Source organism: Scyliorhinus torazame, chromosome 1 (assembly GCF_047496885.1).
Source record: "Scyliorhinus torazame isolate Kashiwa2021f chromosome 1, sScyTor2.1, whole genome shotgun sequence".
Classification (NCBI taxonomy): domain Eukaryota; kingdom Metazoa; phylum Chordata; class Chondrichthyes; order Carcharhiniformes; family Scyliorhinidae; genus Scyliorhinus; species Scyliorhinus torazame.
Window position 1 is genome coordinate 140,470,448 of NC_092707.1, and position 70,621 is coordinate 140,541,068.

At 46.8% G+C, this 70,621-nt stretch overlaps 1 protein-coding gene and 1 long non-coding RNA gene across 4 annotated transcripts; both read right to left on the reverse strand.

The window, feature by feature from the left end:
- Window positions 1-7,631: 7,631 nt before the first annotated feature.
- On the reverse strand, window positions 7,632-14,949 carry LOC140413616 (uncharacterized). The gene is made up of 4 exons (XR_011942784.1): window positions 14,733-14,949; window positions 11,387-11,442; window positions 9,970-10,034; window positions 7,632-8,186 (listed from the first exon to the last, which is right to left on the reverse strand). It is a non-coding gene; the product is annotated as an uncharacterized lncRNA (long non-coding RNA).
- A 7,852-nt stretch (window positions 14,950-22,801) lies between these two features.
- On the reverse strand, window positions 22,802-41,064 carry LOC140413580 (heterogeneous nuclear ribonucleoprotein R). Of its 3 annotated transcripts, none has more exons than XM_072500913.1 (11): window positions 40,873-41,064; window positions 35,621-35,792; window positions 34,111-34,229; window positions 33,698-33,805; window positions 32,356-32,469; window positions 29,175-29,351; window positions 28,816-28,951; window positions 25,769-25,974; window positions 25,020-25,169; window positions 24,191-24,312; window positions 22,802-24,107 (listed from the first exon to the last, which is right to left on the reverse strand). In XM_072500913.1, the coding sequence occupies exons 2-11, from the start codon at window positions 35,778-35,780 to the stop codon at window positions 23,495-23,497; spliced, it is 1,905 nt and encodes a 634-aa protein (XP_072357014.1). In that variant the 5' UTR covers window positions 35,781-35,792; window positions 40,873-41,064; the 3' UTR covers window positions 22,802-23,494. The 3 variants fall into 3 exon arrangements, with proteins under 3 accessions (XP_072357014.1, XP_072357016.1, XP_072357017.1); XM_072500915.1 differs by lacking the exon at window positions 40,873-41,064 and adding an exon at window positions 40,602-40,621; XM_072500916.1 differs by lacking the exon at window positions 35,621-35,792 and having other exon boundaries at window positions 40,873-41,063.
- Between the last annotated feature and the right edge of the window lie 29,557 nt (window positions 41,065-70,621).

A 70,621-nucleotide genomic window follows, 5' to 3' on the forward strand; every position in this document is an offset into this window, starting at 1 on the left:
TAATCACCTGTTGCACCTGCACACCAACTTTTTGCGACTCGTGCACCAGCACACCCAGGTCCCTCTGCACAGCAGCATGTTTTAACATCTTACCGTTTAAATAATAATCCATTCTGCTGTTATTCCTCCCAAAATGGATAGCCTCACACTTGGCAACATTGAATTCCATCTGCCAGACCCTAGCCCATTCACCTAACCTATCCAAACCCTTCTGCAGACTTCCGGTATCCTCTGCACTTTTTGCTTTACCACTCATCTTAGTGTCATCTGCAAACTTTGACACATCGCACTTGGTCCCCAACTCCAAATCGTCTATGTAAATTGTGAACAACTGCGGGCCCAACACTGATCCTTGAGGGACCCCACTAGTTACAGGTTGCCAACCAGAGAAACACCCATTTATCCCCACTCTCTGCTTTCTGTTAGTTAACCAATCCTCTACCCATGCTACCACTTTACCCTCAATGCCATGCATCTTTAGTTTATGCAGCAACCTTTTGTGTGGCACCTTGTCAAAAGCTTTCTGGAAATCCAGATATACCACATCCATTGGCTCTCCGTTATCTACTGCACTGGTAACGTCCTCAAAATATTCTACGAAATTAGTCAGACACGACCTACCCTTTGTGAACCCATGCTGCGTCTGCCCAATGGGACAATTTCCCTCCAGGTGCCCCGCTATTTCCTCCTTAATGATAGATTCCAGCATTTTCCCTACAACTGAAGTTAAGCTTACCGGCCTATAATTACCCGCTTTCTGCCGACCTCCTTTTTTAAATAGTGGTGTCACGTTTGCTACTTTCCAATCCTCTGGGACCACCCCAGAGTCTAGTGAATTTTGATAAATTATCACTAGTGCGTTTACAATTTCCCTAGCCATCTCTTTTAACACTCTGGGATGCATCCCATCAGGGCCAGGAGACTTGTCTACCTTTAGCCCCATTAGCTTGCCCAATACTGCCTCCTAAGTGATTACAATCATCTCAAGGTCCTCACCTATCATATCTTTATTTCCATCAGTCACTGGCATGTTATTTGTGTCCTCCACTGTGAAGACTGACCCAAAAAACCTGTTCAGCTCCTCAGCCATTTCCCCGTCTCCTATTATTAAATCTCCCTTCTCATCTTCCAAAGGACCAATATTTACCTTAGCCACTCTTTTTTGTCTTATATATTTGTAGAAGCTTTTACTATCTGCTTTTATGTTCTGAGCCAGTTTACTTTCATAGTCTACCTTACTCTTCTTTATGGCTTTTTTAGTAGCTTTCTGTTGTCCCCTAAAGACTTCCCAGTCCTCTAGTCTCCCACTAATCTTTGCCACTTTGTATGTTTTTTCCTTCAATTTGATACTCTCCCTCACCTCCTTAGATATCCACGGTCGATTTTTCCCCTTTCTACCGTCTTTCTTTTTTGTCGGTATGAACCTTTTCTGAACACTGTGAAAGATCGCTCGGAAGGTTCTCCACTGTTACTCAACTGCTTCACCATGTAGTCTTTGCTCCCAGTCTACCTTAGCTAGTTCTTCTCTCATCCCATTGTAATCGCTTTTGTTTAAGCACAAAACACTAGTGTTTGATTTTACCTCGTCATCCTCCAACTGTATTTTAAATTCCACCATATTGTGGTCGCTCCTTCCAAGAGGATCCCGAACTATGAGATGATTAATCAATCCTGCCTCATTACACAGGACCAGATCTAGGACCACTTGTTCCCTTGTAGGTTCCATTACATACTGTTCCAGGAAATTATCCCGGGCACATTCTATAAACTCCTCCTCAAGGCTGCCTTTACCAACCTGGTAAAACCAATCGATATGCAGATTAAAATGTCCCATGATAACCGCTGTACCATTTCTACAGCATCCATTATTTCTTTGCTTATTGCCTGCCCTTCCATCCTGTTACTATTTGGTGGCCTATAGACTACTCCTATCAGTGACCTTTTCGCCTTACTATTCCTGATTTCCACCCAAATTGATTCAACCTTGTCCTCCATAGCACCAATATCATCCCTTACTATTGCCCGGATGCCATCCTTAAACAACAAAGCTACACCACCGCCTTGACCGTCCATTCTATCCTTTCGTATAGTCTGATACCCTTGGATATTTAACTCCCAGTCGTGACCATCTTTTAACCATGTTTCAGTAATGGCCACTAAATCATAGTCATTCACGATGATTTGCGCCATCAACTCATTTACCTTATTTCGTATACTACGAGCATTCAGGTAAAGTACACTTATGCTGTTGTTTGTCTTTGTTATGAATCCCAACACCTTGATCAGTAACTTTTCCAATTTATTTTTCCTCTTACCCTTTCGCCTAATTTTCCTTGTCTTTGAACCCATATCTCTACATAATAACCTGTCACGTAACCTGCTGCCTTGATCTCCATTAACCATTATACTGTCCATAGCTTTACACTTCCCTTCCCCCCAACTTGCTAGTTTAAAGTCCTTGTGACCAACCTATTTACCCTATTCGCTAGAACACTGGTCCCAGAATGGTTCAGGTGAAGACCGTCCCAATGGTACAGGTCCCTCCTGCCCCAGTACTGATGCCAATGCCCCATGAAATGGAATCCCTCTTTCCCGCACCACTCCTTTAGTCACGTGTTAACTTCCCTAATTTTCTCAACCCTATGCCAATTGGCACGTGGCTCGGGTAGTAATCCAGAGATTATAACCCTGGAGGACCTGTTCTTTAATTTAGTCCCCAGTGTTTGATAATCCCCAAACAGGTCCTCTTTCCTAGTCTTACCTATGTTGTTAGTCCCAACGTGGACCACAACAACTGGATTCTCCCCCTCCCTCTCCAAAATCCTTTCAAACCGATTAGAGATGTCCCTCACCCTGGCACCGGGCAGGCAACATACCATGCGGGACTCTCAATCTGGCTTACAAAGGATGCCATCAATCCCCCTATAGAATCCCCTACAACTACCACTTGTCTTTTTGCTCCCCCCTTTGAATGGCTTCCTGTACCACGGTGCAGTGGTCAGTCAACGCATCCTCCCTACAGCCCTCTTCCTCATCCACACAGGGAGCAAGTACTTCATACCTGTTGGACAAGGTCAAGGGCTGAGGCTCCTCAACTCCTAAACTCAGGATCCCCCTACCTGCCTCCCTTGCAGTCACACCACTCTGTCCCTGACCACTGTCCGAATTAACAGAACTTATTCTACCGGGTGTGACTGCCTCCTGAAACAAAGTGTCCAGGTAATTTTCCCCCTCCCTGATGTGCCGCAGTGCAAACAGAAGTCTGTTCACTCCTATAATTATGAAGGAGCCTCCTCTCCTCGCCCATTGATTATTTTGCTACCATTTATTAACTCCAATGACAAGGTTCAATTTGTTATTCATTATTATTGGAACTTCAAAAACTGGACGAAAGCAGAAGCAGGCAACGAGAGACAGTAATCACAGGAGCATGTAGCAGAAAGGTTCTTCAATGGTAATGCAAATACATAGGTAAGAGCAGCCTCTGCTGGAAAAAAAAGCCGACTGCATCTGCAATTCAGTCTCATCCAAATGCTAACGTCTGCCATCTGTCCAGGTGAGATGGGGTATACTGTTATGGGTTTGTTCAACATTAAAACACAGTTGCAATGTCCTTTCTACGATTTCTTTGCTAGTTTTTAGCTGCAGATATTAAAATCATTAAAACATAAACCATTAGTTTCATTAATTAAGACTAATAGGCAATAGCTAACTAGCTGTTTTCACTTGAAGGCTACATTCCTATCATGCACTCTTCCTTCACTCTCTTCTTTTACCCCATCTTACCCACACTTTCTTCCTCTCTCCATGTGCTCAACTTTCCCCACAAAGTACAAAACCCTGTATCTGCGTGGGTTTCCTACAGGTGTTCCGGTTTCCTCCCAAAAGTTCCTAAAATCGTGCTTGTTAGGTGAATTGGGCATTCTGGATTTTCCCTCAGTGTACCCGAACAGGTACCGGAGTGATGTCTAGATTTTCACAGTAACTTCATTGCAGTGTTAATGTAAGCATACTTGTGACACTAATCAAGGTTGTTATTAAATACCAGGCCTCAGTCAGCACTCCTCTCCCACATCCAGCTATTTATTTAAATCTGGGGCGTCATTCTCCGCCGGCTGGAGTCTCCGTTTTGCCGGCGCCCGGGGGTTTCCCGACGGCGTGGGGCTGCCCCACAATGGGAAACCCCATTGACCGGCCGGTGTTACGGAGACTCCCGCCGGCCGGTCGGGGCAGAAATGTGGCGGGGCAGGTAGGAGAATTTCGCCCCTGAACTCTGAAGGGCTGGATTCTCTGATCGCCGAAATCACATTCGGCGATCGGCCGGAGAATGCACTTTTACGCTGGAATCGGCAGCAGCGCACCCTCAGAAAAGGTGTACTCAAGTTCACCGCACGCCGCCGGACAGCCTCAGGGCTTCACCCGGGGCCCTCCCCTGATGGGCTGAGTCCCCGACGGCATGGGGTGCGTGTCCTCACAGCTTTCGGGGACCTCGCACGGCAGCTGCAAACTGTCCAGCACTGGCAGTCGGGAGGCCTGGTGGGGGTTGGTCCGCGGGTGGCGAAGGGGACAGTTTTTGGCAGGCCGGGTCCGCGCACCGCCGGTGCCATGTTGTACAGCGCGGCCGCCGCCGTGCACATGCACTGCCACAGACCAGGCCACTCTGCGGCCATATCCACAGGTATAGCCGGGCTTTACGCAGCTTGGCTGCTGGCCCCCCCACCGGGCGAGGATCGGTGCGGGAGCAGCACCAAACTTATGGTCGTAAGACCAAACGGATCCTGCAGACATCGGAGAATCCAGCCCTAAATCTCACTCAAGTCCCCTTTGCCAATTCACTAAAGTTGTCAATTTTTCTTACAAGTTGTCAATTTACACCCATTAAAGCAGACCCACTTTGTCTGGCAGGACATGACTCAAGCAATGAGTCTGGAATGCGGAGTGCTCATTTATTCACAAAATAGCTTATGATTCTAATAAGTACAGCTGTACCTTAAAACCAGACATTCGCAATATATCCACCATGGATAGACTGGGAACGTGGGTGAGAATGGGTATAGTTAGGGGAAAAGAGGAATAGGAGCTCATGGTGAAGATTCATGTGATCAGTCCATCACATGATCAAACTTCCAGCAAAGCCGGACTAGGGTTGGCAACGCCACACATCTCACCCCATCAGTACAACCAACAGCCCTCATTTCAATCCCCAGCACTTCAAACATTGGCAGCTACAGCACATGAAAGGGTCTGCAGGATATTAATTCTACTCATCCCTAATTTGATTGTGACCTCCCACATACTCCATTCCAGTGCATGCAGGCAAAGTAGCAGAATCCAGGGTCAGGTGTTGCCTTTTTTACCGACAGTAAATTTGGCAGTCAGTGAGGTTGCCCTTTCTCTAGATAACTATAGTCTATTCTTCAGAGGCGCCATGTATCAAATGATACCACCAAAAGGTTCAACCGGCTATCGATCAAAGAGCCACTACACCTATCGACTACGACAACCTGTACTTAACTTCAGGCACCCGGCTTAGGTCTGAGGAACAGTGGCCGTTGTTCGATTCTGGATCTATCGGTCTGTAGAAGTAACTGCTGCTCAGCTAGGCTCATCAGTCTGGTAGCGGGAGTTGAACTTGAACTTGCTTCTAGTGGTGCTGCATTTGGAAGTAGACGTTGCCGGAGCGCCAGGTCCAAGAGAGGCCGAACACATGGTGGTCTTTTTATTCTTGCGGGTTTTCGCACTCTTTTGGGCGGTCCTTCAGTTTGGACCCCACTAATTGGGTGATTCCAGATTACGGTGTTCGATTCGAACCAATAAAGGGGCGGGTGCCTTGATGGCTGGGCGTATCCTAAGCGGTCATTGACCCGGTTGTCTACGCTTCCAGAGTACAGGGAGCGGCACCAAAATGTCTGGGACTGTATCGGTCGCTCAAGTATCAGTCCTTTGTCTGGCGGAGATGGGCCATCAAATGCTAATCGGTTGGGGGTTTCGATATCGTCTGGATTCTTCTCGCAAATATACATTCAGGCTCTGAGCCTGCCTGAATCTCACATTGTCCAGTTTTCCCACTATGCTTTGCGACCTTCCCAGTTCCTGGTTGGAACAACAAGTGGCCACCCCAGATGGCTACACGGGGCCATTCCTCCATCAATGGAAAAAGACCATTGAATGGCTATGAAAAGGGAAAACCAAACAGAAAATGAGTTGGAATAAATTTTCACTGGCAGGGCTCTGGAATGAGGTATGATCCCAGGTGAGGAAAAAAAACACTGCAGACGATTTAGCTAATCCCAAAGGATTCAAGTCATCCAGTTTACTGCATATACAATCGACCATTTCAAAAATGAAAGTATTTGCAAATCAAGGACACTTTATGGGAGTCCCTAGTATATAGTTTTAATATAACCATAGGAAAAGGATACTTATCATCTTCTGCATGTGGTTTCCCCCACTGCCTCGCGCCATTTTGTCCTTTGCCACCAAATCCAAATCTCTAGTGGCATCCCCAACTTTCGCTCATCATCTGGACCCCTTTCCCTCCTCACTTCTCCCTACTATAGCACATCTATCGTCCTCCACCAGTCTGGATCCGAGGATCCAGCTGCTGCTGGCACTTGGTGCCAATTCCACTGTTTGGAGTGTCCTAAGCTTCCTCTTCAAACCTAATCTCCATGGGCTTGGCTGAAGTTGCTGTCCCAACTCAGCATCCTTCTCCTGCATCTCCCCCCCCCCCCCCCCTCCTTGCGTCCTTCCTCTGGAATCCCCACTTCCAATTCCTCCTGCCCTCTCTCCCATTGAACACTTCAATCATTCTCATCTGCAAGACTGGCTATTGAGTTTGTATCTATGCTCTAAATGATATGAGGGGATTGGAGCTGGGGGGAGGGGGGCGGGGGGTTGGGGCATTAAGTTTCCCACAGGAGCTAGTAAACAAACCCTAAAATGGCTCACATGACACTGTTGAACTCTTCAGTCTGGATTTGACAAAGAAACAAACCTGTGGCTTACAGCATCATTGAGTTGGAAGTTGTCAAATATAAGCTCTATTTGTGCAATAATTGTTTTTCTGTAATTTAAAATTTTAACAATGTAACGCGTCACTTTTTTATTGTTTTGCTAGCAGTAAATCTACCTTTCAGGAAACATTCTCACTGATGGTGAAATTACACCTACCACTGCAATGATTGATTACTGCCACCAGCAGGGAAGTACTGCCATTGCAAAAAGGTGGGTGAATTTTAATGTCTTTCCAAATACTAACAATCTGCTGTGTATTCCGTTATTTCATGCTGAATCAGCTATTACCATCAAGACCACTCATTTACCCATCCGGTAATATCTTAAGCATTAGTGCTAGAATAAGAAACATTACTGGCAAAAGCATTGATGTAAAAGCTGAAGGTCTATAGGAAAATGGCACTGGAGTGGGACTAGCTAACTCTTGCAGAGGGGCCAGCATGGACTGTGCTGTCACCTGTGATTCTATGATCCATTGCTCCTTGTCCAGGTGTCAATAGCAATGTGTGACCAGTAGCAGCAGAACTCAAAGTCAGAACCAATAGCAAATAAAACACCCATCCATTTTATTAACCAAAATGTTGCTAGGTTATAATAAAATGAAAACACAAAACTGTGGCAGAATATTGATATTTTATTAAAAACAATACAACTGGTGCTTTATGCACAAGCACTAAACAATCAGGCACTGGCAAATAGAAGGGATTTTCACATTAACTTCATTGCGGTGTTAATGTAAGCCTACTTGTGACAATAAAGCTTATTCTATCCCAATTCATTTTGATATCTGCTATGAATTTTCTACAAGTTATTTTCTGTATCAAGCAAGATCACTCTTGTATGTCAGAAAATGACTGCTCTTTTGATGACGCTATAGCTTAAAACAGAGAAGAAATTCTTAATTTAATCAGATTGTCAGTTTAGATGTAAACTACAATAAACATCTGAACAATAAAATCTACCTAACACTGAATATATAAAAGGGAGTTTGTGCTGTGCCTTCAGAGTCTTCCTCCAAGCAAGTATAAAAGTCCCTGTTTTACAGAAAACATTTATAATAGTCCACTTCTTTTAAGACAACAGAACTGATGAATGCAGACTGCCATCCTGTGGTGAAAATGGTTTACTTCATGTTTCCACTCAGCAAGTTGGGTGCAGTTCAGCAGAGCCTAGTTTAGATACAACAGATTAGCCATGAGGATTATTTTACATATAACATTTAAGCACTGTAAAATCAACAGGATATGAGGAATATTGGCATTAAAGTTGGTTGTACACATAATGGATCTTCAAAATTCATTAAGACTGGGAAAAACATTGAAACATTAAATTATTCTTCAATAAATGGTCACCAGCAGTCAATCTTCATTCCTCTATCCAACATGCTCAGCATTTTGCAACCATATGGAATTCTATTCTTGTTTGGATCTCATTTCTGTCTCAACAAAAAGGTTATTGCATGTTTCCAGTCAGATGGCACCACTGACCTTTGGGACTACTAAGAAAAGCTGGATTTAAATTTTCAACCAGAAACATGCCATATATTTTAGAAACAAACGGCTTGAATCATTAGCTGCACACCATTATAATGTTTCAGCTGACGTGAAAACCATTCAAATCCTGATGGTAATTGTTACAGCTTTACAATACTTTAAGCAACCTATTTTATTTGAAAGTGGCATTTGAGAATCATAGTGAAGAGGATTGGTCATTGAATTATTTAGAGACATCAAAATGGCTAAAGGAGCCAAATAAGGCCAAACTACCAGATCATATTTAAAATTAGATAAGCTTTGTGGAAAGATAGCCCCTCGAACCTGCCCCGCCATTCAATGATATCATGATCTGTGGCCTAACTCCATATACCTGCCTTTAGCCCATATTCCTTAATAGCTTTGCTTTAAAAATAAATCTCAGATTTAAATTTAACAACTTTCTAGCTTCAACTGCTGTTTGTGGGAGAGAGTTTTGAACCTCTACCACGCTTGGCTTGAAGATTAGAAATATTTTTATGTAGTGATGCATGATCTGGAATGCACTGCTTAAATGAGCTGTGGAAGTAGATTCATTGGCAACTTTCAGGAGGGAACTGATTATATATTTGAAAAGAAAGAATTCACAGGCTTCAGTGGAGTGCGATTAATTGAACAGCTCCTTCAAAGAGCCTGTACAAGCATAATGGGCCAAACAGTCTCTTGGGCTAAAAGAGTCTATAATAATAATAATTGTCACAAGTAGGCTTGCATTATCACTGCAATGAAGTTACTGTGAAAAGCCCCTAGTCGCCACACTCCGGAGCCTGTTCGGGTACACAGAGGGAGAAGAATTCAGAATGTCCAATTCACTTAACAGCACATCTTTCAGGACTTGTTGGAGGAAACTGGAGCAGCCAGAGGAAACCCACGCAGACACATGGAGAATGTGCAGACTTCGCAGTGACCCAAGCGGGAATCGAACCGGGACCCTGGCATTGTGAAGCAACAGTGCTAACCACTGTGCTACCATGCCACCCATATTGGGTACACCACTACACAGATCATCAAAATGGTCCCAAGTCCAATTACTAGTATGTGCAGAGTTAGTTGATCTCAGCTGATAAACAGCTGGGAGAATGAAGCTGGTCTCAATATCCTTGGGAGTAAGCTGTGCTGCTCAAGAGGGCAGTGGAAACAGATTTGATAACAGCCTTGAAAAGGGAATTGGGCAAATAAGTTGAAGAAATAAAAACATGCAGGGATATAGGAAAGAACAGAATATTTAAAATGTATTTAAAAGGGTTAGTGCTTTCTGTGCTCTACTACTGTATGATTGTGCCAGGCTTTTCAATCTAATCCTAAAATGGTAAATCTAACCAAAGAAGGGAGAGAAAACAGCATTAGACCTCTGCAGCTAAATGTACCATTGAGGTGGATGAGAATTTCTAACCAGGCATTAAGTACAGTCGGTACTTACAAGGGATTTATGACAGTGGTAAACAATGCACGTGTATGTGTTAATCGCCGCGTTCACAGTTGGTGCTGTAAAAGAGAAACAGTACAATTTTTGTCAATATAAATGCAACAGGATTCCGTTTGTCTGCAAAGCAAACAACCATTTACGTCTAATTTCAAATGAGTGAAGTTGTCAAAATATGATTTGTAGGTTCCCTGATATAGGTAGATGTAGTGCATGGTGTGTTACTGGTTCACGTGGAAAGGAATTTCTCAGGTCTGACTGCCAGTCTGGTTAGTTTACTGATGTTGATCAGAGGCATAATGGAGATGTCAGATTCAGCAGAGTGGGTTAAAGATATAAAATAAATTAACTGGAAAACTGTTGGGATACCACAAGTGGGCATGTGCCTTCACAGCGCCAGGGTCCCAGGTTCGATTCCCAGCTAAGTCACTGTCTGTGCAGAGTCTACATGTTTTCCCTGTTTCTACGTGGGTTTCCTCCAGGTGCTCCAGTTTCCTCCTACAACTTCCGAAAGACGTGCTTGTTAGGTAATTTGGACATTCTGAATTCTCCTCGTGTACCCGAACAGGTGCCGGAATGTGGTGACTAGGGTATTTTCACAGTAACTTCATTGCAATGTAAGCCTACTTGTGACAATAAATATGGGTCTGGTTTAAGCTCAGTGAGCAGGTTTGTAATGCAGAACAAGGCCAGCAGCGCGGGTTCAATTCCTGTACCAGCTGAGAATTCTGAATTCTCCCGTGTACCCGAACAGGCGCAGGAATGTGGCGACTAGGGCCTTTTCAAATTAACTTCATTGCAGTGTTAATGTAAGCCTACTTGTGACAATAAAGGTATTTATTTATTTAAAGTGTGTGAATAAGAACAAACTTGGCCTCGATATCCTGCCACATTCATGTCATCAGCCAAAATGATCTACACTCCCACACCAAGAATGAGGCAGCAGCAAGGGTCTCAGTATTGATTTTTACACCCCCCATCCCTCACGCAAAATAAATTACCTTCAGTTACTGTTTTATTTCATTCCATTTTTGTTTTCTCTGCTGGAGGATAAACTCAGCAGGCCTGCCTGGCAGCATCTGTGGAGGGAGAAACGCAGTTAACGTTTCGAGTCCAACGTGACCTTTCTTTGGGGCTGAAGAAGTCATATGGACTTGAAACGTTAACTTTATTTCTCTCCACATATGCTGCTAGATCTGCTGAATTCTTCCAGTTTTTTGTGTGTTATTTCAGATTTCCAGCATCCGCAGTATTTTGCTTTTATAAAAATGTAATGAAATTTGTCAGGTCATGAATAACGTTTTTTTTTAAATTGATCCCAATAGTAACATGTTCTCTAAATGTTCACAATTTATGTAATTAATCACCAGTGGTCATACATTCACAATAGGTAACCAGAGGGTGTAGAACTTACCCATTAAGCTCCAAAGAACTGTATCCACTCTATGGCAACAGTGGGTAATGCAGAATCTGCTTAAACATGCCAGATATAACCAGTTTATTAAAACAAAACCTGATCACAATTTTGCAGTATTAGAACTTTACAAGCATAACAAAATATGGGTATTGTGTATTCAGCTACAACACTGACTAAGAAGGTTTGCTATAAATAAAGCAGCCAGTTGTGGGTTTCTTCAAGTTCTCTGCACACATTTTTCAGAGTAGCACAAAAAAAGCAACAAAGAATCCCAAGATTTTCAGTTTTTGCTTTAAATCTTAATTGCACAAGGAAGTTTCTTATAAAAACCAAGCATTCAGCATTTGTTTACGTGAGCGTTTTGAGCTAGCCATTATGAGATGAATCATTTTCCTATGGTGGGGTATTTTTCTGTATGTGGATCTAGACAGAGAATTCAAATGCTGATCAATTTTTAAAATTAAAACCTGACAGAATATTTGGTGAAATCTTTGATCCGAAGGCATTTTCATGACCACTGTATCTATCACGATCAAACAGAAACACACCTGTATGGTAAAAAGGTTAAGATTGAAGTATAGGTCAATGACAGTTACTTGGCCCATTTCATCCCACTTTTGGTATATTTTGTTTGTTAAAACTCCTTTTGCTGAAGTCTTCAAAACTGCACCAAAGTACTATCCCTCCAATTCAATATTTTTATTTAAGCTTCCTTGTTCAACATCAATTTAAGGTGACATATACTCCATAGTTAAGTTTTCACTTTTCTCTTTAAGGATATCATTCTGCACTGAACATCTTGGCCATACTGCCACAAGCACAATGGTGCAACGGCAGTGAGGCTCCAAACTATGGCCTGATCTTACTGGCAATGCAGGTATGAGAAAGCAAATGAAAATCAGACTTAGCATGCTGTTAATTCTCACTGGTTCCTGACCAAGAAAATTGAACTGTTAGAAGCACTTGCGAGCACACACCATTTTTCATTTAATATCAATGCAATAATCTGCTGCTTGATGATCACCTCATGAAGTTCCAGGGTCTGAATGTGTGTTTCATGGTAGAAAGTAGAAGAAATTGAATTTCTTTACTTTGACAGGTACATTACTTTACAAAGGGAATGCCAGCAAAATATACAGATCAACTCTGTATATGACATGCATGGTCTGCTGTGTATCTTATATGAGATTTTATTGCTTGCGAAGCACCAATGGCAAAAACAAAGGGGCATTCATTGTAGCCTGATTTAGCTTCCAAGTGCAGCAAATACCACAATCTTACACAGGTAATCCTCACCTGAGTGGCCTTCTATCTTCCACATTTGTGCATGTTAAACAAAACAAAAGTACTAATTATAACCCATAAATATATACCTCTGCAGCCACTGCCATTTACCTAGAAAGACCACACCCACTATCAGCTACTATTAATTGTCCTACTTTCAATTGTCCAGGTTCGTTTTTGACAAACCAAAAAATTCAGCTCAGAAGGACTTTCACCTTCATTGTTTTACACCTCATTTTTGACATGGATCCATTAAATTGTAAAACTTCATTACACCTCATTTTCGACATGGATCCATTAAATTCTAAAACTTCAAAAGGAAAAGGCAGAAAACCTCTCTCACATACTTAGCACAATCTCTATGCAAGTGCAAGTTTATGTATTGAGTTTAACAAAATACACAACATGCCTTATGTTGCGATAAACTGGAATGGGAATGCTCACTTTAATGGCAACTTGGTTTTAAGAATTTAAATTGCAAGTCATCGCATGGTGCACAATAGTAGATACGTGTTGACTTTAAAATGTAAGTTTGTTAAGAGAATTCTATTTTAAAACTAGATAAATATTCTGCAGTGGCAAGTCACACAATCTAGTTTTCAGAGTTGGCGCCAATTTTGAAACTCTCTGCATGGTGATTCAGATTTGTACTTTTGTTTTGAAGTCAAAATTATCCGGATCTTTTTCCATATGTCAATGTGCTCTCCTAAACCAAGTTTAGAAAAAATCCTGTCTTGAATGTTTCCACTTCCCCAACAGCCTGCCTGACACATCCTTAATCTTTCAAGTAATTTTATTGTTGCAGGTTATACACAAAATGAAACCATTATTAAATGGTTACTCAGCAGCAATGCATTATAATTGCATTAACACAATGTTACTCTCCAACTTCTAGGAAAATTGAAACTCAATATTTTGACACTTATGGAATTTTTCCTCCTTCAAACATTTGTTTTATATAGTTTGTTAAATAAATATCTTAGGCATTCAAAAGCAGCTCGTTAACATTGCAAACGTTTATACGTTCGGAATATTAATCAGACATATCTTCATTTGAATTTAGTATTTTTTCCAGTATATTCATGGCAAATGAGCTGAAACAAAGGCCTACAAAAACCAAGTTAAGATTATCAGCAACAGTTAGATTTTCCTATCTTTACCACCAATGCACCTTTTATGCAGAAAACAGAGTTCAGAATTACTCGAGAATCATTTTGAAACACTGGAATTTATCTTTTTTTAAAAAGGTTAAAACAAAACATGAGAATCTTCAGTTGAACATACTCGTTTTGGACACAAAAGAATATTTTAACTTGGGCTATTTATCTGCAAATTTCCAGCAATTAGGTCAAAATTTCCTAATATGCTTTGGGAACAAACTGCACCATCTTTTAATGCTTTTCACTGAACTCTGTACAGAATATTAACCAAATGTTAACATATCTTAGACATAATGGAAAGGAGAGTGATTCCAAAGCTCCAAGTTCCATGTCAAAACTCCAGGTGCGTTCCTCTGACACTTCGCATTATGTGTACACAGATTATTTGGACAAGATGACATTCAGCCTCCAAATTATATTTTAGTCTTTTAATCAATTACATGGTCCCATAAGTACGTGTGAATGCCATGATCTGTTTTTTGAATTAACATTGGGATTTCACCATTCCTCATCTTGGACCACACAAATACTTATCTTGAGGAAGAGATGCACAAAATCCATCCATAATCGAAGTATTTCACATGCAGAAATACAAGTCATACATACAGTTCCAAAACTTGTTCCAAATCACTATTTAAAAAGGGTCCAAATCAAATTTCAGTATTTAGAATAATTTTCCATGTTATTCAGTAAGTAAGTAAACTTCCTTTAAATAGTGTAGAGTTCCAGAAAACTGGAGAAAACGACAGTCACGTTACTTTAAAAATAGTTGTGACTTTTTTTTAATGTTTGAAATGCTGACTATATTAATCAGACACTAATTCCCAGATCTATTTCCAGATGAGATGCCAAAACATACTAAGTGGGTTGGGAAAAACTTGGCACAGAAATTGTCTTACCATATCACTCCAACAGCAGCTTCCTGTACAGCCCCCACCTAGGATGTTGGTGTCATGACAACAGGTCAGGGCCAGCCTCAACCACGCTTCCCTGATAGTCAGGTGACAAAAGGATATTTGTTAAAACTTAAGAGACTAGGACGGAAATACAATTTGTGGCTATTTACCAGAATATTTAGTAACAGCAATACAAAGAAATTTCTCATTGTCTACACCCTATTGTTTACCTTGAAAACACAATTCTCCAACTTAAATTTTTTCTGTGTTTTTTAAGGCTAAAAAGGAAAAATAATGGTTAGAACTAATCAATCAATAGCCAATGACAAAGTGCTAATGTCACATTGGACAGGTCACAGCACAGGTGTGGTATAGGCTGCATTCATTAATCAATATTAGGGGAGGAAGATAGGCATCGGGTATATTTTGTCTTTTTTTGGATAATTTTCAATTTAAAAAAATTCAAGAAATCTTGTCATTCGTGCCATTTTGTTCCAATCGATGAATGTTGTACAGAAATTATACTGTAGTAGCCAACCTTGTAATAGGGATGTCACAAACATAGCTGCGTCACAGAATCTCTGTTCATAGCACAATTTACGACAAAAATGAACGATTTATTAATTCTGCATACCAGGTTATACAATAAGGAATTGGTTTCAGTGATCAGCATTCAGCGCTTACCCCAAATATGTAAATTTTAAAACAGATGAGAGTGAAATAACCAATCTACTGTTACCATCACAAAAGGCCTTTGTTTGTAAAACCATATCTGTTTAGGAATGTAACTTGGACCATTGCAGCAAAATGTACCTGGCAAAAGATTTTTATTTGTATTAACAAGTTGTCCAAAAAATTTGCCATCCCTATTTGGCCATTTTAACATTGCCAGTATATTTTCAGTAAGACAGTGTTTGAGACGGGCAGATTCAGAAACGGCACGAACTAGGACAAAAAGACCTTCAAACTAAGATAAGAGATTTAAATTCTCTTTGCATGCTGTTATTCTCAAAAGTACATACTTCAGTTGATCAAAGTCAAATAGCATTTGGCAAACATAGCACATGTTTGAGATCTGAAAACAAAGTCAGAGGATTGAAGGTATCAGATTTTAGACATCTTGACGTGCCAGATTCAACTATTGTTATTTTTGTACCAAAGCTATGGAAACCAATGCGGTTTCTTCTAATTACGTGTATTCTAGAAAAATTATTTGTCAATTCAAGGATAGCCTTCATTCCCACTACCAAACAAGCTGGATAAAGATTTAAAACTGCTGCAAGTGAGTGATCAAACAAGGCACCTGATTGCTCTAAATCTGGAGTTGCAGAAAAAAATGCAACAGTTCTAATATCATTCAGGGGCTGGTAATGCATACGTTTTACCCATTCTTTCTTATACACAATAACATTTTGGGGAATAATCTGTTTATAACACTGAACTGAAATTAATTGGATTCAATTTTAGCTTCACAAGGTTGCGAGTGTAACCAGCTTAAGGAAACATGCCACACTATTCAAACACACCCAGATCAGCAAAGTCAGAAGCAAGACTGTCCCACAATTTCAGAACAAAGAGATGGAATGGAAAAAGTAACGCCAGATTTAAAAATCGCCAACGCATGCAGTAAAATCATTTAATACTAGTGTATAGAAAACCTCAATCAATATAGCATTTTCTAAATTGCTATTGCATGAAACTTTGCTCACTAAATATTTCAAATTTCTTTAAAAATGTTTACTTGAATCAAACAACATTCCTACATTTGGAAACAGAACACTATCCTTTGCATATTGATATTATATACTATGTTCCCCAAGAATTAAGTCACTTCAGATAAATTTGCCCACCCCGGGGGGGGGGGGGGTGAGAGAGAGAGAAAGAGGCTCACAGAGATGTATTTCTCTCATGCCCGCCAGTTTTCTAAGTATTCAGTTTTTACCCGATAACACAGAATATGAAATTATTCCCAAAATGTCAAATGGTTTAATTCTTCTCTTGAATAAATTAAAATACATGATCAACATCATAGAATTTACAGTGCAGATTCAGATTGTTGAGTTTATTCAAACCAAATTTGTTACTTACCATTCAACGTTAAAGAAATCTTTTAAATTGTTTTAATTTTATGTTAATGTTTTACTTGAGCATTGTGGAAAAAAAGACATTTTCTCAAAGCTTTTCATCTTGCACTTATCAGGATATTTCGCAAGAATGCAATCCAAGGGAGACAATAAATCTTGTAACAAATTGCAGACAGAAAGAGCATTTACACATTATGTGCCTGTTTAAGTTACAGCCATTTACTGGTTAATTTCTCAAGAGTGCGGCACGGTGGCAGTGGTTCGCACTGCTGCCTACGGTGCTTAGGACGCGGGTTCAATCCCAGCCCTGGGGCCCTGTCCGAGTGGAGTTGTACATTCTCCCCATGTCTGCTTGGGTTTTGCCACCACAACCCAAAGATGTGCAGGCTAGGTGGATTGGTCACTCTAAATTGCCCCTGAATTGGAAACAATAATTGGGTACTCTAAATTTGAAGAAAAAAAATCTCAGGCAATGCCTTGACCAGTCGAGCTGCCTGGTTTAAATTTCAAATAATGCTTGGCAGTTATCTGTCAGTCACCATCATGACAATGCCTCTACCATGAGTCCACTTGCCAACCAATCAGAACACTCTTCACATACAGCATAAATTTGTTGTCTCCCTATCATTGCGAAATGTCCTGATGCATGCAAGACGAGAGGCTGTGAAAAAAATTGCAGCAATACTCCTAAAAATTACCTTTCTCCTATTTACTTCTACCTCCATTTAAAAAAGTATGCATGCAAGATTATTAAAACAAACAGAAGTGTAATCAGCTGAGGCAAAGGTAAAGGTGGGTGATGTTACGGAGGTGGAAATAGTCAGTCTTAGTGATGACACAAATATGTGGTTCAAAGGGCTCACATCAGGATCAAATTTGACACCAAGGTTACGAGCTGCCTGGTTCAGCCTCAGACAGTTGCCAGGGAGAGTGAATGGAATGGAAATGGAGTTTGCAACAGGGACCAAAAAAATGGAAGAGGTTTCAGTGAAAACCCTCCACAACCCCCTCCCTAACCCAAGACAACCAAAACTAACTAAACAAGCATTATCTAATCACCGCTAGTTCCAAGTTTTCTGTTCTTCAACCTAGTTTGATTTAACATGAACTATTATGGTATAATTGTTTGAGCTCCAAAGTAGAAAGAGAAAACTTAATGCTCTGCATTCACGGATCAACAACATTAGCTTATTTTGAATCGCCAATTGGCTATAGAATAAAATTGGAAGCCTGATTTTATTTTATTTTTTTTAAACTTCAAATCACATCAATGCCAGTTTTCAAATATTTATAGCTAACAAATTATAGATGCAAATAGAAAATCCAAGTATTTTATTTGGGACATGGAAGAATGGATAATTAAAGATGATTCATTCCAATATATTCTAGTTTCACAAATTGATGACGTGAATTCAGTAAAGCTCATCTTAAATGATTCATTGAGTCTAAAATAATTAATTCCATTTTAGTATTTTGTGTACAGCTACACTGATAACTGTTTGTTCATACCTCCTTATATTTAGCATTCCAAACATCCATAGGTTAAAATGAGTGTATGAAGCACAATACAAAAATCCAATTTAAATTATTCAGAACATGGGATTAAGGACAGATTGCAAACTCTGTCTCTCCCCTCCTGAAGGTGGTGACTAACAATAGCTTACGGTTCTATAGGTGTTATGAGCCTTGTTGTACTTTACTAAGTGGCCATTCTTTGAGTTAGCCTGCTACACAATGTCAAGACTATTAAGAGTATAGAGTATAGCAAAGTTCCTCTTCTTAGCTGACTGTTTGAGCTTTCCAGAAGAGGTTAAGGTTAGAAATACTGATCAAACCTCTCAACCAACGTTAAGGGACCAGAGAAACCATTTTCAATTTTAAATTCTGCATTACGCCCTTTGATAGAAATTGGTTAATTTAGCTGACAGATTTGTTAATACCCCTCTCTCTATACAACTCATTCTGGAACCAGAGACAATAGATGCAATTCAAGACTACTGAGTTTTGACTTTCTCGGACTTCTTGTGAGGAAGCATTCTGTGCCTCTCAAGTGCATGATAGGGATAAATACATCAGTGAAAATTGTGTACACAAAATAGTAAAAGGAAAGCCTCAATTTTGTGACCAATTTCCAGGAAAAACACAGTTCACTACTTAGTAATATTAATTTGATTCCTGCTGTTTGCTACAAGGAAAATGGGAGTTCAGCTGTTTTTAATACATGTACGACATTTAGGAAGACAGTTGTACTTTTATTTCTAGAATTATACTACGAGAGAGAAAAGATTGCTCAAAGAGTCACCATCTGCCAAACCACCATCTGCTAACTGTCAATAGGTAACAACACCCCAATGTTCAGCATATAGCACACAAAAGAGGCAACACATTTGTCAACAAAGACAATGTTCATTTAACAATGCTGACAATCCAATTTTTCTTCAGACATACAAATGCCCTTCAATTAGACTTTATTATCCTGGAACTAAACTTTGAGTTTGGAAGAAAGTCACTGTTAAAAGGTGTTATACCCAAACATCTGCAGATGTCATGGAGTTCAGATGAAACAACAAATTACTTAACTTTTTTAACTTGGTGATACCTCTGAGCCAATAATTATCCTGCACATTCATTCATTATATTATTACAGTTAACAGAAGACCAGAGGGTACATATTCAACAAGGAAACTGAAGCGGTTTGTTCACCAAATAAACAAGATATTGCTTGTTTTATTCAAATTTAAAATAAATAAAATAGGCAAATATCAAAGTATTTACCTACTTCAAGCTTGTGCCGTAAATTATTTATGGATAATAGAAAATTAAACAAAGATTTTAGTTATCAGTACTTAGGTACATAGAAAACCAGGAAAAGGTTAAGAATGTATTCTTTTTGACAAAACAACCTCAACTACCTACGACTTTATACACATGTTTATAATATACATTATTCATTTCCTGGTCATTTATTCCACATCATCTGAATAGAGTTCTAAATTTCCATTGTAATTTTTCAATTCTGAGCTGATGACTTAGTATTTAAACCCTTTGATATAGCAAACAATTACATTTTTCATTAGTCTTAACGGAAGTTATTATAGGCTATAGACATCAAGGCCTTTAATATCCCTAAGGAACATGAGGTAACGGTCTCTCTGTAGAGGTTTGACCAACAACTTGAAAACTCAAATCAAGTAAAAACAGAATATTCTATTTGTGTAATAAACGTGTCTCAAATATGAAACCATGACCATATCACTTGGATAATCTTGCTCAAAAGATTAGCAAACCTAGTTTCTGGTTTCTAACAATGCAGTTTGAACTGCCAGAGATTCCAGTCAAAGTCAGCACTGGCGAACCCCTTACTTCTGTAAGCCTAAAAATCAGCACTGAATCAAATTATTCAGATCAGGCCAATAACAACTGCAAACCTAGCTATTTTGACATGATCCAACATAATATATATATTTGTTACTACAATCTAAGTAATGTGTCAATACATCCTGGAGTAAATATGAAGCTGTAGTTAAATAAATAGGGTATTTCTCTCAACAGAATGCAAATCAATATCAATGACTGGATTGAGACCAGATATTCAACCTGTACCATGCAAATTGAGATTTAATTAGGGATCTTGGGATTCTGCAGCAAAGCCAACAAATCATAGCTTTTGCAGGCTAGATTTAATAAACTTCAAGCCAACTGATTCTTCACCCTGTTACTGCAATTTATAATTCCACTGTGACAACCAAATCAGTATTAGACTTATCAAAAGAACTGTGGGTAAAGGATAGCCGCCAAAGGCTCAGTGAGTTTATCCAACATGTGGTCAAACCAAAGCCCACGAACATCCCAGATCTGGTTGTCACCTGTACTGTATATTGGAAATTTCAGCCAGGGCATTTATAAAAGCTAGGATTATTTTCCCGTTTTTAAAATTAACTCCTAACAAAATGGTTTTGATCTTAAGTAAACAACTGATTTCCTGTCAGTCACCAACAACTGCTGCATTCTCCATGGCAATGCCTCTACCAGAGTTCACTTGCCAACCAATCAGCACTCTCTTCACATAGTTTCTAGTGTTGCATTTCCCTTATATCAGTATCCTTGAAGTGTCCTGATGAGTGCAAGACGAAATACTTTGACAAATCTCTTTTGCTAGCAATACTCAACATTGATTTCATTTACCATTTGCCTGCAGCAAACAAACTCAAAATAGCCACAAATTAAAATACACTTGTTAGTGAAGGGCAGTGGGGTTAGACAAGAATTTCCACAGCTGCACTAATCCTTTAAGCAATGGCTCCTAAATACAACTGACAACGAAAAGTATCAACTCAACCAGAAATTGTTTAATGGTGTTCAAAGTCAAGGTGGCAATTAAAACATCCTTTCCTCCCCCCATAAAAAATAAATTACTGTAGGGCAGCACGGTGGTGCAGTGGTTAGCACTATTGCCTAAGGCGTTGAGGACCCGGGTTCGATCCCGGCCCCGTCTCCGTGGAGTTTGCACATTCTCCCCGTGTCCACAAGGGTTTCACCCCCACAACCCAAAGATGTGCAGGTTAGGTGGATTGGCCACACAAAATTGCCCCTTAATTGGTAAAAAAAATGTATACTCTAAATTTGAAAAAGAAATTACTGTATATCAATATGGAAAAGGGCCCACCCCACCTTCAAATGTCCATGTCCATCAGATATGACAACTGTTAACAAAGCTTCCAGCCACACAATCTGGTCAGTAGAACCATAAATGCATTTTCTGTTATCTCTCAATTTCTAGCCTTATACAGGAATATATGCAATAATGTCCATTCATTTCTCACTCATTATATTTGAAGGCATTTTATGCTGTCAATTTGTACTTTGGAAACTGTATAGAACAATCTAAATTGTTTTTGTTTAAAGTACACCATAATTTATCTTGTTTTAAAGAAAGCTGATTTGATTTTTGGGGATATTTGTTTAAGTGTAGAGATGAATGGAAAATACGTATACAAAGTTAATTGCGTAACTGAATTTAAAAGATCATGGACGGTGACTTTGTCAGTGACTTTTTATCTCTGCCAGTTTCTACCCCCACCCCAACCTCCTAAACCACTCCCCTCCTTAACAACTTTTTCCTGGAATATAGCATTGGATCCCTTAGTCATTAAAGCATTCGTTATTCTTGCCCAGCTGGTCAGTTTTGGGAAGCAATTCAACAGCCTGGGATAGAATGACCAAATCTGGATATGCTGCACAAACACTTCCAGTTAAGTGCTGTGTAACAGTCAAGAGCAGGATGTGTGTCCCATCTCCCTAACACAGGGTAGTTCAGGCCAACTGTGGCAATTTGACTGCCTTCATGGCCACACTCAGCTAACCCACCACAAACTGATGGTGAAGCTTGTGGTTCAGCTATCTTAATCAAGTAATCAATGGTGATGGCACTGATCATTATTTCAAATCCCATTAAACGAATCTAACATAGTTGGATACAGTAGCTTCAGGAGTATTTGCCATTGAGGTCATCAGCTCCTAACAGCAATACAAAACACATGTTTAAAAATCCTATTGATCCCAGTGAAAGGTGTCAGAGATGGTGATCTAGCCATCCATGCAAGACACCCATCATTAGATCATTAGCATCCATCAAGTGGCTAAGTACATCATAAATTCTCCAATTGCCAAGTGTACCAACAATAGTTTACGTCACTATTTGCAAACAGATTAAATGTGCAGAAGCTTAAAAACATGCTTCATAATAGTTTTGAAAACTATTAATCATACTTATTTCAAACTGCACAATCAATGAAGACTTTATCTTCCACAAACTTTACACTTTCAATCCCTCTTTCTTCATTGAGAAACAAGGTTATACAAAAAGTCAAACTATTCATTTGATCACTCACATAAGCAGTTTGTTTTGGGGGGAAAGCCGTTGGTTTGAAGGTAACCACATTCCTAATCAATCAAATTTTTAGGACACAATTGAATTTGAATCATGAATTTTTGGATAATATAGTTTTAAGTTTTATTGAAATTTGACATGAACAATAAATTGTAAATACAATCACATCAATGAACAACACCACGGCTTGTACGATTAAGCCAAACCAAATTTTGTAGGGCAGATTCTTAAAGGTGTGAAGCTAACATTTTTTTTTTTTTTAAAAACACAATTTACCTACTCTACAAATGCAAAACACACAGTTAAATGTTACTTTCAGTACAAGAAAACTTAAAAATGGTTTTAAACTGCAAGCTCATCTTAAAACTACTAAGACAAAACACTAGCATTTACTTATATACAGCATACTCCAATGGCAGTCTAATCCCAAAGCCATAAACCAGTGAAACTGTCCAATACCAGTCAATTCTGCAAAATCATGATTGAAAATTGTGCCCAACATCTGAAAGCAAAGTCCAAGGTTTCCTTTCAAACTGCTAAAAAAAAGTAGCTTAAAAACAAAATAAAAAGCATCTTTCCCCCAAAGAATCGTTAAGGGAAAATGTAAGCCAGAAATGTCCAAGTGCATTTATGAAAAAAAATCTGGTATATACAATAGTGATTCTTGATGTCAGCAAAATGCAAGTGGCAGCCAATCTGTACTGAAGGATGTAGAGTTAAGCCAATCAGATTTGAAGGTTGCAGAGTTTAGCCAATCGGGTCTCAACAATCTCACTGAAACCCCAATTTGTTTATTTCCATTGCTGCCCATAAGTATCCTGATAAAACTCCTGGTTGTCATTATTGTAACCATAGTTACCAGAATAATCACCACCTTGCTGCAGAGGCTGCTGAGCGATGGGTTGGGAGCCCCAGTTCTGTTGGTTGTTGGTTTGGCGTCGCTTGGAATCTGGCTGGTTGTACCCATCAGCTTTTCGCTTTCCTCCAACGTTACCACCACGGTTACCCCTGCCACCACGGGCTCCACGTCCTCTTTGTGGCGGCTGTGGGCCTCCTCTACCACCCCTAGCACCTCTTGGAGGTCCCATTGGTGCTCCACGTTGAGGATATCCTGCCCTTCCTCGGGGTGGTGGCACACCACGACCTCTGGGAGGGGGAATTGCACCTCTACCGCCCCTTCCACCTCTTCCTCTCTGGACTGGGTATCCGTCATCATAACCGTAGTATGGATCTTCATATCCACCACGATAATCATGATAATCATAACCATAGTAATCATCATAGTAATCTTCATAGCCATAATAATCTGGGGGATAGCCATAACTACCACCTCTATTTCCACGGACTCTGCCTCTGATTGGAGGTGGCATACGGGGTGGGGGGTAATAATAATAGTCTTCATACCTAGAAAAGAAAATTTTGTTAGATATAAAATATTCCAAGAACCATTCATTAGTTGCATTGTTTCTTGATATGAAGCAACTTACACTTGAGTTCGTGTTGCCTGTCTTTGTGCCTGACGTTCCTTCTTTTTCTTGTCAGGTGGTTTTGCAAGAACTATTTCAATGCTTTCACCTTCAATTTCTCTTCCATTCATTTGATCCATTGCCTATGCAAGACAAAACAAAAACCATAATTGCAAGACAAACGAGAGGCACCATTTGATTCATCTTAGACTATCCAGCTAGATCCTACATATCAACCAACCCCATTCACAAACATCCTTTGATTGGTGATATTTAAAGAGAGGTGGGGGATATAGAACTCACTATCAGTTAGTATAGATGCATTTAAAGGGAGGCAAGGCAGGTATATGAGGAGGAAGGAATGCAGCATTACGATGATAGATTTAGATGAGGAAAGATACAAGAGACTTGAGAGAACAGATGCCAGGATGGATTAACTGGGTCAAATGGCTTGTTTTTCTGTATATTCTGTGCAATCGCACTGCAATCAGTTAAGAATTTGTTTTAAATTGCAAGGAGCAAGTACAGTAATCCACTAGTTGTGGTTTGCAGAAGGGAAAATTAAATGAAGAACGTGGCATTATCATTCACTGACAAGTGACATCAACATCAAGGAGGTGAACAAAACAATGGTCCATATTAAGTTTGAACTTTGTTAGTTGTCCTGTACATTACAATGATAATTTATTTGACTGACTTTATCTTTCTCAATAAATTGGTGGTGCAAAACTGTCATTCATCACTAAATTTACAAACTCTATGGCAATCTCTACAAATGTGGTACTTGGTACCACTCTGAAGTATGTAGTTAAGCTATCAGCTGAAATAGATCAACTCAACTGGCACAAACCTTGACTGCTGCATCTCGGTCTTCAAAATGAACAAAAGCATAGTCTTTCAGCTTTTTCACCCGTTCCAGTTTTCCAAACTGACTGAACGTCTTTTCTAGTATTTCTTCTGTTACAGAGCTGGCCAAGTTTCTTACAAACAGCACTTTGACCTAGAGTAGGAAAATAAATTTAAAACATTTTCAAATGCCAAACAGGAGTTTAACTCCAAATGCTGGAACACATTACTGGACAAATGGCAAAACTATCCGGTAATATATTGGTAACCCCCTAGTGGCAAATAAGAGTTAAATAAATAAATGTGACATTATTAACAATGCTGGAATGGTGGGGAAGACATTGGAAAAGTGCAGATAAGTGATAGAACTACAAGTTTGATCTTTAAAAGCTTCAGTGCCATCTAAAGATGACATTTGCAGTTTACTTTGCACAGTAGTACACAATTGCTTTTTAAAAATTCCATTGTTAAATCATGCACTCACACAGCTTGGTAATGGATGTCAGTGCAACACACTCATGGTTCACAATGCCCAAATTAAATAGCACATCAAGTTTATCCATATCAAAGGAAGCCATCTCTCCATTGTCATTTTATGTAGTACAAAAGCACAAGATGTACATAAGCTCCATGTTTTATCTACCATAAAAACAAATCCTGGGGCAATTGACACCCTGTATAAATATGCAAAGGTGTCAAAGGCAGCATTACACCCACTCAAGACAATTTTCTTCTTGCTACTAGATGTATTACCTTTGCCATAACCTCAGGATCTGGCTCCTCTACGGGGTCTGCCCATTCCACAGTGACTACGTTGCCCCAGACTTTGACTTTGCCACTCATTAATCTTCGTCTGGCCTGAGCAGCAGATTTGTGATCCTCAAATTCTAGGAAACAGAATCCTCTGTTTTTCTTCTTATCATCCGGCTGATGATAGAGGATAACATCAGTAAGACCCTCTGCAAGAGAAGAAAAATTGAGTTGACAGAACAAATTTGTGCGAACCAACAACAGAATCTATCATTTGTTTATTCCGTCGCATCTGCAATATGTCCCAGTTTATCATGAAGTGGGCACAACACTTCAAACAATCACACAAGCAAAAAAATCACATAACAGTTAAAACTAGCGATTGTTTAATGATGTCTTTGAAGTGACCACAAATAATGACCCTTAAAGTCTTATTCAGGCTATTTCTTTGAAATATATCAATTTCTTCACTTTATTCATCCAACCAGTAAGGTGCAACATGACTGCACAAAATAGACTGCCCAAAAGATTCTGAAATTGAACTTTTCAACAGTGCTTAGGAGGCAGTTAGTTGTGGGCCCAAAAAGTAGCAAATCAGACAACCATTTGTCTTTTTATTCAGGATGGCAAGTGCATTCAAGCACCATTTGGCGATATCTATAATCAGCCTGCTCTCCAAGATCATCTATGCACTGGTCTGACATGATAAGAAGCAAAGGAATAATTAATAAATTCAATTACAAACAATTATGGGTTTAAGCAGAATTAGTCAGGGTTACAACGAGAAAATTAATGTTGTGATTAGTCTTACTAAATTGATCAAAAATTGTTAAACAGTGTACATTCTCCATTTGATAATGCATCTTCACATGTGCTTAATATACTTTGCACAATACTAACATTTTAATCTTTTCCTCAAGGTCAAGTGAAATAAGGTGTAGCAGCTAATTACCAGTTCACAATTTAGACGTGGGGATTGGGGCAGAATTGAGACATGCCTTTTACACCTGGGGGAAATACACGTTTCAGTGATATTCATCGTAATTTGTGAGCAACCGGAAGTGAAATACATTTGGCCAATCAATGTATAGCACAAACTGAACTAAATTCACTTGGCACTGGATGACTGGTATAGAAAATTATTCAACATGGCATGCATAGCAGCCATACTTGCCCAGCTGGATCATTAAGTGCCCAAAAACACTTAATCTTCCATGTCCCACTACAAACATTCCTTGCTGCACAGAATTTTTTAAAAAACAGAATTCAAAATCAAAATGTCCAGAGGCGGCACGGTGGCGCAGTGGTTAGCACTGCTGCATCACGGCACCGAGGATGATCCCAGCCCCGGGTCACTGTCCATGTGGACTTTGCACATTCTCTGTGTCTGCGTGGGTCTCACCCCCACAACCCAAAGAGGTGCAGGGTGAATTGGCCACACTAAATTGCCCCTTAATTGGGGAAAAAAAAGAATTGGGCACTCTAAATTTTATTTATTTTTAAACTTCCTTATTCTTGTACTTCAATTGTCCCGGCATAAAATATCAACTGCTTGTAAGGGGGCTTGTGAACTACACCCACCAGTACTTTCTGACCCTTTTTATTCTTAATCCCCACCCGTATTCTTTCGGCTTACTGATCATCTGAACCAAGATCCTTTCGCACTATTGTTCTCATATCTTCCTTTACTAAGGCCTACCCTCCCTCCTTCTAAACGACTATGTGAAGAAAAAACTTGCATTTATGTTGCACCTTCCACAGTCTTTAGAACCTTCCAAAGCACTTTACAGTCAAGAAGATAATTTAGTATAGTCACTGTTGTAACATAAAAATTATGTCAGCAAATCTGTGTACATCAAATTCCCAACAACAGTAATGACCAATTTATTTTTTAAATTCCTTCATGGGACATGAGTGTTGCTGGTTAGGGCAGCATTTGTGCCCATCCCCAACAGCCCTCAAGGTGGTGGTGGGCCAATTCTTGAACCATGTGGTGTAGATAAACTCACAATGCAGTTAGGAAGTGCATTTCAGGATTTTGACCCAGCGACAGCGAAAGAATGGCATTATAGTTCTAAGTCAGGATGATGTGGCTTGGAGAGGACCTTGGTGGCGATCCCAGAAGTCTGCTATCCTTGTATTTCTAGATTGCAGAGTAACAGATATGTTCATGGTTATGGGGATAAAGCGATAAAATGGAGTTCAGGGTTATAGCACATCAGCCATGATCCCATCGAATGGCTTAATTCTGCTCCTACGTCGAACAGGGTTTAGAAGGTGCCACTGAGGATCTTTGGGGAGTTACTGCAGTGCATCATGCATACAAGCCACATGTCTGCCACTGTGTGTCAGAAGTAGTAAATGATTAAGAAGGTGGATGGGTCCCGGGTGGTGTTGATCTTAAGAATATTGTTGGAGCCAGGCAAGTGGAGAGTATCCATCATATCCATATGCCTTGTAGGTGGTGGACAGGCTTTGGGGAACTGGTGATGAGTTACTGGTCTCAGAATTCCCAGTCTCTAACCTACTCCGAAACTAGAGTATTTATATTGCTGATCTAGTTCAGTTTCTGGTTAACGGTAATCCCCAGAATGTATGGTGATGTTGGTTGAGGAATCAATATCGGCCAGGTCACCAGGGAAAGCCCTCTAATATTCTTCAAAATACTGCCATGGTTTCATTGCCACTTACCCAAGGGAGCTGTCAAGAGACAAGTTTTAATGTTTCCAAAAGGCAACCTCTGGCAGTGCAGCACACACTCAGCAATGCATTGAAGCAGTGAATAATTGGCGGATGGGCACTGGTGGGGGGGTAGGAAACTCCAAAAGTAAAATGAAGTGCAATGCTTATTTTGTTCACAAAATGTCACTGTTTTGTGAAGAAAATGTCAACAGCAGTTATTCGGAGAATAAATCAAGAAACAGAGTGGTGGCTAACAATGGAGAGGCACAAGTTCTACCCAATCCCAAGTTGCACTCAAGAAATAAAACCATTTTTTTAATAAAGAGGATTAAATCATTTTCTGTCATCTGGATGAACTTAGTCCTAACCTGTGACTTTGCTGAATTCTTCCATTATGTTTTCCTTGGTCTTGTTCTTTGGAATAGAGCCAACAAACAGTCTATTGTTGGCCACAGAAATGCAAACTCCAATGTGCTTACCAGGACGGATTTCATAGTTGTCACACTATAAAAGAGATACAGAGGTTCAACTGGTGTTAAATTTTGTGGAGTGGTTCTTTCTAACCCAGATACATCAAGCACTGCGGTTTTTCAATCGAAACTCAACAGCTTTACTGCATCACTCTGTAGGAAAGATTGCTTGAAAAGAATTTGCAGTCTAGACAAAAATGTTCATGTTTTTAAGTTCATGTTTTGGAACGATAGCAATAACACAAAATGATTCTCACCAGTTTGACAGCCTCTTGTGCTGCATCCTTGTTGCAGAAAGTCACAAAAGCATAGCCACGGTTCTGACCAGACAGAGGATCCATCATTAGTCGCAGATCCCAGATAGAACCAGCTTTTTCAAACAAGGGAACAAGTTCATTTTCATACAAATCCCTGGGTATCTTCCCAACGAATACCTAAAGTATCAAAGCAATCAAATTGTAAATACAATGGAAGAAAATATTGCCATGCCACACCAGAGTATATTTTGGCTCAAGGAATAACAAACATACTGCAAGGTCGATAAATAACTAAACCCGGATTAAAACAGTTCTTTGCTTCATCAATGTAGAAATAATAGCATAGGTGTATTTAAGGGGAAGCTAGATCAGTATTCAAGTGAGAAAGGAACTGAGGGTTATGTTGACAGATAGATATAGGACAGAGGTCAGAGGTAGGTTCTTTACGCAAAGAGTGGTGAAGCCGTGGAATGCCCTGCCTGCAACAGTAGTGAACTCGCCAACATTGAGGGCATCTAAAAGTTTATTGGATAAGCATATGGATGATAATGGCATAGTGTAGGTTGGGCCGAAGGGCCTGTACTGCGCTGTATCGTTCTATGTAATTAGATGAATAACATGCAAGAGGCTTATGTGGGCCGTAAACATTGGCAATGACTAGCTGGGTCAAATAGACGACCCCTCTGCTGTAAAATTACATGTATATCAAGATCATGAATCATCAACATTAGGGATGTTTTCTGGGTCAGTTAGTCGTCTTCAGGTATGGAAAACAGCTAACATGTTAACAATTTAACACATTGTAATTATTCAAGGTACAGTGAAAACCTTAAATAGCAGCAGCAAAAAGCAGTCAATAACAATTATTCTGCCAGGTAGCAGTCGAAACGTGCATGTCCAAATATTTTGCCTTCCCTTTTCTCTTGTTTCAATATTCTCCATCTGTCAGGAATTCGGGCTTTGATTTATGCAAGGGCCTTTTAGATGACAAAAGTCAGTTATACATGCCAACAGGGAACCGATTGCAACACACAATATTAGCATGCATTTTCAGATATTTAACCTACGGAACATTGGCTGTGTTGTACATGTCATGTTTTCAGAAAAATTTAAAGGGCAGCACAGTGGAGCAGTGGACCCGGTTTGATCCCGGCCTCGGGTCACTGTCTGGTGTGGAGTTTGCACATTCTCCCCAAGTCTCACCCCCACAACCCATAAGATCGGCACAGTAATGGATTGGCCACGCTAAATTGCCCTTAATTGGAAAAAAATAATTGAGTACTCTAAATTATTATTTTTTTTTTAATGTTTTCAGAAAAATTTGAAATGTTCAAATTCAGATTTCTGTCCTTCACCAAACATTGGCTTATGTATAAGTTAACTCTACTTCAAACATCCTTATAAGCTAGCTAATTGATGGGGGAGATGGTGGTGTGGTGGCAATGTTACTGAACTAGTAATCCACAGGCCTAGGCTGAGGCCCTGGGGACATGGGTTTGAATCCAAGTATGGCGGTGAATCCATAAATCTGGAATAGAAAGGAAGTCTCGGTGATGGTGACCATGAAACTATCATCGACTGTTTTAATAAGACCGACTTAGCCACGCCCACATGCCATGCAAGAAGGAAAAAAAGTATTTCCGCTTATTAAATTTTAAGACTAATCTGAAGATAACACGGTTTGAAATTAAATTGCCATTTAATTTATCTCCCTCCGTAATGGAAATATAAATATAGCTACACCAAATGGACTGCAGTAGTTGAAGAAGGCAGCTCACTATCACCTTCTCAAGAGCAATTAGGCATGGGCAATAAAAATGCCTATGTTCCATGAAAGAATTTAAAAATTATTGGGCAGTTGGTGAAATTTGACAATGAAAAAATATCAGAAGGAAGAGGTTTAAAATTATGCATCTCCCATTTAAGTTGTAGATGAAGTGGAGTTTCTTCTTTCCAGAGGTCATGAGTATTTGGAATTCTCTTCTCCAAAGAGCAGTGCAGGCTGGGTCATTGAATGTATTCCGGGCAGATAGATTGTTGACTAACAAGGGAATTAACGGTTATGGGGAACCTGCACGAAGTGGAGTTAACACCACAATTAAATCAGGCATGATCTAATCGATTAGCAGAGCAGGCTTAATGGGCCAAATGGCTTACTCCTGCTCCTAGTTCTGAAGAATTTATGCTGATATGCAGAAGTCATGTTTCATGGCCACATTGAGATAGCAAACATTCGGGAGCAGCACAGTGGCGCAGTGGTTAGCACTGCTGCCTCATGGCGCCGTGGACGCGGGTTCAATCCTGGCCCACTGTCCGTGTGGAGTTTGCACATTCTCCCCGTGTCTGCGTGGGTCTCACCCTCACAACCCAAAAAGATGTGCAGGGTAGGTGAACTAGTCATTCTAAAATTGCCCCTTAATTGGGAAATAAATAGAATTGGGTACTCTTAAGTTTTTTAAAAAAGAGATAGCGAGTATTTAACATTCTATTTCACAAAGTACGTATTCCAAAAGTGACCTTTCCTGTCCTCATCCGGTATGCACGCAGAAACACTCTCATTTGATCAAATGGCAGCATTCTTATCAGTCACAAATGTGTCCATTAAATCCTCATTCCATGATTTGCGCATAGAATCTAGACTAAGTGGACACTGAACGAGTGCTAGATTCAGATATGTCATCTTTTGCAGGAGATGCTAGACTAAAAGCCATCTGTCGGCATCTTGACTAATAAGATTCCCTCAACAACATCGCAATAATACAAACTGGCCATGAGGCACAAGGTTTACTCCTGTTAATTCAAATGTCCTATTCACGCAAATCTTTAAATTATTTATATCCTGAATTCATGCTGATATTCAAATAGTTTTGTAAAGTAAACTTATTTCTGGCATAAGAATTGTGCCACAGTAAAGTACACAAGAGATTGGAGACAATGAATTACTGTCAGATTAACAAATTCTAACCCTTCAAAACATTACATACTCATTTCACATTCATGAATTATTTGCATACGTATTCTCTTTTCAAACTCTGAAACTAGGAAATACCCACTTCCCTTCAGCAACAGGTCGGAGAACTATCTGGAAATCCTCATGTTCTATATTGCAACACATCTTGAATATCATTGAACCAATTCAATAGTTTATTGGACTAATAGCTCATCATTATACACTACTGACCTCTGTTCCGATTCCAGGCTGTGGACCTGAATGCACACTGTCAGGAGGAGGACCACCATACTTCCTTTGCCCTGTAGTTACATCCAAAGTGTAGCCAGTCCGTTCCAACAGTGCCTAAATTATCCATTAACAATTCATGGTGAATTTAATACATTAAAAAAAATGTGATTAGCATTAAGATTCTTACCCTATATGCTTTACAAAACAAGCATACATACAGTTAGTCAAACCAACTGAGCAATTGAACCGATTACTCTCCAATGCATTTCTTTTAAAGGAAATAATGGGTTTGATTTATCTCAAGCACCTACATTTCTATGCCTCAGCTGTGTCCTGAATCCAGGTAGGTTTACATTATCCCAGAGGACTTTAAATATCTCCATATTGAAGAAGACCACAGTTGACCTGATAGTAACCTCAAATCTGCATCCCTCCTATCCCCAGTAACCCATCACCCCCTTGCTTACCACAAACCTATCCATCTTTGCCTTAAAAATATTCAAGGTCTCTGCTTCCACAACCTTCTGAGAAAGAGTTCCAAAGACTAAACCCTCTCAGAAAAGAATTCACCTCATCTCAGTTTTAAGTGGACCACCCTATATTTTTAAATAGTGACCTCAAGTTCTAAATTATCTCACAAGAGGAAGCATCCTCCCCACATCCACCCTGACTAGACCCCTCAGGATCTAATATATTTCCATTAATTTATCTCTTAACTCTTCTAAACTCCAGCATATACATTCCTAGCCTGTCTAACCTTTCCTCTCAAGGCAACCCACCATTCCAGATACTAGTTTAGTAAACCTTCTCTGAACTGTTTACATGACAGAAGAACTGCTGTCCACCAGGAAACTCTAAGCACACATTCAAAGTAAGGCCTTGTTAGTCAGATTTTAGTAAGTATACTGAAGAACTGGGGAGTGTACTGTTATATGTATTGGATCATATATTGAACACATGATGAAGAACTGCCTTTACATGTGTGAAATGCCATTTTACTTAACTGAAATTATAAGCAAAATCTAGAGGTGAAAATGCCTTCATACAAAGACTCAGGAGCTTTAAAAAGTGTCCTCCGTGTTCTTAACAAGCTGATGCAAAATTTAAAAAAGGAAATCTGTGCTGATGCCAGTCAACTACCAAATTGAGCGTATAGTCAATTCCCAAACCAGGGTGCCATTTCTATGTTAAATATGGGATCCAAAAATACAAACACTAATATAATGCTTTAATTAATTAAAACAGATATTTTGGTACTTTGTTGATAATTCTATCCGTTTAAAATTATCCCCTACCATGGCTAGCAGAATCAAGCATCTGAATTTTCGAAATGTGCCTATACCTTAATTTTTGACTCATCTGGACCCTTTGTAGCATCTTGTACTTTGCTACCTTGTTTCTCCCGCTGTCTATAGGTCTTCATGACGCCACACAGAAAGGCACTTTTATTCTGAAAGGAAAGATTGAACCAATAGCATGAAATTGAACCATAGTTGGATGAAAGCATAATTTTGTTAACTGAAAATTTTGTTTCATGACATCAAATGTTATGAACTGCAGGCTTTTGTTTCATTCTACCCTTTTGTCTGCATAGTCTCTATTTATTTAACACTATGGATTTTCCTTTTGATGTTTTGTATCTTCTCTCCAACTATAGGAAACTAAAGCAAAACCAATAGCAATTATCCTTTTAATTTCATCCCTTATTGGTACAACATATCAGCAGTGCAAACTTGTATTGCTGCTATATTTTACCTGCACGTGTGATAGGTCACTTTCCTTAAACTGTTGCAATACGGACAGTGCTCCTTCTTCATTGAACTCTCGGAGGGCATCAATGGCTCTCTCATCAAGATCAGCATAAGATACTAACCCTGCAAACAAAATTTGAAGCTTAAATGTTAGATAATAATGGTCAAGTAATTTTTAAATATACATCAACTCAAAGTGTACCAATTTCATGATCTACTTCCACCACTTGTGCAACTACCTTCAAGTTAACATTAGGAACCAGGGACAAAAAGAAAACAAAAATAACATACAGGATTTTCTGCTTCTGCCTAAGCTGCTATGAAGTGCCTAGCTCAAAGATTGTATTCTGAGTGAGCTTCTGATGTCTACTTTAGACATTGGTATATTTTAATATACTATTAAAATACAGGAATATCCTTCAGCACACGTATAATGAAACAGGATACAAATCTAATTAGATATAATTCACACTTGAACCATGTACACACAAACCATTCTTTGATATGCCGTATGTACCTCAAGAACTGGTTACATTTAACTACATATTCTGTCTCATCCAGGAATGGAATCCATCTTACACACCCAATTCAGTCCGAGACCACTGTCAGTAACGCTCTAAAATGGATATTTATTTAAATTTGCTAGATTTTAGTTGTATTTCAAATTTCTATTAACAAGCACTAAAATGAAGAGCTAGAAACCTAAACTGTACAACAATTTAACACATACAGTCCCTGCAGTGGTAACCAACTATGGTAATTTTGTTTTAAAATTTTTCCTTGTGTATCATTGTGCACTTAATACCTGTATCAAATTAACAATAATAACAGCTGACTTAGATCCAGCTCTGGGGAAAGGGTGATACAATTACGAGTAGGACATACAGCAGTCACTTAACCCCTCTGGGTATTTGATGCAATGCCAAGTTAAATAAGGAGTGTATTATTGGAAGCAGATCAAAACCAATGATTATCGCCTTCAGCTGGCATTAAAACATACTATTTTATGGTTCTAGATGCAGTAATATAGACATTAGCTGTTTAGGTAGGGTTCAAAATTAGGAAATGCACTAAACGAAGATAATTTCACGATCAAGCTAAAAAAACACGCTAATACATTGAAATTCTTCACAACAATTGCCTACATGTTCATGTTTTGTCTTTGCTTTGTGTGAACAACTTTCAAACACCTTGAAGATATAGCGAACTTGTTTCAAACAATTAATTCAGCAGACAATGGCCATCGTCAGCCATTGCTTCTGCTCTCTATGATTCTACTATTTTAATTTTAAGCTCAACATAAACAAATGACAAAATAATGCACTACCATTACCAATACAAAGGCTGGCAAGAATTATACACAGGAATTGCTTTTGAATTCAACAAATGCATCAAGTGTCAAATCCATCTCTCAAATTTGTCAGCAGCAAGTCAGGAGTTTTCCAGTTACATATCATTTTCAGGTTAAAGCAATATTTTGGACTACTAAAACCACAGGTCAGGACATAATATACCTGTTTGAAAGATATCATCTAGCCTTTCTGCTACTTTCTGTGGCAAACCAGCATCTATTAGCACCTGGTAGTGTTCTGAATGGGTGACAGCAGATGAGGTATCCATGGGTTCTTCCTCCTCCTTCACCTGCGCTGCATTTCCATTCACCTCAGTAGCCATTTCTAATTACAGCTGGAATGAAAAAAAATACTATTTAAGACCATTTTTTTTTTCCTCTGCATATCAGATTGTCACAAGGCTTAATTGCAAAATGCTACCTAAACACGGAGGCTTGGGGTGGTACAGTGGGCTAGCACACTGTTCCGTCACCTCTGGGATCAGTTTAAATCTAGTCCAGATAAACAAGATGAAAGTTTCTTCTATACTAAAAGCGTCCTAAGCAAAATTGGTTTGGGAATTTCCCAATGGACTGAATTCCATTATACAAAAACTGCTCACTAGTCACCACTCAGTAACAGAGATGGCTAATGTAGGAGATGGAAATGTCACGCTGGTTCAGTAGGGGTCCTCTGAGCTTGGAAGTCAGGCACCTTATCAAATCTGCAGAAAGTGAGCTGAATGCTACATACCCAATTGGAACTATGTCTGACCTGATGGTGCTTGATGCTGGTACTTGGAACAGAGGAACATCTTCCAGTACTGTCTTATCTTGGCAAAGTTGTATCAAGAGCAGTTATTTTACTCTTCCGTAATAATGGATAGGAACCTGATCACCCCTGTGATCCCAACTTTTGATGAACACAAACTAGTGACAATAATTCACAATATCAACGAATACCCACTAATATAAAGGTCAAAGTTCCCGGACTGCAGAATTTTAGTTCTATATCGCCTCTGAACATCATTCCAAATCAAGGCACAAGCATATTTCTGAATGAATGCATCTCGATTTCAAAGAGCTTATTTATTGAATAGAAGAAAAAAAAACTATCCAAAGCTTAAAATGAAACTGTATTCCTTGTACGTAGCTAAAAGATTTCACACAAACTGCATTTGCACAACCTTTATTTCTGAATGGCACATATATTGGAAAATAATACAAACAAGGATAGTCAAAATAAGGGAGGAGCCAATTAGGGTCCAAAAGGGAAATCATCTTCCACAGGCAGACTGACTGAAGTACTTTGCAACTGTTTTTTTAAGGCCAAATCCCTCTTCAAAAAGAGGGCAATGCAAATGCCACAGTAAAGGAAGATGGATAGAGAAATACAATTGGACAAAAATAGATAAGTAGTTAAAGAAAAACTTCACCCGAACCAGAGAGAATGAATCCCAAGTTGTTGAAAAAAGTAGGGGTGAAAATTTCAGGGGCGGCACGGTGGTTAGCACTGCTGCCCCACGGCGCCGAAGACCCAGGTTCGATCCCGGCCCCACACGGTACGTGTGGAATTTGCATATTCTCCCTGTGGGTCTCACCCCCACAACCCAAACATGTGCAGGGTAGGTGGGTTAAATTGCCTCTTAATTGGAAAAATCTCTTAAAAAAAGAAAATTTCAGAGGTACTTGCCACAATCTCTTGGAAACAATCCTTGGAAATGGAAGTGGTGCCAGAGTCCTGCAGTGTTGCAAATGTTACAGAAGTTCAAAAAAAAAGGAAGGGTAAAGATAAACCCTGCAACTACAAGCTTGCCAATCTAACTAACAGCAGTCATAGGGAAATTAATTTCCACTTGGAAAATTATGGATTAATAAATCACACCAACTGAGATTTGTTACAGACAACCCTGTTTGAAAAACCTGATATGAGTTCTTAAAAGTCAAAATGGAGAGGATTGCCAATGGTTGTGTAGCTAATGTTATGTCATAACTTCTAAATGGTACACAATAACAAATGTACAGGGTGCCCGTTGGGGGGGAGGGGGGCCATATTAAATCACTGCTTCTTTAGATGTGGGCAAGGGGGGGGGAGCAATTTCAAAATCTGCATTTGATTTTTAAAATTAGAAATGTAACAAACAGCAAGAAGAGTGGTGGCCGTCTTCAGGACTTCCAACTTATGAAATGGGCAGACAAATGGCAGATTAAATTTAATTTGGAGGTGTGAAGTGTGCATTTTGGGAAAAAGGTATTAGGGATGGGCACGGAATGCTGCTCGTGCCAGAGTAACCTACATCCCATGAGTGAATCCAAAAAAAAAAAAATGAAAGGGCGGGCATGCAGGAACAGGGAATTCTCAAAAATGGAAGGACAAGTTGACAAGCTTTGGGGATCGCAGAGAATAAAAAAAGCAAAGTTATACTAAAGGTTTATAAATCACTATGGTTAGCCCTCAGCTAGAGTTCTGTGGTTAATGTTAAGTGCCATATTATAAAGGAAGAATGCTAAGGCCCTGGAAAGGATGCAGAAATTCATGACAATATCAGGGAAAAGGGGCTTCAGTTATGAGGAGATTGGAGAACTTGGGATTGTCTTCTTAAAGCAAAGAAAAGTAAGGAGGGATCTAAGCGCTGTTCTAAATTATGAGCGCGTTTAATAGAGCAAATGAGGAGAAATTTTCCAAGGTGGCACATATATCAGTATTAAGTCAATAACTCTAGGACACAGATGTGTGCATGTGTAACTTACAAAACAATAGGAGGAGGAAAAAAGATAAGGAGACAAATTGGATAGCTGTTTCAAAAAAGCTGTAATGGGCCAAGAAATGTCCTGAATTACCATAATATATCACAGAAAATATGTACAACAAACAAATTAGATGTATAATGACATCATCATTTGCCGACCGATTACCTGGGTGGGGAAATAAGCGTATTGCTGCATCAACCAAATGGAACTATTACCTTCGGCCCATCGAGTCTGCACTGACACATGAAAAACCTGACCTGCCTACCCAATCCCATTTGCCAGCACTTGGCCCATGACTTGTTAAGAGCTCATCCAGTTACTTTTTAAAGGATGTGAGGCAACTCGCCTCTACCACCCTCCCAGCATTCCTTTCCTATTCCAGGCAGTGTATTCCAGACCATCACCACCTTTTGGGCAAAAACGTTTTCCCTCAAATCCCCCCTAAACCTCCTGCCCCTGACTTTGAACTGGTGTCCCCTCGTAACTGACACTTCAACTAAGGGGAATAGCTGCTCCCTATCCACCCTGTCCATGCCCCTCATACACTAAAATTCGTAACTGACCCTTCAACTAAGGGGAATAGCTGTTTCCTATCCACCCTGTCCACTACTAGTGTGTGTGGAATTCTATTTGCACACGATTGTTAACATACTAATCCATATATGCATTAAAACAACACACACAAGATGTAACCGGATGAGAAGGTCTATTATGAATTAACCACTGATCTCACCTGATAATTTAAATATGTGCAGTAAATTTAGATTTATGTCCTCTAGTAACCATTTTAAAACAAGCTATTAGAAAATTATTTTTATTTTTTTTAATCAGTGAAGCGCCTTTCACAACTTCAAGATGTCTGAAAGCACATCATGACCAATTAATCCTTTTGACGGCGTAGGCATGTAGGGTAAACAATAAATTGATTTCCAGTGATTTTTCTTACAAAAATATATGGATTGATCATGGTTAGTTATTTAAAAAATGTCAAATTGTACCAATTTGAAAGCTCAACTATGGAAATTACTACTCAAGCTGTGGTATCAAGTGCACAATTTCCGAAATATAATAAAAACAAACTGTACCATCACAAATAAAACATGCATCTTGGAATTCACACAATACAATTCAAAACATGAATCTAATTAAATCTTTACTTAAATATGAATTGGTAGTTCAGACTGAACATTGTGTTAAAATCAAATTATTTCAAATGATAAACCAGCCTTTAAAATTCACAGCAGCAATGCAACAGAAAAAGTATATTATATGTACAAAGTCTTTGGGGAGATTTATCCCGTGCCTAAACTAACTGAAGTACAGTCGGTACATGGCCCATCAAAAAAAAGCAAAAATTTAAAATGTTAACACCTATGGAAAGCTCAGGATCGATTATGCAAGCTCTTATATGCTTAACAGCACAAAATACCTTTCTAATGTACCCTGGATAGATGGAAACCATGATTAGACTAAGTAACATATTTCCCCCCGAACAAAGGGTAGGTTTTGCACTTTAAAGCACAGCCGCGAATTTATAATCGACAGATTCCAAAAGCTTTCGTGAAATTCCAAAAGCAGGTGGGTATAAAGCTCCCTTTAAGACCAGTCTCCGAAAGCTTCTCTGACCACAAAACCACTCGCTCGCTCTGCCGAGCAAAACTATTTAATCCACGTGTACTAAAATGCCCAGTTCACCCATGCGTCAAAATCGTCCCAAACAATGAGGCAAAGACACACGTTGCCTCGACAGTCAAGTCACCACATCAAATAAAAACCTACTCCAATGCAAATAATTACAATAACAAATAAATGCAGCTACATATTCAATCCTCGGCGCACCGTCCTGATTTAAAAAGCAAGTTTAAGAATCCCAGTTCATTCGCGGTTAAATTTGGGTGGGGGGGTTAATCAATATCCCCCCCCCCCCATATTTTACAGAAAATGTCAATGAGGAAGCACCGCATTGATACCCAGGCACTCTTGGATGTGTTACCATGATACAAAACTAATTTGAAAATCAAATAACACGGAGTGCAGCACAACATGTGCGTGCACAAATTAAAATCGCGCCTTTTCTCCTTTGCCCATGTGGGAAATTATCCAAACGCCTTGTCGAGAAGGCTAGCAGAAAATCGATGTGGACAAAACAAAATATAAATCATAAATGACCCCACTGCCTCCGGGGCAATGCATTAAAATAAAATATTTTAACAAAAGAGCAAAGGCCTGATTTTTTTTGGGGGGGTCAAATTATGACCAAAATATTGACCCGAATTCCCTGGTCAATTCGCACAGGGAATTTCAAGATTGTATTTGCCCCGATCATAAATATATATTTTTTAAATAACAAGAGTGACGGCTGAGGTAGGGATTGCCATTGGAAGCAGCTCAGTGTCGCTGCGGCCTCTCCGTACCTTTCATTTTGTCTCTTGTATTCGTCTCTGGTCTATACAGAATAATTTGCAAATACGTATTTAATTTAAACGACGCATTTAGTCGCCCCGTAAATTAGAAACACTCCCCGGACGCTCTGCAATCTCCCCTCCTCCGGACAAAGTGCTGGCCCGCGGCCTGGTCGCCCCCGGAACTGCGCAGCTCCTCGGGCTCAGTTTCACCGCGACCCCCTCCCATCTCCGGCCGGCCTTTAAAATCGCGGGCCGCTCGCATACCCCGGCCTCCCCTTACCGTTTCCTCCTGGCTGGCGGTGTGGCTCTAAGTTCGGCTGCGATCTGCCCTTCCCGCCCCCCTGGCCCCCTGGCCGGTCCGATGGGTTGATTGGTGTGTGGGGTTTTTTTTAAAACAAGGTTGAAGCTGTCCCTAAAATGGCCGCGGCCGCCTCATGGATCCCGTTCCCGGCGCGGCACGGGGCTTCCCGGCGCCACCCGCACGGACCGGACACACCCCCACCGTCACCCCGAGCAACCCCGCTCGCCTGCCAATCGCAGGGCCCGGCCGAGCAGTGAGGCGCTGCCGGCCAATGGAGTGCCACGACAGGAGAGGGAGCCGGCCAGGCTGCAGGTGCACGCAAACAGGCAGGCAGGGGTGAGGTCCCAGAATGACAGTGGTGGGAAGCAGAGAGAGGGAAGCAAAGAGAGAGAGAGAGAGAAGGGGGAACCAAAGAGAGAGAGAGAGAGAGAGAGAAGGGGGAACCAAAGAGAGAGAGAGAGAGAGAGGAGGAGGGGGACCAAAGAGAGAGAGAGAGAGAGGAGGAGGGGGACCAAAGAGAGAGAGAGAGGAGGAGGGGGACCAAAGAGAGAGAGAGAGAGAGAGAAGGGGGAACCAAAGAGAGAGAGAGAGAGAGGAGGAGGGGGACCAAAGAGAGAGAGAGAGAGAGGAGGAGGGGGACCAAAGAGAGAGAGAGAGGAGGAGGGGGACCAAAGAGAGAGAGAGAGGAGGAGGGGGACCAAAGAGAGAGAGAGAGAGAGAAGGGGGGACCAAAGAGAGAGGAGTAGGAGGGGGACCAAAGAGAGAGAGAGAGGAGTAGGAGGGGGACCAAAGAGAGAGAGAGGAGGAGGGGGACCAAAGAGAGAGAGAGAGAGAGAGGAGGAGGGGGACCAAAGAGAGAGAGAGAGGAGGAGGGGGACCAAAGAGAGAGAGAGAGGAGGAGGGGGACCAAAGAGAGAGAGAGAGGAGGAGGGGGACCAAAGAGAGAGAGAAGGGGGGACCAAAGAGAGAGGAGTAGGAGGGGGACCAAAGAGAGAGAGAGAGGAGTAGGAGGGGGACCAAAGAGAGAGAGAGGAGGAGGGGGACCAGAGAGAGAGAGAGAGGAGGAGGGGGACCAAAGAGAGAGAGAGAGAGAGGAGGAGGGGGACCAGAGAGAGAGAGAGGAGGAGGGGGACCAAAGAGAGAGAGAGAGAGAGGAGGGGGACCAAAGAGAGAGAGGAGGGGGACCAAAGAGAGAGAGAGAGAGGAGGGGGACCAAAGAGAGAGAGAGAGGAGGAGGACCAAAGAGAGAGAGAGAGGAGGAGGACCAAAGAGAGAGAGAGAGGAGGAGGAGGGGGATCAAAGAGAGAGAGAGGAGGAGGGGGACCAGAGAGAGAGGAGGAGGGGGACCAAAGAGAGAGAGAGGAGGAGGGGGACCAAAGAGAGAGAGAGAGAGAGGAGGAGGGGGACCAAAGAGAGAGAGAGAGAGAGGAGGGGGACCAAAGAGAGAGAGGAGGGGGACCAAAGAGAGAGAGAGAGAGGAGGGGGACCAAAGAGAGAGAGAGAGGAGGAGGACCAAAGAGAGAGAGAGAGGAGGAGGACCAAAGAGAGAGAGAGAGGAGGAGGAGGGGGATCAAAGAGAGAGAGAGGAGGAGGGGGACCAGAGAGAGAGGAGGAGGGGGACCAAAGAGAGAGAGAGGAGGAGGGGGACCAAAGAGAGAGAGAGAGAGAGGAGGAGGGGGACCAAAGAGAGAGAGAGGAGGAGGGGGACCAAAGAGAGAGAGAGAGAGAGGAGGAGGGGGACCAAAGAGAGAGAGAGAGGAGGAGGGGGACCAAAGAGAGAGAGAGAGAGAAGGGGGGACCAAAGAGAGAGGAGTAGGAGGGGGACCAAAGAGAGAGAGGGAGGAGTAGGAGGGGGACCAAAGAGAGAGAGAGGAGGAGGGGGACCAAAGAGAGAGAGAGAGAGGAGGAGGGGGACCAAAGAGAGAGAGAGAGGAGGAGGGGGACCAAAGAGAGAGAGAGAGGAGGAGGGGGACCAAAGAGAGAGAGAGAGAGAGAAGGGGGGACCAAAGAGAGAGGAGTAGGAGGGGGACCAAAGAGAGAGAGAGAGGAGTAGGAGGGGGACCAAAGAGAGAGAGAGGGAGGAGGAGGGGGACCAGAGAGAGAGAGAGAGGAGGAGGGGGACCAAAGAGAGAGAGAGAGAGGAGGAGGGGGACCAGAGAGAGAGAGAGGAGGAGGGGGACCAAAGAGAGAGAGAGAGGAGGGGGACCAAAGAGAGAGAGGAGGGGGACCAAAGAGAGAGAGAGAGAGGAGGGGGACCAAAGAGAGAGAGAGAGGAGGAGGACCAAAGAGAGAGAGAGAGAGGAGGAGGAGGGGGATCAAAGAGAGAGAGAGGAGGAGGGGGACCAGAGAGAGAGGAGGAGGGGGACCAAAGAGAGAGAGAGAGGAGGAGGGGGACCAAAGAGAGAGAGAGAGAGGAGGAGGGGGACCAAAGAGAGAGAGAAAGAGGAGGAGGGGGACCAAAGAGAGAGAGAGAGAGGAGGAGGGGGACCAAAGAGAGAGAGAGAGAGAGGAGGAGGGGGACCAAAGAGAGAGAGAGAGAGAGAGGAGGAGGGGGACCAAAGAGAGAGAGAGGAGGAGGGGGACCAAAGAGAGAGAGAGAGAGGAGGAGGGGGACCAAAGAGAGAGAGAGAGAAGAGGAGGGGGACCAAAGGGAGGAGGGGGACCAAAGAGAGCGGGGAGGAGGGGGGCCAAAGAGAGCGGGGAGGAGGGGGGCCAAAGAGAGCGGGGAGGAGGGGGGCCAAAGAGAGCGGGGAGGAGGGGGGCCAAAGAGAGCGGGGAGGAGGGGGACCAAAGAGAGCGGGGAGGAGGGGGACCAAAGAGAGCGGGGAGGAGGGGGACCAAAGAGAGCGGGGAAGCAAGGGGGAGGAGGGGGGCAGGGAAGCAAAGGGGAGGAGGAGGGGGGCAGGGAAGCAAAGGGGAGGAGGAGGGGGGCAGGGAAGCAAGGGGGAGGAGGGGGGCGGGGAAGCAAGGGGGAGGAGGAGGAGGGGGGCAGGGAAGCAAAGGGGAGGGGGTGGGGAGGGAAGCAAAGTTGAGGGATGTGGGGGGAATCAAAGAGGAGGGATGGGGGGGGAAGCAAAGAGATGGGGGTGGGAGGCAAGGAGATGGGGGGGCAGGGAAGCAAAGGGGAGGGGGTGGGGAGGGAAGCAAAGTTGAGGGATGTGGGGGGAATCAAAGAGGAGGGATGGGGGGGGAAGCAAAGAGATGGGGGTGGGAGGCAAGGAGATGGGGGGGGAGGGAAGCAAAGAGGGGGGGGGAAGCAAAGAGGAGGGGGGAGGGAAGCAAAGAGTGAGGAGGAGGGGGGAGGGAAGCAAAGAGAGGAGGAGGGGGGAGGGAAGCAAAGAGAGGGGGGGGATGGAAGCAAAGAGAGGGGGAGGGAAGCAAAGAGAGGAGGAGGGAAGCCAAAAGGAGGCGGAGGGGGGAGGGAAGCAAAGAGGGGGGTAGGGAAGCAAAGAGAGGGGGGGAGGGAAGCAAAGACGACAGGAGGGGGGAAGCAAAGAGAGAGGAGGAGGGGGGGGATGCAAAGAGAGAGGAGGGGGAGGGAAGCAAAGAGAGGAGGAGGGGGGAGGGAAGCAAAGAGAGGAGGAGGGGGAGGGAAGTAACGAGGGAGGAGGGAGGGAAGCAAAGAGAGAGGAGGAGGGGGAGGGAAGCAAAGAGAGGAGGAGGGGGAGGGAAGCAAAGAGAGGAGGAGGGGGAGGGAAGCAAAGAGAGGAGGAGGGGGGAGGGAAGCAAAGAGAGGGGGAGGGAAGTAACGAGGGAGGAGTGAGGGAGGGAAGCAAAGAGGAGGAGGGGGGCAGGGAAGCAAAGAGGAGGAGGGGAGAGGGAAGCAAAGAGGGGGGAGGGAAGCAAAGAGGGTGGAGGGAAGCAACGAGAGAGGAGGAGTAGGGGGGAGGGAAGAAACGAGAGGGAGGGAAGCAAAGAGGAGGAGGACGGGGGAAGGAAGCAAAGAAGGGAGGAGGGGTGAGGGGAGCAAAGAGAGGAGGGGAGGGAAACAAAGAGAGGAGGAGGGGGAGGGAAACAAAGAGAGAGGAGGAGGGGGGAGGGAAGCAAAGAGAGGAGGGGGGAGGGAAGCAAAGAGGAGGGGGAAGGAAGCAAAGCGAGAGGAGGAGGAGGGAAGCAAAGAGAGGAGAAGGGGGGAGGGAAGCAAAGAGAGGCGATTGGGGGGGAAGGGAAGTAAGGAGGGATGCAAAGAGAGGGGGAGGGAAGCAAAGAGGAGGAGGGGGCAGGGAAGCAAAGAGGAGATTGGGGGGAGGGAAGCAAAGAGAGAGGAGGATGGGGGGGGGGTAGGGAAGCAAAGAGGAGGGGGGAGGGAAGCAAAGAGGAGGGGGGAGGGAAGCAAAGAGGAGGGGGAGGGAAGCAAAGAGATGGGGGGAGGGAAACAAAGAGGAGGGGGAGGGAAGCAAAGAGAGGAGGAGGGGGAAGCACAGAGAGGAGGGGGAGGGAAGCAAAGAGAGGAGAAGGGGGGAGGGAAGCAAAGAGAGGCGATTGGGGGGAAGGGAAGTAAGGAGGGAGGGAGGGATGCAAAGAGAGGGGGAGGGAAGCAAAGAGGAGGAGGGGGCAGGGAAGCAAAGAGGAGATTGGGGGGAGGGAAGCAAAGAGAGAGGAGGATGGGGGGGGGGGTAGGGAAGCAAAGAGGAGGGGGGAGGGAAGCAAAGAGGAGGGGGGAGGGAAGCAAAGAGGAGGGGGGAGGGAAGCAAAGAGGGGGAGTAGGGAAGCAAAGAGAGAGGAGATGGGGAGGGAAGATAGGAGGAGGGGGGAGGGAAGCAAAGAAGGGAGGAGGGAAGCAAAGAAGGGAGGAGGGAAGCAAAGATGGGGGAGGGAAGCAAAGATGGGGGAGGGAAGCAAAGATGGGGGAGGGAAGCAAAGATGGGGGAGGGAAGCAAAGATGGGGGAGGGAAGCAAAGATGGGGGAGGGAAGCAAAGATGGGGGAGGGAAGCAAAGATGGGGGAGGGAAGCAAAGAGGAGGAGGGAAGCAAAGAGGAGGAGGGAAGCAAAGAGAGGAGATGGGGGGAGTAGGGAAGCAAAGAGGGGGGAGGAGGGTAGCAAAGAGGAGGAGGGAAGCGAGGAGGGGGCAGGAGGAAAGCAAAGAGAGGAGGAGGGGGGAGGGAAGCAAAGAGAGGAGGAGGGGGAAGCAAAGAGGAGGAGGAGAGGGGAGGGAAGATGGAGGAGGGCGGGGGGGGGAGGAGGAGGAGAGGGGAGGGAAGCAAAGATGGAGGAGGGGTGTAGGGAAGCAAAAAGGGGGGAGGAGGGAAGCAAAGATAGAGGAGGAGAGGGGAGAGAAGCGAAGAGAGGAGGAGGGGGAGGGAAGCGAAGAGGAGCAGGGGGGAGGAAAGCGAAGAGAGGAGATGGTGGGAGGGAGGCGAAGAGAGGAGATGGTGGGAGGGAAGCGAAGAGAGGGGGAGGGGAAGTGAAGAGAGGAGGGGGGAGGGGAAGTGAAGAGAGAGGAGGGGGGAGGGAAGTGAAGATAGAGGAAGGGGGGAGGGAAGCAAAGAGAGGAGGAGGAGGAGGGAAGCAAAGAGAGGGGGGAGGGAAGCAAAGAGAGAGGAGGGGGAGGGAAGCAAAGATGAGAGGAGGGGGGAAGCAAAGAGAGAGGAGTAGGGGGGAGGGAAGCAAAGAGAGGAGGAGGGGGAAGCACAGAGAGGAGGGGGAGGGAAGCAAAGAGAGGAGGAGGGGGAGGGAAGTAACGAGGGAGGAGGGAGGGAGGGAGGGAAGCAAAGAGAGAGGAGGAGGGGGAGGGAAGTAACGAGGGAGGAGGGAGGGAGGGAAGCAAAGAGAGAGGAGGAGGGGGAGGGAAGCAAAGAGAGGAGGAGGGGGAGGGAAGCAAAGCGAGGAGGAGGGGGAGGGAAGCCAAGAGAGGAGGAGGAGGGAAGTAACGAGGGAGGAGGGAGGGAGGGAAGCAAAGAGGAGGAGGGGGGAGGGAAGCAAAGAGAGGGGAGGGGGGAGGGAGGGAAGCAAAGAGAGAGGAGGAGTAGGGGGGAGGGAAGTAACGAGAGCGAGGGAGGGAAGCAAAGAGGAGGAGGACGGGGGGAAGGAAGCAAAGAAAGAGAGAGGAGGAGGGGGACCAAAGAGAGAGAGAGAGGAGGAGGGGGACCAAAGAGAGAGGGGGAGGGAAGCAAAGAGAGGAGGAGGGGGGAGGGAAGCAAAGAGAGGCGATGGGGGGGAGGGAAGTAAGGAGGGAGGGAGGGATGCAAAGAGAGGAGGAGGGGGGAGGGAAGCAATGAGGAGAGGGCAGGGCAGCAAAGAGAGGAGATTGGGGGGAGGGAAGCAAAGAGAGGAGGAGGAGGGAAGCAAAGAGAGGAGGATGGGGGGGGAGGGAAGCAAAGAGGAGGGGGGAGGGAAGCAAAGAGGAGGGGGGAGGGAAGCAAAGAGGAGGGGGGAGGGAAGCAAAGAGGAGGGGGAGGGAAGCAAAGAGATGGGGGGAGGGAAACAAAGAGGAGGGGGAGGGAAGCAAAGAGAGGAGGAGGGGGAAGCACAGAGAGGAGGGGGAGGGAAGCAAAGAGAGGAGAAGGGGGGAGGGAAGCAAAGAGAGGCGATTGGGGGGAAGGGAAGTAAGGAGGGAGGGAGGGATGCAAAGAGAGGGGGAGGGAAGCAAAGAGGAGGAGGGGGCAGGGAAGCAAAGAGGAGATTGGGGGGAGGGAAGCAAAGAGAGAGGAGGATGGGGGGGGGGGGTAGGGAAGCAAAGAGGAGGGGGGAGGGAAGCAAAGAGGAGGGGGGAGGGAAGCAAAGAGGAGGGGGGAGGGAAGCAAAGAGGGGGAGTAGGGAAGCAAAGAGAGAGGAGATGGGGAGGGAAGATAGGAGGAGGGGGGAGGGAAGCAAAGAAGGGAGGAGGGAAGCAAAGAAGGGAGGAGGGAAGCAAAGATGGGGGAGGGAAGCAAAGATGGGGGAGGGAAGCAAAGATGGGGGAGGGAAGCAAAGATGGGGGAGGGAAGCAAAGATGGGGGAGGGAAGCAAAGATGGGGGAGGGAAGCAAAGATGGGGGAGGGAAGCAAAGAGGAGGAGGGAAGCAAAGAGGAGGAGGGAAGCAAAGAGAGGAGATGGGGGGAGTAGGGAAGCAAAGAGGGGGGAGGAGGGTAGCAAAGAGGAGGAGGGAAGCGAGGAGGGGGCAGGAGGAAAGCAAAGAGAGGAGGAGGGGGGAGGGAAGCAAAGAGAGGAGGAGGGGGAAGCAAAGAGGAGGAGGAGAGGGGAGGGAAGATGGAGGAGGGCGGGGGGGAGGAGGAGGAGAGGGGAGGGAAGCAAAGATGGAGGAGGGGTGTAGGGAAGCAAAAAGGGGGGAGGAGGGAAGCAAAGATAGAGGAGGAGAGGGGAGAGAAGAGAGGAGGAGGGGGAGGGAAGCGAAGAGGAGCAGGGGGGAGGAAAGCGAAGAGAGGAGATGGTGGGAGGGAGGCGAAGAGAGGAGATGGTGGGAGGGAAGCGAAGAGAGGGGGAGGGGAAGTGAAGAGAGGAGGGGGGAGGGGAAGTGAAGAGAGAGGAGGGGGGAGGGAAGTGAAGATAGAGGAAGGGGGGAGGGAAGCAAAGAGAGGAGGAGGAGGAGGGAAGCAAAGAGAGGGGGGAGGGAAGCAAAGAGAGAGGAGGGGGAGGGAAGCAAAGATGAGAGGAGGGGGGAAGCAAAGAGAGAGGAGTAGGGGGGAGGGAAGCAAAGAGAGGAGGAGGGGGAAGCACAGAGAGGAGGGGGAGGGAAGCAAAGAGAGGAGGAGGGGGAGGGAAGTAACGAGGGAGGGAGGGAGGGAAGCAAAGAGAGAGGAGGAGGGGGAGGGAAGCAAAGAGAGGAGGAGGGGGGAGGGAAGCAAAGCGAGGAGGAGGGGGAGGGAAGCCAAGAGAGGAGGAGGAGGGAAGTAACGAGGGAGGAGGGAGGGAGGGAAGCAAAGAGGAGGAGGGGGGAGGGAAGCAAAGAGAGGGGAGGGGGGAGGGAGGGAAGCAAAGAGAGAGGAGGAGTAGGGGGGAAGGAAGTAACGAGAGCGAGGGAGGGAAGCAAAGAGGAGGAGGACGGGGGGAAGGAAGCAAAGAAAGAGAGAGGAGGAGGGGGACCAAAGAGAGAGAGAGAGGAGGAGGGGGACCAAAGAGAGAGGGGGAGGGAAGCAAAGAGAGGAGGAGGGGGGAGGGAAGCAAAGAGAGGCGATGGGGGGGAGGGAAGTAAGGAGGGAGGGAGGGATGCAAAGAGAGGAGGAGGGGGGAGGGAAGCAATGAGGAGAGGGCAGGGCAGCAAAGAGAGGAGATTGGGGGGAGGGAAGCAAAGAGAGGAGGAGGAGGGAAGCAAAGAGAGGAGGATGGGGGGGGAGGGAAGCAAAGAGGAGGGGGGAGGGAAGCAAAGAGGAGGGGGGAGGGAAGCAAAGAGGAGGGGGGAGGGAAGCAAAGAGGAGGGGGAGGGAAGCAAAGAGGAGGGGGAGGGAAGCAAAGAGGAGGGGGAGGGAAGCAAAGAGGAGGGGGAGGGAAGCAAAGAGGAGGGGGAGGGAAGCAAAAAGGAGGGGGAGGGAAGCAAAGAGGAGGGGGAGGGAAGCAAAGAGGAGGGGGGAGGGAAGCAAAGCAATGAGAAGGGGGGAGTGGGACAGCAAAGAGAGGAGGAGGGGGAGTAGGGCAGCAAAGAGAGAGGAGGAGGGGGAGGGAAGCAAAGAGAGGGGGGGTAGGGAAGCAAAGAGGGGGGGAGGGAAGCAAAGAGAGAGGAGGGGGAGGGAAGCAAAGATGAGAGGAGGGGGGAAGCAAAGAGAGAGGAGTAGGGGGGAGGGAAGCAAAGAGAGGAGGAGGGGGAAGCACAGAGAGGAGGGGGAGGGAAGCAAAGAGAGGAGGAGGAGGGGGAGGGAAGTAACGAGGGAGGAGGGAGGGAGGGAAGCAAAGAGAGAGGAGGAGGGGGAGGGAAGCAAAGAGAGGAGGAGGGGGAGGGAAGCAAAGCGAGGAGGAGGGGGAGGGAAGCCAAGAGAGGAGGAGGAGGGAAGTAACGAGGGAGGAGGGAGGGAGGGAAGCAAAGAGGAGGAGGGGGGAGGGAAGCAAAGAGAGGGGAGGGGGGAGGGAGGGAAGCAAAGAGAGAGGAGGAGTAGGGGGGAGGGAAGTAACGAGAGCGAGGGAGGGAAGCAAAGAGGAGGAGGACGGGGGGAAGGAAGCAAAGAAAGAGAGAGGAGGAGGGGGACCAAAGAGAGAGAGAGAGGAGGAGGGGGACCAAAGAGAGAGGGGGAGGGAAGCAAAGAGAGGAGGAGGGGGGAGGGAAGCAAAGAGAGGCGATGGGGGGGAGGGAAGTAAGGAGGGAGGGAGGGATGCAAAGAGAGGAGGAGGGGGGAGGGAAGCAATGAGGAGAGGGCAGGGCAGCAAAGAGAGGAGATTGGGGGGAGGGAAGCAAAGAGAGGAGGAGGAGGGAAGCAAAGAGAGGAGGATGGGGGGGAGGGAAGCAAAGAGGAGGGGGGAGGGAAGCAAAGAGGAGGGGGGAGGGAAGCAAAGAGGAGGGGGGAGGGAAGCAAAGAGGAGGGGGGAGGGAAGCAAAGAGGAGGGGGGAGGGAAGCAAAGAGGAGGGGGAGGGAAGCAAAGAGGAGGGGGAGGGAAGCAAAGAGGAGGGGGAGGGAAGCAAAAAGGAGGGGGAGGGAAGCAAAGAGGAGGGGGAGGGAAGCAAAGAGGAGGGGGGAGGGAAGCAAAGCAATGAGAAGGGGGGAGTGGGACAGCAAAGAGAGGAGGAGGGGGAGTAGGGCAGCAAAGAGAGAGGAGGAGGGGGAGGGAAGCAAAGAGGGGGGGTAGGGAAGCAAAGAGGGGGGGAGGGAAGCAAAGAGAGAGGAGGGGGAGGGAAGCAAAGATGAGAGGAGGGGGGAAGCAAAGAGAGAGGAGTAGGGGGGAGGGAAGCAAAGAGAGGAGGAGGGGGAAGCACAGAGAGGAGGGGGAGGGAAGCAAAGAGAGGAGAAGGGGGGAGGGAAGCAAAGAGAGGCGATTGGGGGGAAGGGAAGTAAGGAGGGATGCAAAGAGAGGGGGAGGGAAGCAAAGAGGAGGAGGGGGCAGGGAAGCAAAGAGGAGATTGGGGGGAGGGAAGCAAAGAGAGAGGAGGATGGGGGGGGGGGAAGGGAAGCAAAGAGGAGGGGGGAGGGAAGCAAAGAGGAGGGGGGAGGGAAGCAAAGAGGAGGGGGGAGGGAAGCAAAGAGGAGGGGGGAGGGAAGCAAAGAGGAGGGGGGAGGGAAGCAAAGAGGAGGGGGAGGGAAGCAAAGAGATGGGGGGAGGGAAACAAAGAGGAGGGGGAGGGAAGCAAAGAGAGGAGGAGGGGGAAGCACAGAGGAGGGGGAGGGAAGCAAAGAGAGGAGAAGGGGGAGGGAAGCAAAGAGAGGCGATTGGGGGGAAGGGAAGTAAGGAGGGAGGGAGGGATGCAAAGAGAGGGGGAGGGAAGGTAAGAGGAGGAGGGGGCAGGGAAGCAAAGAGGAGATTGGGGGGAGGGAAGCAAAGAGAGAGGAGGATGGGGGGGGGGGGTAGGGAAGCAAAGAGGAGGGGGGAGGGAAGCAAAGAGGAGGGGGGAGGGAAGCAAAGAGGAGGGGGGAGGGAAGCAAAGAGGGGGAGTAGGGAAGCAAAGAGAGAGGAGATGGGGAGGGAAGATAAGAGGAGGAGGGGGGAGGGAAGCAAAGAAGGGAGGAGGGAAGCAAAGAAGGGAGGAGGGAAGCAAAGATGGGGGAGGGAAGCAAAGATGGGGGAGGGAAGCAAAGATGGGGGAGGGAAGCAAAGATGGGGGAGGGAAGCAAAGAGGAGGAGGGAAGCAAAGAGGAGGAGGGAAGCAAAGAGGAGGAGGGAAGCAAAGAGAGGAGATGGGGGGAGTAGGGAAGCAAAGAGGGGGGAGGAGGGTAGCAAAGAGGAGGAGGGAAGCGAGGAGGGGGCAGGAGGAAAGCAAAGAGAGGAGGAGGGGGGAGGGAAGCAAAGAGAGGAGGAGGGGGAAGCAAAGAGGAGGAGGAGAGGGGAGGGAAGATGGAGGAGGGCGGGGGGGGGAGGAGGAGGAGAGGGGAGGGAAGCAAAGATGGAGGAGGGGTGTAGGGAAGCAAAAAGGGGGGAGGAGGGAAGCAAAGATAGAGGAGGAGAGGGGAGAGAAGCGAAGAGAGGAGGAGGGGGAGGGAAGCGAAGAGGAGCAGGGGGGAGGAAAGCGAAGAGAGGAGATGGTGGGAGGGAGGCGAAGAGAGGAGATGGTGGGAGGGAAGCGAAGAGAGGGGGAGGGGAAGTGAAGAGAGGAGGGGGGAGGGGAAGTGAAGAGAGAGGAGGGGGGAGGGAAGTGAAGATAGAGGAAGGGGGGAGGGAAGCAAAGAGAGGAGGAGGAGGAGGGAAGCAAAGAGAGGGGGGAGGGAAGCAAAGAGAGAGGAGGGGGAGGGAAGCAAAGATGAGAGGAGGGGGGAAGCAAAGAGAGAGGAGTAGGGGGGAGGGAAGCAAAGAGAGGAGGAGGGGGAAGCACAGAGAGGAGGGGGAGGGAAGCAAAGAGAGGAGGAGGGGGAGGGAAGTAACGAGGGAGGAGGGAGGGAGGGAGGGAAGCAAAGAGAGAGGAGGAGGGGGAGGGAAGCAAAGAGAGGAGGAGGGGGGAGGGAAGCAAAGCGAGGAGGAGGGGGAGGGAAGCCAAGAGAGGAGGAGGAGGGAAGTAACGAGGGAGGAGGGAGGGAGGGAAGCAAAGAGGAGGAGGGGGGAGGGAAGCAAAGAGAGGGGAGGGGGGAGGGAGGGAAGCAAAGAGAGAGGAGGAGTAGGGGGGAGGGAAGTAACGAGAGCGAGGGAGGGAAGCAAAGAGGAGGAGGACGGGGGGAAGGAAGCAAAGAAAGAGAGAGGAGGAGGGGGACCAAAGAGAGAGAGAGAGGAGGAGGGGGACCAAAGAGAGAGGGGGAGGGAAGCAAAGAGAGGAGGAGGGGGGAGGGAAGCAAAGAGAGGCGATGGGGGGGAGGGAAGTAAGGAGGGAGGGAGGGATGCAAAGAGAGGAGGAGGGGGGAGGGAAGCAATGAGGAGAGGGCAGGGCAGCAAAGAGAGGAGGATGGGGGGGAGGGAAGCAAAGAGGAGGGGGGAGGGAAGCAAAGAGGAGGGGGGAGGGAAGCAAAGAGGAGGGGGGAGGGAAGCAAAGAGGAGGGGGGAGGGAAGCAAAGAGGAGGGGGGAGGGAAGCAAAGAGGAGGGGGGAGGGAAGCAAAGAGGAGGGGGGAGGGAAGCAAAGAGGAGGGGGAGGGAAGCAAAGAGGAGGGGGAGGGAAGCAAAGAGGAGGGGGAGGGAAGCAAAGAGGAGGGGGAGGGAAGCAAAGAGGAGGGGGAGGGAAGCAAAAAGGAGGGGGAGGGAAGCAAAGAGGAGGGGGAGGGAAGCAAAGAGGAGGGGGGAGGGAAGCAAAGCAATGAGAAGGGGGGAGTGGGACAGCAAAGAGAGGAGGAGGGGGAGTAGGGCAGCAAAGAGAGAGGAGGAGGGGGAGGGAAGCAAAGAGAGGGGTGGTAGGGAAGCAAAGAGGGGGGGAGGGAAGCAAAGAGAGAGGAGGGGGAGGGAAGCAAAGATGAGAGGAGGGGGGAAGCAAAGAGAGAGGAGTAGGGGGGAGGGAAGCAAAGAGAGGAGGAGGGGGAAGCACAGAGAGGAGGGGGAGGGAAGCAAAGAGGAGGGGGAGGGGGGAGGGAAGCAAAGAGAGGCGATGGGGGGGAGGGAAGTAAGGAGGGAGGGAGGGATGCAAAGAGAGGAGGAGGGGGGAGGGAAGCAATGAGGAGAGGGCAGGGCAGCAAAGAGAGGAGATTGGGGGGAGGGAAGCAAAGAGAGGAGGAGGAGGGAAGCAAAGAGAGGAGGATGGGGGGGGAGGGAAGCAAAGAGGAGGGGGGAGGGAAGCAAAGAGGAGGGGGGAGGGAAGCAAAGAGGAGGGGGGAGGGAAGCAAAGAGGAGGGGGGAGGGAAGCAAAGAGGAGGGGGAGGGAAGCAAAGAGGAGGGGGAGGGAAGCAAAGAGGAGGGGGAGGGAAGCAAAGAGGAGGGGGAGGGAAGCAAAGAGGAGGGGGAGGGAAGCAAAGAGGAGGGGGAGGGAAGCAAAGAGGAGGGGGAGGGAAGCAAAGAGGAGGGGGAGGGAAGCAAAGAGGAGGGGGGAGGGAAGCAAAGCAATGAGAAGGGGGGAGTGGGACAGCAAAGAGAGGAGGAGGGGGAGTAGGGCAGCAAAGAGAGAGGAGGAGGGGGAGGGAAGCAAAGAGAGGGGGGGTAGGGAAGCAAAGAGGGGGGGAGGGAAGCAAAGAGAGAGGAGGGGGAGGGAAGCAAAGATGAGAGGAGGGGGGAAGCAAAGAGAGAGGAGTAGGGGGGAGGGAAGCAAAGAGAGGAGGAGGGGGAAGCACAGAGAGGAGGGGGAGGGAAGCAAAGAGAGGAGGAGGAGGGGGAGGGAAGTAACGAGGGAGGAGGGAGGGAGGGAAGCAAAGAGAGAGGAGGAGGGGGAGGGAAGCAAAGAGAGGAGGAGGGGGGAGGGAAGCAAAGCGAGGAGGAGGGGGAGGGAAGCCAAGAGAGGAGGAGGAGGGAAGTAACGAGGGAGGAGGGAGGGAGGGAAGCAAAGAGGAGGAGGGGGGAGGGAAGCAAAGAGAGGGGAGGGGGGAGGGAGGGAAGCAAAGAGAGAGGAGGAGTAGGGGGGAGGGAAGTAACGAGAGCGAGGGAGGGAAGCAAAGAGGAGGAGGACGGGGGGAAGGAAGCAAAGAAAGAGAGAGGAGGAGGGGGACCAAAGAGAGAGAGAGAGAGGAGGAGGGGGACCAAAGAGAGAGGGGGAGGGAAGCAAAGAGAGGAGGAGGGGGGAGGGAAGCAAAGAGAGGCGATGGGGGGGAGGGAAGTAAGGAGGGAGGGAGGGATGCAAAGAGAGGAGGAGGGGGGAGGGAAGCAATGAGGAGAGGGCAGGGCAGCAAAGAGAGGAGATTGGGGGGAGGGAAGCAAAGAGAGGAGGAGGAGGGAAGCAAAGAGAGGAGGATGGGGGGGAGGGAAGCAAAGAGGAGGGGGGAGGGAAGCAAAGAGGAGGGGGGAGGGAAGCAAAGAGGAGGGGGGAGGGAAGCAAAGAGGAGGGGGGAGGGAAGCAAAGAGGAGGGGGGAGGGAAGCAAAGAGGAGGGGGAGGGAAGCAAAGAGGAGGGGGAGGGAAGCAAAGAGGAGGGGGAGGGAAGCAAAGAGGAGGGGGAGGGAAGCAAAGAGGAGGGGGAGGGAAGCAAAGAGGAGGGGGGAGGGAAGCAAAGCAATGAGAAGGGGGGAGTGGGACAGCAAAGAGAGGAGGAGGGGGAGTAGGGCAGCAAAGAGAGAGGAGGAGGGGGAGGGAAGCAAAGAGAGGGGGGGTAGGGAAGCAAAGAGGGGGGGAGGGAAGCAAAGAGAGAGGAGGGGGAGGGAAGCAAAGATGAGAGGAGGGGGGAAGCAAAGAGAGAGGAGTAGGGGGGAGGGAAGCAAAGAGAGGAGGAGGGGGAAGCACAGAGAGGAGGGGGAGGGAAGCACAGAGAGGAGGGGGAGGGAAGCAAAGAGAGGAGGAGGAGGGGGAGGGAAGTAACGAGGGAGGAGGGAGGGAGGGAAGCAAAGAGAGAGGAGGAGGGGGAGGGAAGCAAAGAGAGGAGGAGGGGGGAGGGAAGCAAAGCGAGGAGGAGGGGGAGGGAAGCCAAGAGAGGAGGAGGAGGGAAGTAACGAGGGAGGAGGGAGGGAGGGAAGCAAAGAGGAGGAGGGGGGAGGGAAGCAAAGAGAGGGGAGGGGGGAGGGAGGGAAGCAAAGAGAGAGGAGGAGTAGGGGGGAGGGAAGTAACGAGAGCGAGGGAGGGAAGCAAAGAGGAGGAGGACGGGGGGAAGGAAGCAAAGAAAGAGAGAGGAGGAGGGGGACCAAAGAGAGAGAGAGAGGAGGAGGGGGACCAAAGAGAGAGGGGGAGGGAAGCAAAGAGAGGAGGAGGGGGGAGGGAAGCAAAGAGAGGCGATGGGGGGGAGGGAAGTAAGGAGGGAGGGAGGGATGCAAAGAGAGGAGGAGGGGGGAGGGAAGCAATGAGGAGAGGGCAGGGCAGCAAAGAGAGGAGATTGGGGGGAGGGAAGCAAAGAGAGGAGGAGGAGGGAAGCAAAGAGAGGAGGATGGGGGGGAGGGAAGCAAAGAGGAGGGGGGAGGGAAGCAAAGAGGAGGGGGGAGGGAAGCAAAGAGGAGGGGGGAGGGAAGCAAAGAGGAGGGGGGAGGGAAGCAAAGAGGAGGGGTGAGGGAAGCAAAGAGGAGGGGGAGGGAAGCAAAAAGGAGGGGGAGGGAAGCAAAGAGGAGGGGGAGGGAAGCAAAGAGGAGGGGGGAGGGAAGCAAAGCAATGAGAAGGGGGGAGTGGGACAGCAAAGAGAGGAGGAGGGGGAGTAGGGCAGCAAAGAGAGAGGAGGAGGGGGAGGGAAGCAAAGAGGAGGAGTAGGGGTGAGGGCAGCAAAGAGGAGTGGGGAAGCAAAGAGAGAGGAGATGGGGAGGGAAGATAAGAGAGGAGGAGGGGGGAGGGAAGCAATGAGAGGGGAGGAGGGAAGCAAAGAGAGGGGAGGAGGGAAGCAAAGATGGGGGGAGGGAAGCAAAGATGAGGGGAGGGAAGCCAAGAGGGGGAGGGAAACCAAGAGGGGGAGGGAAGCAAAGAGGAGGAGGGGTGAGGAGGGAAGCAAAGGGGGGAGGAGGGTAGCAAAGAGGAGGAGGGAAGCGAGGAGGGGGCAGGAGGAAAGCAAAGAGAGGAGGAAAGGGGAGGGAAGCAAAGATGGAGGAGGGCGGGGGGCAAGCAAAGAGGGAGGAGGGGTGTAGGGAAGCAAAAAGAGGAGGGGGAGGGAAGCAAAGAGAGGGGGGAGGAGGGAAGCAAAGATAGAGGAGGAGGGGGAGGGAAGCGAAGAGGAGGAGGGGAGAGAAGCGAAGAGAGGAGGAGGGGGGAGGGAAGCGAAGAGGAGCAGGGGGGAGGAAAGCGAAGAGAGAGGAGATGGGGGGAGGGAAGCGAAGAGAGGGCGAGGGGAAGTGAAGAGAGAGGAGGGGGGGAGGGAAGTGAAGATAGAGGAGGGGGGAGGGAAGTGAAGATAGAGGAGGGGGGAGGGAAGTGAAGATAGAGGAGGGGGGGAGGGAAGTGAAGATAGAGGAGGGGGGAGGGAAGTGAAGATAGAGGAGGGGGGAGGGAAGTGAAGATAGAGGAGGGGGGAGGGAAGTGAAGATAGAGGAGGGGGGAGGGAAGTGAAGATAGAGGAGGGGGGAGGGAAGTGAAGATAGAAGGGGGGGAGGGAAGCGAAGAGAGAGGAGGAGGGGGAGCGAAGAGAGGAGGGGGAGCGAAGGGGAGGGAAGCGAAGAGAGAGGGGGCGGGAAGCGAAGAGAGAGGGGGCGGGAAGTGAAGAGAGAGGGGGAAGGAACCGAAGAGAGAGGGAGAGGAGGGTGAGGGAAGCAAAGACAGGAGGGGGGGTGAAAAGCAAAGGAAGGGGAGTGGGGGTTCAAAAGCATGGGGAGGAGTGTGAAAAGCAAAGAGAGAGGAGGGGGGTTGAATAGCAAGGGGGGTGGATAGCAAGAGGTGGAGGGGGGGTGGAAAGCAAGAGGAGGTGGGGGGAGTGAAAAGCAAGGAGAGAGGGGGGAGTGAATAGCAAGGCGGGGTGAAAAGCAAAAAGAGAGGAGGGGTGAAAAGCAAGTGGGGGAGGGGTTTGAAAAGCAAGGGGAGGGACGGTGAAAAGTAAGGGAGGAGGGGGTTGAAGAGCAAGGGGAGGAGGGGGGGTGAAGAGCAAGGGGAGGAGGGGGGGTGAAGAGCAAGGGGAGGAGGGGGGGTGAAGAGCAAGGGGAGGAGGGGGGGTGAAGAGCAAGGGGAGGAGGGGGGTGAAGAGCAAGGGGAGGAGGGGGGGTGAAGAGCAAGGGGAGGATGGGGGGTGAAGAGCAAGGGGAGGAGGGGGGGTGAAGAGCAAGGGGAGGAGGGGGGGTGAAGAGCAAGGGGAGGAGGGGGGGTGAAGAGCAAGGGGAGGAGGGGGGGTGAAGAGCAAGGGGAGGAGGGGGGGTGAAAAGCAAGGGGAGGAGGGGGGTGAAGAGCAAGGGGAGGAGGGGGGGTGAAGAGCAAGGGGAGGAGGGGGGGTGAAGAGCAAGGGGAGGAGGGGGGTGAAGAGCAAGGGGAGGAGGGGGGGTGAAAAGTAAGGGAGGAGGGGGGGTGAAAAGTAAGGGGAGGAGGGGGGTGAAAAGTAAGGGGAGGAGGGGTGTGAAAAGCAAGGGGAGGAGGGGGGGTGAAAAGTAGGGAGGAGGGGGTGAAAAGTAAGGGGAGGAGGGGGGTGAAAAGCAAGGGGAGGAGGGGGGGTGAAAAGTAAGGGGAGGAGGAGGGGGGTGAAGAGTGAGGGGGGTGAAGAGCAAGGGGAGGAGGGGGGGTGAAAAGCAAGGGGAGGAGGGGGGGTGAAAAGCAAGGGGAGGAGGGGGGGTGAAAAGCAAGGGGAGGAGGGGGGGTGAAAAGCAAGGGGAGGAGGGGGGGTGAAAAGCAAGGGGAGGAGGGGGGGGTGAAAAGCAAGGGGAGGAGGGGGGGGTGAAAAGCAAGGGGAGGAGGGGGGGGTGAAAAGCAAGGGGAGGAGGGGGGGTGAAAAGCAAGGGGAGGAGGGGGGGTGAAAAGCAAGGGGAGGAGGGGGGGTGAAAAGGGGAGGAGGGGGGCTGAAAAGTAAGGGAGGAGGGGCGTGAAGAGCAAGGGGAGGAGGGGGTGAAGAGCAAAGGGGGGTGAAGGGTAAGGGGAGGAGGGGGGTGAAGGGTAAGGGGAGGAGGGGGGTGAAGGGTAAGGGGAGGAGGGGGGTGAAGGGTAAGGGGAGGAGGGGGGTGAAAAGCAAGGGGAGGAGGGGGGGTGAAAAGGGGAGGAGGGGGGGTGAAAAGGGGAGGAGGGGGGTGAAAAGTAAGGGAGGAGGGGGGTGAAGAGCAAGGGGAGGAGGGGGTGAAGAGCAAAGGGGGGTGAAAAGCAAGGGGAGGAGGGGGGTGAAGGGTAAGGGGAGGAGGGGGGTGAAGGGTAAGGGGAGGAGGGGGGTGAAGGGTAAGGGGAGGAGGGGGGTGTAGAGTAAGGGGAGGAGGGGGGTGAAGAGCAAGGGGAGGAGGGGGTGAAGAGCAAGGGGAGGAGGGGGGTGACAAGCAAGGGGGTGAAGAGCAAGGGGAGGAGGGGGGGTGAAGAGCAAGGGGAGGAGGGGGGTGAAAATCATGGGGGGGAGGGGGGTGAAAAGTAAGAGGAGGAGGGGGGTGAAGAGCAAGGGGAGGAGGGGGGTGAAAAGTAAGGGAGGAGGGGGGTGAAGAGCAAGGGGAGGAGGGGGGGTGAAAAGTAAGGGGAGGAGGGGGGTGAAAAGTAAAGGGAGGAGGGGGGGTGAAAAGTAAGGGGAGGAGGGGGGTGAAAAGTAAGGGGAGGAGGGGGGTGAAAAGTAAGGTAGGAGGGGGGGTGAAAAGTAAGGGAGGAGGGGGGGTGAAAAGTAAGGGAGGAGGGGGGTGAAAAGTAAGGGAGGAGGGGGGGTGAAAAGTAAGGGAGGAGGGGGGGTGAAAAGTAAGGGAGGAGGGGGGGTGAAGAGCAAGGGGAGGAGGGGGGGTAAAAAGTAAGGGGAGGAGGGGGGGTGAAAAGTAAGGGGAGGAGGCGGGGGAGGTGAAGAGCAAGGGGAGGAGGGGGGTGAAAAGCAAGGGGAGGAGGGGGGTGAAAAGCAAGGGGAGGAGGGCGATGAAGAGCAAGGGGAGGAGGGGGGGTGAAAAATTAAGGGGAGGAGGGGGGTGAAAAGTAAGGGAGGAGGGGGGTGAAGAGCAAGGGGAGGAGGTGGGGTGAAGGGTAAGGGGTAGGGTTGAAAAGCAAAGAGAGGAGGGGGGTGAAAAGCAATGGGGAGAATAGCAAAGAGTGAAAGGCACAGCAAGGGGATGGGGGTGATAACCAAAGGGAGGAGTGGTGAAAAGCAAGGGGAGGGGGGGAAAGCAGAGAGATGAGGGGGGGTTAAAAGCAGAGAGAGGAGGGGGGGGAAAAGCAGAGAGGGGGGGGGAAAGCAGAGGTTGGGGGTGAAAAGCAGAGGGGGGCGTGAAAAGCAGAGGGGGGGGTGAAAAGCAGAGGGGGGGTGAAAAGCAGGGGGGGTGAAAAGCAGAGGGGGGGGTGAAAAGCAGAGGGGGGGGTGAAAAGCAGAGGGGGGGGTGAAAAGCAGAGGGGAGGGGTGAAAAGCAGAGGGGGGGGGTGAAAAGCAGAGGGGGGGGGTGAAAAGCAGAGGGGGGGGTGAAAAGCAGAGGGGGGGGTGAAAAGCAGAGGGGGGGGTGAAAAGCAGAGGGGGGGGTGAAAAGCAGAGGGGGGGTGAAAAGCAGAGGAGGGGGTGTGAAAAGCACAGAGGGGGGGATGAAAAGCAAAGGGGGGGATGAAAAGCAGAGGGGGGGTGTGTGAAAAGCAGAGGGGGGTGTGTGAAAAGCAGAGGGGGGGGTGTGTGAAAAGCAGAGGGGGGGGGTGTGTGAAAAGCAGAGGGGGGGATGGGAAAGCAGAGAGACGGGGAGTGAAAAGCAAAGAGACTGGGGGAGAAAGGCAAAGAGGGAGTGTGGAAAGCAAAGAGAGTGGGAAGCAGAGAGAGTGTGGGGGGGTGGGAAGCAGAGAGAGTGTGGAGGGGTGGGAAGCAGAGAGAGTGTGGGGGGGGTGGGAAGCAGAGAGAGTGTGGGGGGGGTGGGAAGCAGAGAGAGTGTGGGGGGGTGGGAAGCAGAGAGAGTGTGGGGGGGGTGGGAAGCAGAGAGAGTGGGGGAGGGTGGGAAGCAGAGAGAGTGGGGGGGGGGAAGCAGAGAGAGTGGGGGAGGGTGGGAAGCAGAGAGAGGGGGGGGAAGCAAAGAGGGGCTTGGGATGCAGAGGGGGTTCGGAAGCAGAGGGAGAGGGGGTTCAGAAGCAGGGAGAGAGGAGGCTGGGAAGCAGAGGGAGAGGGGGCTGGTGTTGCTAACTTGGTTGGTTCAATTGGCTCTGTTTTATAACCTTTGCTCTCGAGTCGCCAGGTATCTTTATGATACCGCCACGAGGTTCAAGTTCAAGTAATGATCAATAACTCTACACCGATTAGTAAGATTCAAATCAAAGCACATTTATTATACACAGTAATCGCTACTCATGCACAAATTCTACTTCTAATCTACTTCTACAACTAACAGGCCTAAACTTAACTTCGTACTGGCCCACCAGGTCAGGGGAACAAATGGCCTTTCGTTCGGGTTCTGAGTCTGCGGGATTCGAAGTTGGTACGGATTGGTAGCTAGGAGCGCCTATCTCGTAGCGAGCGTTGACTTAAGACTTATTGGATATCGGCGGCAGCTGCACCGATCACGGTCAAGGTTGGTTCGCGTTGCTGAGTGACCCGATCAAAAAGAACGATTTGAACTTTGGGGCTTAACTTTATAGTCCCCAGGGGCTTCCCGCCTTTTGGGGCGGACCCTGTACCTGGTTCCAAGTGATTGGACATCGTTCCAATCGCTTGGTTCGATTTCTCCAATACTGGAGCGGTTCCCTGATCAATGGGCGGTCTTGAGGTGTCTGTTAACCTCTTTTGCGTTGGCTCCTGCTGGCGCCGGGGAGTCTGGCTTAGCTTTGTTTCTCCCAAATGTTGCGATTGCTCCCGGGGATCGCTTATTAGTATGTAGATGGCTGCGACATTATTATGCAGATGGCTGCTTGTATCGATGCTGTCTGGCTTTTGCAGAGTTTAATACACTAACTCGCACCTGCTGGTTTCTGCCTGTGTTGGCTGAATTTCCCTGCAGCCTTTGCTGTTCTCCATTTTACATCGGGAGTTGGCCAACCCAGGTGGCTACACACCCTCCTTGTGATCCTAACGCGAAGCGTGAAGGATCACATAACTGTTGTTTTTCATTCCCTGACCCGGCGAGCACTCTTCTATGGCCTCTACACTGACCATAACTATGCAAAAAATTTTTAGCTGATAATTCTGAGGGGCGCTATGTCAAACAGGAACATGCATTACAAAACAAGAAAATTGGAACCTCTAACTATCCTTAATAAACTACACTCATTCAAACATTTCATCACACTAACTTCCTAAACCATGCAAACAAAATCATAGCAGTTTTATACACATTTTCTGGCTTGGCAGTCAAGCTCAGGATTGTACAATTGCTCATGAACGTTCTTTATTTACAACAAATCGCAAACGGATGCTCTTTATTATCGTTGCGGGGGTCTGGTCGTGTCCAAAAATAGGGGATCTTATTCTATATACCGGGGTGCAAGCACGGTAGGCTCTCCTCCATTTTCTCAGACGAATAGTCTGCACGATGCAGCAGAGTATCGCCAATACCAATAGGGATTCTATCACGTAGGACAGGGAGTACCAGGTTATAAACCTGTCACACCAAGATGGTGTCGCTTGTGACTGGGCTCTGGGTACTGTGGGGAAGTGAATCATTAACGGCTGGGGGAGTTGAGGTCAGGGGGTTTGCGGTCGCGTGCAACCAAATGTCCATTAGAGTTATGAGCCACGCGGAGGATGTCCTCATGGTTCTTCTTCTTTCACTTCTCTGGTTCTGGAGTCTGTGTGATCAAGCATAGTGTCTGTTACTATCTTGGTTTAATATCTCGTACGATAGCCTGTCTGTCCTTTAGTGCCAATTACTCCCTTTATAATTGGTCACTATGTGTGACTCCCTCATTTTTTTTTTCAAAAACCTAATTTCAGGACGACACACTTACAAATAATGAACCAGTGCGAGCCGTCTCGCAGGCTGTGTGATTTACCATCCAAATGTTTGAGGATGTAAATAGCATAAGGTTGGCAACCTAAGGGTCACCTGAAAACAAAAGAGAACTTTTTGAACAAAACTTGCCGAAATGAGGTGCATATGGGCCGCGACGGGTACGATTTGGATGGAGTCCCCGGGTAGGACGGCGACCAATGCCGTGTGTGCCCTACCCAGTGTAGCTGACCAGAGGGGGGGTTCCCAGGCAGGGCGGGTCCCAGGCAGGGCGGGTCCCAATGCCATTTCTCCACTGCGCAACCGACAAGAACGGGCAAGAAATGTAGTTATCGTGGGGGTTGCCGTAGTGGTTCTTCCCTTGAACCAGAAGGGCAGTTATGAACGGGGGGTCTGTGTATCTGTCGTCAGACGTGTTCCGCTGAACTGGCATCGGGGACATTAACAAGTCTGCGGACAAATTCTCAGAGGGTTCGGCCAAAAAAAATTCTGGTCTGACATACAGCATTTAACGGTACAAGTACAAACAACATCAAACATGTTGCAGGTTCCATCAGAAAGGACATTGTTTTCTCCCAAGCGGTTCCTTTTAAAACATCATCTGAACACCTCAGTTATTGGTTGCGAATAGGGTCGCAAAGGGGTTCTCGTTTTGGGAGTCAGACTCAAAGTCGTCATCTTCTCCCGGATGCCAAACTCTCGAGTGTATCAGGGCTGATAGGGCTGTAACGTGTGATCTGGGATCGCTCTCGTCATTCCGGACGAGTCGCAAAAGGTGGTGTCTAGTTCTGTGGGGACGGAATCGGGGTCGTCATTGTAGGTCGGTGGTGGGGTCTGTTTGGGAAAGTGATCGTGAAGGGATCACTCGAATCGTGCTCAGATTCGGTGGGTGTGGGGCCTGTTGCATGGGGATAGTAGGGTGGCGTGCTGTGGCTATTATCCGAGTCACAGTCGCTGTCGCTGCTGTCTGTGGGCGTTCCGGGGCGGATTGTATATTTCGGGGGTGGAGTCGAGGTTGAGTCCGTGGCTGGGCTGGACGTGTTGGGGGAGGGTAGGGCTACGTTGGCTGTGGGCGGAGGGTGGTCTGCTGCGTCGAGCATGACGTGGTGTGCGTGGTTAGACTGTATTCCATATGCCTTCAGCTGGTTGATATGGAACCATGCAGTCTTTCCATTGGGATACTTTATTTTGTAGACGGAAGGGCTTAATTTGTCCGCAATGGAGTACGGACCCGAATACTTTGGTGACAGGAATGTGCTGGGGTTGTATGCGGAGAGCATGACTTGCTGTCCTACACTGAACTCAGCCGCATGCACTGTCTTATCGAAACAGGCCTTGCTCTGTTTCTTTCTTGTGCCCAATTTCACTGTGGCTGCTAGCTGAGCCGTTTTAACATTATCCACTAATTGTTTGACTGCTTTCTCGTGTGTGAGGGCCGTCACTTCGGGGCTGGTCAAGTCTAAGCCTAATAAAAATTCTGTGCCTTTCATGGGGCGCCTGGTCATGAGAGTGTGTGGGGTGTAACCTGTGGATGTGGAAACCGTATTTCGCAAAACCATCAGCGCAAAAGGGAGGACCGAGTCCCAAGTGGTGGTGTTTTGCTGGACCATTTTTCTGAGGGTTGATTTTAGGGACCGATTCATGCGCTCCACGATACCACTCGACTGGGGGTGGTATGCAATGTGGAATTTTTGGGTAATGACAAATATCGTGAGGACGTTCTTCATGACACGTCCTGTAAAATGGAAACCTTGGTCAGATTCAATGCTGCAGGGGAGTCCCCATCTTGTAAAGATGTGGCGGGTTAGGATCTTGGCTGTGGTCTTTGCCGTGTTTGTTCTGGATGGGAATGCTTCCACCCATTTTGTAAACGTGTCTTATCACCATGAGTACATATTTACAACCATTCCTGCAAGGGAGCAATGGTCCTATATAATCAATCTGGAGGTTAGTCCATGGGCCATTAACGGGTCGGGTGTGACTAAGCTGAGCCTTTTTTGCGTACCTGTCCGGGTTCTGGGCACAGATAAGGCAATTCTCAACGTAGTGAGTTACATCGTCCTTTAAACTCGGCCACCAGTAGAGCTGCCTGAGGTGGGCTATAGTGGGATCGATTCCCTGATGTTCATGACCGTCATGGAATAAACAAATCAGTTGATTCCTGTCCTGTTCAGGAACCAAATGAAGGGTGTCTTTTAACACCACACCATCATGTGTGGTCAGAGCATTTTTAAACCTCATAGGGGGCTGGATAGTTTCCTTTCAAAATCTCCCTGAGATTGCTGTCCTGCTTCTGGGCCTGCACTAAATCCTCAATATTAGTCTGCGAGACCTGAACTGCATTCACTGGTGCGCTTTCGTGGGGTATCCAAAAATATCCATGCCTGGAACCTGCTTTCGCCAGTGCGTCGGCTTTTACATTTCCAGGGCGGGAGGAACGATAGTGACTTCGAACGTGACTATCCCAAAAGTCCTGTTCTGTGCTCGCTCTAAAATGTGACGGAGCAATGGGGCTGAAGGGAGGGGTTTTCCGTCTGCGGAAACAAATCCTCTTGCTTTTCACAGGGGTAGGAATTCCGTAAGGCTGTTGCAGACATAGAGGCTGTCCGAATATATGTCTGCTGGGCTGGGGAAGGAACCCGGGTGTTCCACTATGTATGCGATGGCCGCATGTTCTGCTGCCTGCATGCCTAAGTGTCCTGGAAGTTTTATTGCTATTTCTTCTAGGGCGCGTCCTCGACATAAATACCGCATCCTGTTCTGCGCTTCCCTTCTAATATTGTGGAAGGTCCATCCACATATATCTTTATGGGTTCACATGTGTCTTGTGTGCTTGGGGCTCTGGGGTGAACTACCTCTCTTTCTGGGGGGTGTTTTAGCAATAAAGTGGCATGTGTTGTGGTGTGGAGAGATAATTTCACATTCGTTGGGGGTTCCGGGGTACTGTAAGTTGTCGGCTAAAAAAGGTGAGTCTTTGTCCTTTTAACAGTGATGTCCCGTCCCTGCAAAAGAAGGGTCCACCTGGCTGCTCTAATCTGACTAACTGGACCGTCCTTGAGTCGTCCGTCCAGTAAAAGTTGGGTGGGGGTGTGTTCAGTGAGAATTGTGATGGGGTTGAGTCCGGTTATGCACGAAAAATACTGTACTGCCCAGAATACTGCGAGCAGAATACTGAAGTGCCTTTCACAGGCTGAAAATCCCTGCTCCACTGCATCTAAAACTCTGGAGGCGTAAGCCACAGGCCTTAACTGTTTGTGCCGTTCCTGAAGGAGCACTGCCGAAAGGGTATGGTCTGTGCATGCTACCTCTATCGCATAGGGGGAAAGTGGGTCTGGAACTTGTAGTTCGGGGGCTGCTATGAGTGCCTGTTTTAAAGAGTCCACAGCATCTGTATGCTGGGGAAGCCATTCCCAGGGGGCTCCTTTCTTTAAGAGGTCTGAGAGGGGTGCTGCCTTGCTGACGAAACCGTCAATGTGGTTTCAGCAGTAGCCAACCAGTCCTAAAAACGACCGGAGGGCTGAAACGTTCTGGGGAAGGGGCAATTTAGCAATCGAGTCAATCCTTTTGTGCTCGATCTCGCGTTTACCATGTGTGATAATTGTACCCAAATACATCACCTTATTTTCCAGAATCTGGTTAACTTTTTGGGGTTAACCTTGCATCCAATTGCTTGTAGGAGTTCGGACAGAAGCTCGATGTGCTCTTCCTTGGTGTCTGTCTGCAGTAGTAGGTTGTCTACGTACTGGACCAGACATTCGGGGCGAGAAAATTTGGCTAAACCATTTGCCAGCTGTTGGTGGAAAATGGAGGGGGAGTTGTGGAATCCTTGTGGAAGGCATGTCCAATACTGGAGCGGTTCCCTGATCGATGGGCGGTCTTGAGGTGTCAGTTAACCTCTTTTGTGTTGGCTCCTGCTGGCGCTGGGGAGTCTGGCTTAGCTTTGTTTGTCCCAAATGTTGCGATTGCTCCCGGGGATCGCTTATTAGTATGTAGATGGCTGCTATATTATTATGCAGATGGCTGCTTGTATCGTTGCTGTCTGGGCTTTTGCAGAGTTTAATACACAGTAACTCGCACCTGCTGGTTTCTGCCTGTGTTGGCTGAATTTCCCTGGAGCCTTTGCTGCTCTCCATTTTACATCGGGAGTTGGCCAACCCAGATGGCTACACTGGGAGGCAGAGGGGGTTGGGAAGCAGAGGGCGAGAGGGTGTTGTGTTGCTCGTTTTAGCCTTAGTTTACTTTATTCTTATTCTGTCACCTTTGCCCATGGGTCGCCAGGTATCTTTCTGATACCGCCACATGGTTCAAGTCCAAGTAATGATTAATAATGCCACACACCGCTTAGTGAGAGTTAAATCAACACTCATTTATTATATACAGCAATAAATACTTATACAATAATCCTACTTCTAGACTACTACCTACCACTAAAGGCCAATACTTAACTTTGGAAACGGCCCACCAGGTCAGGGAAACGAATGGTCTTTCGAATTGGTTCTGGCCTGCGGGATTCCAAGGCTGGTACAAGTCGATAGTCAGGAGCGCCTATCTGGTCGCGATCGCTGGAGTAAGACTTACGGTTTTCTTTGTCGAAGGGTCTCGAAGGTTGCGAGCAGGAAGGGAAGGGTCGAGTTGAACTTGGCCCCTATTCTTATAGTCCCCAGGGGCTTCCCGCCTCTCGGGGTGGACCTCTTACCTGGTTCCAAGTGATTGGACTTGGTCCCAATCACTTGGTTCGATATGCTCCAATAATGGGGCATATAATAATCGGGGGTTGGTTGTCTACCTTCCTTTGTGTCAGCCCCTGCTGGCGTCGAAAGGTCTGGGTCGGCTTTGAGTTGCTAATTTGTAGCAATTGTTCCCGTGGATGGCTGATTACTATGCAGATGGCTGGGTTGTTATGATGTTGATGGCTGCAGGTATCGGTCTGGGCCGACTTCCCCAGAGGCGAAGCTGTTTTACCTGCAGCTGTCCGTTTGAGTCCTGTTGGCTGATTTTCCCATCAGCCTCTTTCGTTTGCCATTTTAGATCGGGGTTTGACCATTCTAATCGGGAATCAGCCATTTTAGGTGGCTACAGTTGGGAAGCAGAGGGGGTTGGGAAGCAGAGGGGGAGAGGGGGCTGGGGGGCAGAGGAAGAGAGGGGGTTGGGAAGCAGTGAGAGGGGGTGAGAAGCAGAGAGGGGTGGGAAGCAAAGGGAGAGAAGGGGTTGGGAAGCAGAGGGAAAGAGCTGGGGGAAGCAGAGAGGGAGAGAGCGCTGGGGAAAACGGATGGAGATAGAGCTGTGGAGCAGAGGGGGTGAAGCACAGAGAATAGTCTTTAATAATGTACTACACAAAAAGCTATTTGAGAAGACTCCCATGAAGGCAGCATGGTGGCACAGTGGTCAGCATGGTGCTGAGGTCCCAGGTTCGATCCTGGCTCTGGGTCACTGTCCCTGTGGAGTTTGCACATTCTCCCTGTGTTTGTGTTGGTTTCGCCCCCACAGCCCAAAGATGTGCAGGGTAGATGTGCAGGCAGGCTAAATTGCCCCTTAATTGGAAAAAAATGAATTGGTTGCACTAAATTTATAAAACAAAAAGAGAAGCCCCCATGGTGTTGGAGGTAGCATATTAGTTGGGGGCTTGTTTAGCTCAGTTGGTTTGTGATGCAGAGCAAGGCCAACTGCACAAGTTCAATTCCCGTACCAACTGAGGTTATTCATGAATGCCCTGGCTTCTCAAACTTGCACCTTGAGGTGTGGTGATCCTGAGGTTAAATCACCACATGTCAGATCTCCCCCTCAAAAAAACTTGCACTTTAATCCCACTTTCTAGCTCTTGATGTGGTGTCTTACAGGCTATGACACTTCCAAGTGCATATCCAAGGACTTTTAAATGTGCCTTTTTTGGCACAGTGCCTCATAGCGCCAGGGATCCAGGTTTGATTCCAGCCTTGGGTGACTGAGGAGTTTGCATGTTCTCCCTGTGTCTGCATGGTTGTGCAGGTTAGGTTGGGTTATGGGGATCGGGAGCGGGCCTAAGTTTGGTAAAAGCAAATTACTGCGGATGCTGGAATCTGAAACCAAAGAGAAAATGCTGGAAAATCTCAGCAGATCTGGCAGCATCTGTCGGGAGAGAAAAGAGCTACAGTTTCGAGTCCAGATGATCCTTTATCATCATGACCCTAAGTAGGGTGTTCTTTCAGAGGGCCAGTGCAGACTTGGCCTCCTGCACTGTACATAGAACATAGAACATTACAGAGCAGTACAGGCCCTTCGGCCCTCTATGTTGCACCGACCTGTGAAACCACTCTAAAGCCCATCTACACTATTCCCTTATTGTCCATATGTCTATCCAATGACCATTTGAATACCCTTAGTGTTGGCGAGTCCACTACTGTTGCAGGCAGGGCATTCCACACCCTTACTACTCTCTGAGTAAAGAACCTACCTCTGACATCTGTCCTATATTTATCTCCCCTCAATTTAAAGCTATGTCCCCTCATGCTAGACATCACCATCCGAGGAAAAAGGCTCTCACTGTCCACCCTATCCAATCCTCTGATCATCTTGTATGCCTCAATTAAGTCACCTCTTAACCTTCTTCTCTCTAACGAAAACAGCCTCAAGTCTCTCAGCCTTTCCTCATAAGATCTTCCCTCCATACCAGGCAACATTCCGGTAAATCTCCTCTGCACCTTTTCCAATGCTTCCACATCCTTTCTATAATGCGGTGACCAGAATTGCACGCAATACTCCAAATGCAACTGCACCAGAGTTTTGTACAGCTGCAACATGACCTCATGGCTCCGAAACTCAATCCCTCTACCAATAAAAGCTAACACACCGTACGCCTTCTTAACAACCCTCTCAACCTGAGTGGCAACTTTCAGGGATCTATGTACATGTACACCGTGATATCTCTGCTCATCCACACTGCCAAGAATCTTACCATTAGCCCAGTACTCTTGTCTTCCTGTTATTCCTTCCAAAATGAATCACCTCACACTTTTCTGCATTAAACTCCATTTGCCACCTCTCAGCCCAGCGCTGCAGCTTATCTATGTCCCTCTGTAACCTGTAACATCCTTCCTCACTGTCCACAACTCCACCGACTTTAGTGTCATCTGCAAATTTACTCACCCATCCTTCTACGCCCTCCTCCAGGTCATTTATAAAAATGACAAACAGCAGTGGCCCCAAAACAGATGCTTGTGGTACACCACTAGTAACTGGACTCCAGTCTGAACACTTCCCATCAACCACCACCCTTTGTCTTCTTCCAGCTAGCCAATTTCTGATCCAAACTGCTAAATCTCCCTGAATCCCATGCTTCCGTATTTTCTGCAGTAGCCTACCGTGGGGAACCTTATCAAACGCTTTACTGAAATCCATGTACACCACATCAACTGCTTTACCCTCATCCACCTGTTTGGTCACCTTCTCAAAGAACTCAATAAGGTTTGTGAGGCACGACCTACCCTTCACGAAACCGTGTTGACTATCTCTAATCAAATTATTCCTTTCCAGATGATTATACACCCTATCTCTTATAAACCTTTCCAAGATTTTGCCCACAACAGAAGTAAGGCTCACTGGTCTATAGTTACCGGGGTTGTCTCTACTCCCCTTCTTGAACAAGGGGACAACATTTGCTATCCTCCAGTCTTCTGGCACTATTCCTGTTGACAAAAATGACTGAAAGATCAAAGCCAAAGGCTCAGCAATCTCCTCCCTAGCTTCCCAAAGAATCCTAGGATAAATCCCATCCGGCCCAGGGGACTTATCTATTTTCACACTTTCCAGAACTGCTAACACCTCCTCCTTGTGAACCTCAAGCCCTTTTAGTTGAGTAGCCTGAATCTCCGTATTCTCCTTGACAATATTGTTATTTTCCTGTGTGAATACTGACGAAAAATATTCATTTAGCACCTCTCCTATCTCCTCGGACACCAAGCACAACTTCCCACTACTGTCCTTGACTGGCCCTACTCTTACCCTAGTCATTCTTTTATTCGTGACATATCTATAGAAAAGGGATTCTATACTGCCCCTTCTGGCAGTTGAATTCAACACACCCACCACCCTCTGGGTGAAAAATAAATCCTTCTAATCCTACCAATTATTTTAAATTGATGCCTACTGGTTATTGATCCCTCTGCTAACAGAAAACGGTCCTTCTTATCCACTCGATCCAGGAGCCTCATAGTTTTAT

Coding starts and splice junctions, on each gene's coding strand:
- LOC140413580 (XM_072500913.1), bottom strand. CDS start 35,780: ATGGCTACTGAGGTGAATGGAAATGCAGCGCAGGTGAAGGAGGAGGAA. Junction 28,952..29,174: donor CACAAGAGGCTGTCAAACTG/GTGAGAATCATT, acceptor TCTCTTTTATAG/TGTGACAACTATGAAATCCG. Junction 24,313..25,019: donor ACCGAGATGCAGCAGTCAAG/GTTTGTGCCAGT, acceptor TGTCTTGCATAG/GCAATGGATCAAATGAATGG.